We start from the raw sequence: 71,694 nt of genomic DNA on the forward strand, positions 1-71,694 counted from the left end.
CACTGTAAAAAATGACTTACGCCCATCTTTCACACTTATGACCGTTGCAGCATCCCCAAGGTCACGTGATCAAAATTTAGATGCTTGGTAACTGACTCGCATTTACGACTGTTGCAGCATCCCCTGGTGTCACGTGATCCCCTTTTGCAAACTTTGGACAAGCCAAGTCAATGGGAGAAGGCAGATTCGCTTAATAATCAACTGTGTTGCTCACTTAACAACTGCAGGTTTGTTAAGATTCACTTAACAAAAACTCTCTTACCGACTGTCTCATTTAGCCGCAGAAATTTGGGGCTAAAATTGCAGTGATCATTGGAGGGAAGAACGAACAGAAGACCTGGAAAAAAGGATAAATCTGAAACAAGATTTGTAAGGATCAACCATTTTACTTGCTTCTTTTTATAACTTTGCTTTACAAAGGAAAATTCAGGATCAAAACCGAGACAATATTTACAAAAAAATGTATGTTCTAATAAAAGTATACAAAATCAAACCTTATGCAGGTAAGTCCTCGACTTTACAACCATTTGTTGGTGATGGTTGGAAGTTACAATCGCTCTGAAAAAGTGACTTACGACTGGTCCTCGCAGTTGTTACAACCATTGCAGATTCCCCGGGGTAACATGATCAAAATTTGGGTGCTTGGCAACTGACATGTACTTATGCCTGTTGTATTGTCCTGCACTCATGTAATCGTTATTTGTGTCCTTCCCAGCCGGCTTTCGACAAGCACAGTCAATGGGAGGAAGTCAGATTCCCTTAATGACCATGTGGTTCACTTCACAGCTGCAATGATTCATTTAACAACCGTGGCACGTGGTTGTAAAATCGGACGTGACCCACTTAAGAAACACCTTTGCTTAGCAAAAGAAATTTTGGTCTCTGGGATTCTGAAACTGCTGTAAATGGTTATAAGTCAAAGACTCTACCTGTATGTAAACTTATTTTTAAAAAGACACTTCAATTTCCATATTTTTCACATGAATGAAGGCTGGGCATTGCAGGGTGCCATTTGCACGGTGAACCGTGACCAAAATCACAGACAAGAAGGAGTTTTTGGTAAAATAAATAAATCTAAAGAATAGTTTTCTGAGATAAAGGACGCCTGGTCACTGTAGATATAAGCTTCTTGTTATATCTACGGCTCTTTGGGGTCTTCCATTATTTTTTTTAAAATGTTCAGCAGTCCTGGGACCAATTTTTGATGGTATATCTATGTGTAGTTGAACTGTGGTTTATGGAATTAATCTCATTTTTATAGCTGGCACTTCATTTGCCTTCCTTTAACCAGACACAGGAAAATGAATAAATTCTGCTCCTTTTTTACACAGCCTGGAAATTTTTGCAGGTGATTGAGTTTTCCAAAAGAGTCTTGTGTCCTATGATAAATTTACTTTCTACATCCATCCATGCAATTTGTTTTCCCCATTATAGATTTCACCCTGAGCTTCTAATATGTGACCCATTCTTGTCACCAGCTAAATCCTTCCTTCCTTTTCAAGTGGCCTTCCTCAGCTGAATAATTAATGTGTGGCTCCCCATAAAAATAATTAGGGCAACTTTTTTTTTTATGGAGGTCCCTGGGAAGATGCTCTTGAACCAAAGCTAACTTCTCCGAAGAGCAAAAGACCTCTCTTAAAATAACATCTTGGATTGCTAGGGGAGGTGCGTGATTACACCCATCAAGATGAAGTGAAGAGAGATGTTTTCTTCTCAAGTCTGTCCTTTTGGGTGTAGAGAAGAGGACCGATTTACAAGAATGCTTGTCTTGCACCAGAGAGAGGTATACAACGAGTGTCTTCTCCAAAACTCAGTTGAGGACACAAAGAGAACATTTGACATAGTCAAGTGTGAAGAGATGGCAAGGGAATTTCTCGGCTTCTGTGTTTCTCCAGACTCAGGCAAAACCACAGTGAGCTTCGAAGGTGGAAAGGTGAGAGAGGAATGAAGGAGGAACACACCGCTAGTTTTCATCTCTGACCGGCCGAATTTTCATTTCGGTGAACTTGAGAGAATATTGCCAACCTGTCCAGGATGACCACTCGATTCCGTCTGCATAGGAGCTGTGGTGGCCCTTGAGGTACTGACCGTTCAGGTTGGACGTGTGACAGTTGCGATACCACCAAGCACCGTGGTAAAAGGCGGCGCAGTTGTTCTCCGAATGGTCGTTGTCCAGGTCTTTGGTGGTGAATTTCATGCCATTGTGTTTCAAGAGAGAGTCTCCTAAGGAGGAGAAATGTGTTAGGTTGGCGAGATAAGTCAGAATGAAGTTTCACAGAACTATAGAAAAAGCTACTGAGATTAGTCTCCCTCATGAGGATGTCTCCAACTCATCTTGAAGGAACCTCCAGCGTGGAGACCGATCAACCCCTGGCTCCACCATCAAATTGCAGTCAATACCAGAATGTTATGTTCCCCCATTCCACAAGGTTTGTACTGGGTGATGCTGAATCCCTTCACATCCTGTCTTGGGAAAGAACCATAAGTGGAAAGCTGGAAGGGAACATTGGGATCATCTAGTCCACCTTCTGTGGAGGGCCAAAGAGCAAATTAAAACCTTCTTGACAAATGGCAATCTAATCTACTTTTGAGAAAGAACCCACACACATCCAAAGAATAGGATATAGAATACCAGAGTTGGAAGGGACCTTGAAGGTCTTCTAGACCAACCACCTGTTTAAGCAGGAGATCTTATATCCATCCTGGACAAATGGCTGTCCAGTTTCTTCTTGAAAATCTCCAGTGATGGAGGTCCCAAAGGTGCTTTTTCCAAAGGCAACTGGACTTTCTTTGTTCCTACTCTGTTAGTCTGTGTTTGGTAAAAGCAGATTTGGGGAAGACTAGAGGAGTGAACAGAATTGTAAGTCCAGGAATGGTGTGGCTGCTTAAGGCAGTGGAGATAAAACGCTGTTGCGTTTTTCCCTGGCAGAAAGCCAGAAATGCTGATTTCCAGAACAGCCTACTGGTGGATGGCTTCCAAACACATTTGCAAAGTGGATATTCCAACTGAAGCGTCCTTTACCGTGGGGTGAAGTATTGATTTCTGACATGAAATTTAAATTCTGAATAGGTGTTTGAAGTGGAAATTTGCTACTGTGGTAAGCTCAGCTGTTTAATAAGGCTGGAGATTTTCTCTCTCTCTATTCCGAGCAGGGAGTCATTGGTTTTTCCTCCCTTTCTTTCATCAGAATGATAATGTAAAAAATCACACATGAAAGGACCTGTGCAATTATTAAAACATATACAGGTAGTCCTCGACTTATAATTTATAACTTTGTTTAGTGACCGTACTGAAAAAAGTGACTTATGGCCTATCACCAACTAGGCTATATAGTCCTTGGTATTCTCAGAACTTGATGGTTTTGTTGCAGATGTTCCTTCACCCAGCTAGGTAACATCATCAGTTCTAGAAGGGAGATGAGGTGTGTGAGGAGGAGGAGGAGGAGGAGGAGGAGGAGGAGGAGGAGGAGGAGATTGGGGTCCTTGGTGCTCTCTGAGCTTGGTTGTTTTCTTGCAGATGTTTCAATACCCAACTAGGGAACATCATCAGTGCTATGTTTTCTCCATCAAACCGAAAATAGATGATAAGGCCGAGGTTGATGAAATCCATGATTTTGGATACTTCAGTCTTAGTTATTTGATTAGGTTGGGTGTATTGTGTACTAGTGCTGCCATGAATTCTTTATAGCACTGATGACGTTACCTAGTTGGGTGAAGAAATGTCTACAAGGAAACTAAACTACTAAACTCAGAGAGCATCAATGACCCCACAGTTGTTGCCCTCCTCCTCCACCCCACTCCCTTCTAGCACTGATGATGTTACCTAGTTGGGTAATGAAACGTCTGCCAGAAAGCAACCAAGCTCAAAGAGCACCAAGGACCTCACAAAAAGAAACCACATCTTTAGAAAGGAGCCCCACCTGCTGTTCCAGAATAGTCAGCAATGGAGATGGGGTAGCCATCTTCCTCCGGGTCCACAGAAAACAGGCCGACTGCAAAAGTCCCGTAATGGGCATAGGCCGTGCCATTATCGAAATCCTCCAGGTCGATGCGCAATTCATAGTTTCCTTGCGTGCTGAGAGCATGGATTCGCTTCAGACCTAATGCAGAAAAGGAGGAGGAAATAATCAGCGCTGTGTTTCTCCTTCTCTCCTTCCTGGCCAAGGGTAGCAGGGACTCCGGCCTTGAGCAGAGGGTTGGACTCGAAGATCTCCAAGGTCCCTTCCAGCCCAGTTTACATTAATTTGATGATGGGATTCTTGCTGCTCTAAACTGGGGTTGAAACAAACTACACACTTCTGCTCCTACTCAAACATGCGACAGATTCTTTTATACCATTATTTGTTGCTTTCTGGCTTGTCAAGGGTTTTCATTATCTTATTTATTCAAATCCCACTTTTATTATTTTTACAAAAAAACTCAAGGCAGCAAACATATACTTTCTCTTCCTGTTTTCCCCTCAATAACAACTCTGGGAGGTGAGTTGGGCTGAGAGCGAAAGACAGGTGCCAAGTTGAGAGTTTCAATGCTTAAGGAGGGACTGGAACTCCCAGTTGCCTGGTGATTAGTCCAGAGTCACCCAGCCGGCTTTCGTGGCAAAGGCTGGGACTACAACTCACAGTCTCCCGCTTTCTAGCCAGGTGCTTTAACCACTAGATCAAACTAGCTTTTTAATCTGTTAATGCCTCATCATTTCCCTGGGATGGACATACCCAGCCAGTGTTCCTCTGTCAGTTTTCCAAATCCATCTTTATAAGCTTCCCAGCCACGGAAGAAATTCACGGAGCCGTCCTCACGCCTCTGAAAGACCTGGAGAAGCACACACACATTGTGGGTGCGGAATTAATGAGCACACATGAACAGAAAAAAACACAAAAATAACCCACACAAAACTCTTGTTTGCTGATGGCTGAGTCCCCTGTCGTTTTCATCCCCCGGTTCCTGCTTTTTGCTGTCGTCGCCTTGGAGGAGAGCAGCTTATTAGATTTGAGTGCAAAATGCAAATTAATTAGAGGGCTGCAAATTGGCTAATTACACCGGAGTGGTTCAGCATTGGGAAGTCCGCAAACGCTGCCTGTCAAGATGAATAGGCGGTTGAGGTCGTGTGAAAAGGCTTTTCCATCAGTGAAATGGAAGGGAAGGATAGTCCAATTTACCGCTCTCTGCTTTAGGACGGCTCTCCCGACGCGTCGGCTTCGACGGCGATCATTTCTCTAGCGAATTGAAAAGTCGTTGGGGAAGGAACGGCTGCTGATTTGCCTCCCCACTCTCTCTCCCTCAGTTATTGGACCTTATACCGCTATCCCTTGACTTACCACCATTCGTTTAGCGATTGTGCTTGATTTTAAACCTGTGGTAAGGTGGGCGGCCAATAAATGTAATAAGTAAGATAAGATAAAATAAAATGAAGTCACAGCGGCACTGAAAAAAGGGACTGAAGGCCAGTCCTCGCCCTTACAACTGTTCATTTGGGACAAAGTTGCCACAGTGCCGAAAAAAGGGCCAGTCCTCGCACTTACGACCGTTGCATCATCCCTCACAGTCACAAAATTTGGGAGCTTGCCAACTGAAATATGTTTACAGTAGTGGGGTTGCTGAAAGTCAACACTGACTTGATGACACATAATCAGTCCATCCATCCATCCATCCATCCATCCATCCATCATCTAAGTAAGAGCTATGCAATTTCCAGAGATGTCCACAATGATGCAACTAGCAGAAGTAAAGAGAAGAGGATGAACTTGGTTCCGGTGATGATGGGAGAACCATTGGAAGATCTGAAGGACCAGGTGAGAGACAGATCATCATGGAGAATATTTATCTATAGAGTTGCCGACGGTCAACACTGATTTGATGGTACATAATCTGTCAGTCAGTCCACCTCTACCTGTGAATCAAGGTCAGCCTTCTTAACCTGGATGTCACCACAGGTAGCTGTCTACACCCCGGATTCTCAGCACCTGGGAAGTTCTAGTAGCCGAGCTTCTCCCACTGGAGGCTGTCCAAGCCAGTGAAAGCTTTTTTGAACAATTCGTTTTCTGGCGAGGCTCTCCAATTACCCCAGGAAAATGTCTTCCTTTGATGAAAGGTTAATTTATCGACAGGGATAAAGAAAATGCCACTGAGGTTTGACCGCTTGCAATTAATTAAGCCCACATCCCTGGATTTAATCGCTCTGAACTTAGCTTGGGTTCACTTTAATTGGGAAGGAACTCAAGAAGACGCCTTGAGAGGCCTCCAGATGCTCATCTCAGCAACTTTTCAGCTTCCTCCAAAAACATCTGCATCGCAAAGGTGCTTCCCTTTATTCAAACTTTGCAGGTACTCCTCGGTTTACAACCATTCATTTAGCAGCCGTCTGAATTCAAAACAACCGGGAAAAAAATGGATTTATGGCCATTTTTCACACTTAAGATCGTTGAAGCATCGCCTGAATTTTGAGTATGTGATCGTGGGGATGCTGCAATGGTTGTAAATGAAGTCAGGATTGATTTGCTTAAACTTTTTCGATCAGGCACATTTGCCTGGGTGCTGCCCTTTGCTGTGACAAAATATATTTTTATTACTAATTAATTGGGCGATCTGGTACGTTAATATCCTGAAAAATATTAATCTCTTTTTTTCTCTCTCGCTCTCTGAGTTTGCACAAAGCAAATTCTCAGCTTTATTTTTATTTTATTTTTTTGAGGCAGCGGACGGTTCTTCTTGAAAACTTTCTGGTAATTTCATGCTGCATAAATTATTTGTGATTAGATTATTGCACAACTGATCTACTACGATGACTTTATTGGGGGAAGACAAAATGGGACTTCCCCCCTCCCCCCCATTACTTCTCTTTGAGGTTTGGGTCTCTCCCAATTTGCAGCTCAACAGCAACTTTCCTCTTTTGATTTTCCCAGGCCCCCTTTTTTCCCCCTTTTGCATTATTTATCCCTTTTGCAGGATTATTTATTTTTTATTTTTGCATTATCGGGCGCAGTAGAATTCCTTTGGTGAATGCATCAAGGGGACCCAGCTGAGACGCCAAACAATAAAAAATAGAGGACCGCTGAGTAACAATTAAGAAAGGTCTCATTAAAAAAAATAGCTGGGCAAAACCCGAAAGGGCAGAAAAGGAGAGCGCAACCCAGGAACGCAGCAGGTGCCGGATTGCAGACTGAAGAGCAGCATTGTCCATTCTGCAGCAAAAAGGGAGATGAAGAGAGCTTTTTATTTGTCTAAAATTAGACAACACAGAGCCAGGCACAAGAGGGGGAAATTATCTGTCTCGTTTCCTGAAAAATTCCACACGTGAGACTCATCTGAGTTGCTGAGTTTTCTCCCAACTGCAATAGGATTCTCAACCTCTTGGGAAATCGGAGAATTCTGATATTTTAGAACATAGAATAACAGAGTTGCAAGTGATCTTAGAGATCCTCTAGTCCAACCCCCTGCTCAGGTAGGAAACCCTATATCCATTTCAGATAAATGATTGTCCAATCTTTTGGAAAGCCTCCAATGTTGGAGCACCCACAACTTCTGGAGGCAAGGAGTTCCACTGGTTAATTGTCCTCACTGTCAGGAAATTTCTCCTTAGTTCTGAGTTGCTTCTCTCCTTGATTAGTTTCCATCCATTGTTTCTTGTCTTGCCTTTTGGTGCTTTGGAGAATAATTTGACCCCCTCATCTTTGTAGGAGCCCCTCAGATATTGGAAGACTGCTATCATGTCTCCCCTAGTCCTTCTTTTCATTAGACTTGACATACCCAAATTCCAAAATTCTGTCCCATTGATCCAAAATCCTGATCAAACAAAATTCTGCTAAAAAAATTGCCTTGGTCCGAAGCCAGTTTGGAAGACCAGCTCCTGGTTCAAAAAGCTTTGTCTGAAACAGTTTTTCTCAGACTTGGCCACTAAGACAGCAGGCTGGCTGGAGAATTCTGGGAGTCAAAGTCCACCCATCTTAAAGCCTGCAACTCTTTGCTACTCAGGAAATGCCTTTTAACAGCCGGTGGGAATGTGGAAATAAGTGTTATTCTCCACTAGTGCAAGTCAGTAAATCTGCTAAAAGGTAAAATACTGAGATTTCTGTTTGTATCTCTAAGGCAGTGGTTTTATTTATCCACTTATCCAAGAAATGTCGGCTGACAAAATTGAGGGTCAAGAAAACTGTACGGCTGTTTACTTCCAGCTTCAGAAAATGAATCAGTGTCGGTCTGTAGCTTTGTTAAAAGGTTAAAAAAAAAAAAACATTACTTCTAATGCACTAGGAAAACGAATAAGAAGAGAGACAGTTGACTCTAGCCAATTTGAGGAAAAGTAAAGCAGAAAACTCCTGTTCATATCCTAGAGCGAAATACAGATAGTCCCTGACTTAACAACATGTTGCTCAGTGACCGTTCCATATCACCAAAAAAGTGACTTATGGCCATTTTTTCCACACTTACAACCATTGTAGCATCCCCAGGGTCATGTGATTTACATTCGGATGCTGGACAACTGACTCACATTTACGATGGTCGCAGCTTCCTGGAGTCACGCGATCCCCTTTTGCGAACTTCAGACAAGCAAAGTCAGTGGAGAAGCCAGATCCACTTAACAACCCTGTCACTAACTGAACCACTGCAGTGATTCGCTTAATGACAGTGGCAAGAAAGGTCACAAAATGGAGCATAATTCGATTAGCAACTTTCTCACTGAACAACGTAAATTTTGGGCTCGTTTGTGGTTGCACGTTGTCGTTTCCCAGTAATCTTCAGTTGCTCAGTCAAACTTTATTTCAGCCAGCCGTAGATCCGGAGTGTAGAAAGAACCAGCTTTCCATTGCAGAAGAGCTTAAGCGATTGCATTAGATCAAGTCTTCATTATAACCGATCTATTTGTTAAATCCCAAGAGGGCGAAATTTGAGTCCAGGTTTGAGACGCTGACAAGGCAGAAAGTGCCATTCCTGGTAAGATAACCCAATTGTGGGAAGCGAAACGAAAATCAATTTTCTGTGTATCGGATCAGTTAGCCTTTCCCTGAAGATTTCAGTCTAAAAACCCAGATCAAATGTCTGGGGAAAAAAAGAAGAAGACAATATAGAAGATAATGTGGCAAGAGCTTTGACTGCGGGGACCAAGTCATAAGTACTTTTTAAAAGGGTTTCTCGTTCTAGCTTTTTGCGTCCTTTGGTTGAGTTGAAAAAAGTTTGGGATGCCAACTAAATCTTCATTTCAAAACAACCGTTTTGAAATGACCTTACAGGTAGTTCTTTACTTATGACCACTGTTCACACTTAGCAACCGTTGCAACGTCCCCATGATCACATGATCAAAATTCAGATGCTTGACAACTGGTTCGTAGTTATGATGGTCTCAGTGTCCTGGGTCATTTTGGAAACTACGTCAGTGATTGGATTTCATTTATTTACTTACTTACTTACTTACTTGCCATTTATTTATTTATTTATTACATTTTATGCTGCCCATCTCCCTTACAAGGTGACTCACTCACACCAAACTCTTAGCTAGTTATAAATCTAGCAGTTGCCACAGGCTAAGGTTGGGTTAGCTGTGTTTATTGTTTTAAATTAATACTGTTGCAATTTTATTGACTGTGGTTTTTCTTTTTTCTTGGATTGGCTCCCTACGGAAGACTTGAAAACTTGAAAGGTGAGACACAAATGCGGGCCATAAATAATAAGCTGCATTATACTGTATTTGTATAAGAGTGCGGAGAAGAACAACAAAGCAACAAAGCAACACACAAAGAATGGTTGCAGGATTTGGGTATGACTAGTCTAAAGAAAGAAGGACGAGGGGTGACATCTTAGCACTTTTCCAGTATTTGAGGAGCTGCCACAAAGAAGAGGGGGTCACCTTATTCTCCAAAGCGCCTGAAGGCAGGACACGAAGCAATGGATGGAAACTAATCACGGAGAGAAGCAACCTAGAACTAAGGAGAAACTTCCTAACAATTAATCAGTGGAACAGCTTGCCTCCAGAAGTTGTGGGTTCTTCAACACTGGAGGTTTTTAAGAAGAGATGGACAAGCATTTGTCTGAAATGTTATAGGGTTTCCTGCTTGAGCAGAGGGTTGGACTAGAAGACCTCCAGAGGTCCCTTCCAACTCTGTTATTCTGTTAAGATGCATATTGATAGGGGAACTAGGTACCATCAAATCTGGATTGACTCTTAGCAACCAGACAGAGAGACAGTTTCCATCTTGCTAATACAATATTGGCTGCTAATGCTAACTTGTCAGAGCGTTCTAAGGATCAGAAAATAATCATGATTATTTGAAATGCTAATTAGTAGAGTTGTTGTGTTTGTCCTTGTCACTGGGGTGATAAAATGAGTAAAGCATTTGGGCATTTCATGACGAAGATGGGAAATAAGCAAAGGCATTTGAAGGGCGTTCGTGGGACTGAGTGATGAATTATTTGAAGATTCTCATTGTGACATCTTGATAGTGTTCTGCCAGGGGAAGCTCAAGACAGCAGTTGTCAAGGAAAAGGCAAGCAAATCAGTGACTGGCATTTTAGATGTAAGAATGGAAACAAGGAGATGGATTTTTGTCACAAAAAAAAAAGTGCCGAGGTTTATATATGATCTTAAAACAAGATGGTGATGATCCTTGGAGAGCTTCAAGTTGCTGAGATGGGTCCACCATTCTTCTCAAGAAGAACCACTCTTTTATATGATCAGCTAGGAGGGACATGATAGCAGTCTTCCAATATCTAAGAGAATGCCACATAGAAGAGGGGGTCAAGCTATTCTCCAAAGCGCCCAAAGGCAGGACAAGAAGCAACGGATGGAAGCCACTCCAGGAGAGAAGCAACCTAGAACTAAGGAGAAATTTCCTGACAGTAGAACAACTTGCCTCCCAAAGTTGTAAATGCTCCAACACTGGAGGTTTTTAACGAAATCCAAACGGTTCAGAAGGCATCATTTTGTAGAAAAGTTTGAGTGGTTTCCTCCCCCTTTGTTTCTTGGGGGGGGGGAATAAAAATTAAAATTCTGCTTCTTACATTTTCTCTGAAATTTGGTTATAGGTGCTGGGCATTTTCCCATAAAATGCAACAGTAAGAGTCTCACTTCCCTTTAGAAAAAACTAAATAAATTCTCATCACCATTTTGTTTTGCTCACAAATTAAGAGACCAATCCTTTTTTTTTTTTTTTTTTTTTTGAAGTTAAGCCTACATTCACTGAACATGAGGCAGGACTGGTGGAACGGAAGGGGACTGAGCACAAAATGTAACCAAAATGTAATTTATTTAAACTAATTAATGCAGGGAATACAATTGCTCCCTCTTTGGCCTGGTAGAAATTACGCTTCTCTGCTTAGTTTCGGAAAGTGCCTTTGAGGCCGATACCCATGGCTTTCAGTGACCTTGGGCTCTGTGTACTTGCCCTGAATAATTTCAAAGGGGCCTTTTGCATACGGCTTTGATCACAGGCCTAGAATTGATAAATTTTCTCCCTTTGCAGCAGCTGCGCCTGAAAGAATGGGATAACATTATTAAGGTGCTGGGCAAGGAAGGATGGGATGTGAGAACGACCTCGGGGGAGGAAGAGATTGTGGTGACCAGAACTAGTTGCAGTCTTTCAAATGTGGCCTGGCCAGTGCAGGATAGAGCGGCATTGGTTTTACTTATGAATTCAGAAAACAAGCTGGCAGCTTGTCGTGAGCTTGCTGACTGCAGGATCTCTTTGAGTTGGAGAAATTCAGTGACCTCATCCGAGAGGATTTATAGAGCACTAGGAGCCATTTAAGCCAACTCATGATTCCCAAAAGGGTTTCAGAATTTGCTGAAAGGGTTGAGGTAAAGTTGGAAGAGACTCACAGCCTGTTTATATCCACATCTGCCTTGGGCAGCTCACATTGTGGGGAGGGATTTTTTTAGAAGAAGGAGAAGGAGAAGGGGAAGAGGAAGGAGAAAAGAAGAAGAAGAAGAAGAAGAAGAAGAAGAAGAAGAAGAAGAAGAAGAAGAAGAAGAAGAAGAAGAAGAAGAAGAAGAAGAAGAAGAAGACGAAGAAGAAGAAGAAGAAGAAGAAGAAGAAGAAGAAGAAGAAGAAGAAGAAGAAGAAGAGGAGGAGGAGGAGGAGGAGGAGGAGGAGGAGGAGGAGGAGGAGGAGGAGGAGGAGGAGGAGGAAAGAAAACTGGTGTCTGTAAAAGAATTTTGCAAGTTAGACCTAAAAAGTGTGCAGAGAAGAGCAACAAAGATAATAAAGGGACTGGAGGCTAAACCATACCACGAATGGTTGAGGGAACTAGCTATGTCTAATGTAACAAAGAGAAGGACTAGGGTTGACATGGTGAGTGTCTTCCAGTACTTGAGGAGTTGTCACAGACAACTTATTGGCTTATTCTCCAAAGCACCAGAGGGCAAGACAAGAAGTAACAGGTGGAAGATTATCAAAGAGAGGTCCAACCTAAAACTAAGGAGAAATGTCCTGACAACAACAACAATTAACCAGAAGTTAAGTCCCTCCAGAAATTGTGGGTGCTTCATCACTGGAGGTTGTCAAGAAGAGACTGGACAACCATTTAACCAGCATGGTACAAAGTCTCCTGCCTTGCGCAGGGGGTTGGACTAGAAGACCTCCAAGGTCCCTTCCAGGCCTATGATTCTATGTTCTATTCAGGAAGCACGTGTAATGTATGCGAGGAAGACTTTGAGAGACTGGGGAAGGAAATGCTGCTTAGGGAATGGATAAGAGACCGCATAGCCCTCGGCTCCATTATGGGTGGAGAAAGAGATTCAAAAAGACCCCTCCCTAATTCCTCAGGCTGTAAAGGAAAGAGCGGGAGATATGAACTTTCAGACATGTAAAATTCTATTAATGTAGCTTCACAATAAAGTAGAATTAGCATGTCTGTCATGTTTCCTGTCCACCTGTTTCCAGTTCTACCTGGAAAGGCTGACATCAGGAACAAGATTATTCTGCTAGAGTTCCTTATCACGCCTCAATGTTTTGCATATATTAATTGTTTTTTGTTGTAATTCCTTCCTGAGTGTTGTCTGGCCCCATTTAACCTGGCTTGCTCTATCACCCTTTTTCCGTGGCTCTGCATGATACTTGAATCATCCACAAACCGAATGGCCGAATTGATTTTCTGCAACCCTTCTCATTCGCCAATTTGCAGGGAAATGTCAAGCAAAGGGTGTAAACGATTTAATTTGACAATCTGCTGCGAATCTGCACCCAGAGGCTTTGGTGGCTGCACCACGTAGCTAACGTGTTGATTGAAAAAAAATAACCACGGCTGCAGGGGAAATGAAATGAACGAGGTTCCATACTTCCCCGTCTGCTTTTGACTAGCAAGCTAAGATTCGGTCTTCAGACAAATTGTCCTGATGGGGTTTGTGTTCTTGACCAATAGTTGCAATCAAGAGATGAAGAAGGGGCTGGAACAGAGCTGGGGGGAGCTCCTTTTTGTGTATAAGTTCCCCACCAAGAAAGGAAAAAAATAATAAAGTCACAGGGAGTCTCCCTTGGCGATTGATGAGGAGTATGTCTATTCTAATGAAGAGAAGGACTAGGGGTGACATAGTAACAGTCTTCCAATATTTGAAGGACTGCCACAAAGAAGAAGGGGGTCAGCCTATTCTCCAAAGCACCTGAAGGCAGTGTAGGAGATGACCAGGCTGAGCCCGAAGGAGGAATCAAATACGTCATAAGTCACGGGTCCCGGCACACCCGCAAGAGATCTAACTTCAGCCCATTTCGAATGCCTTCTTATCTCCTGCTCATTTCCCTTGACCGCTAGTTGGTCAGATTCTTCTAGAGAGCTTAAGCTTGCAATAAGTCCTTATACTCATTTGAACTCTCCTGATTTCCACGGCGCTTGTCAAGAAGTACAGCTGGAAGATGGATGGATGGAGAGATGGAGGGAGATGATAGAAGGAACAGATGGAAGCTTATCAAAAAGAAATCCCACCTAGAAATAGGGAGAAATTTCCTGGCACAACAATTAAACTTGTCTCCAGAAGTTGTGGATGCTCCATCAATGGAGGTTCTCAAGAAGAGATTGGGCAGACATTTGTCTGGAATCCTCAAACAGAAGGTTGGTCTAGAAGACCTCCAAGGTCCCTTCCAACTCTACTGTTCTATGCTCCGTGTACCAATAAGGGAAAATATTTGTAGCTCAGGGTTGAAATGAGGGCTCCTTGGTGCTTTCTGAGCTTGGTGGTTTTCATGCAGATGTTTCATTACCGAAACTAGATAACATCATCACCAGCATTGATGACGTTACCTAGTTTGGGTAATGAAATGTCTGCAAGAAAACAAGTAAGCTCAGAGATCACCAAGGATCCCCTTCTAAGTTCTGTGTTTCTGATTATTCCCCAGTTCAGACAACACCGATGTCTAAAGAACTTCAAAAACTAGAACAATTTTAAGCGAAGTTCTCTCCCTCCTTGAAAGAAACTTTGCAAGGCAAGTCAAAATGAGAGCCAGTAGAAAAAACGGCAAGATTTGTTCGGTTGCATGCATAAATTATCGATACATCCATCATTTAATTTATTCCAGCTTTCTTTATAATACTGAGCTGCTCCCAAGGGTGGGTGGGTGGGTGGCAGCTCCGAAAACTTTTCCCTTTTCCAAAAGCCGCACAAAGGCCTGTTCGTGCCAACCACAAACTTGTCAGAAAAGATTAATTAACAAATTAGGACGGGGCTGGGATGTTGCCGAGGAAAAAGGTCATGAGTTTTTAAAATCAATTCCTCCCTTCGCACAACCCAATTTTCATTTAACTGTAATTGTTGGGGGGAGGGAGAGAAATGGGGGAATTTTAACGAAGTGACATGGGAAGGTATCTAGAGGCAGGTAGGTGTGTTTTAAACTACCTTCTAATGACACTTTTTTGTTAAAAAAAAATGGAGGTGAAAGAACTGGAAAGCCAGTAATTTACACCTATAAACATCGGTGACTTCTTTCTTTCTTTATGCGGATTTATTTAAAGAAACAGGTGGAAAATTCATGGGGGATCCCAAAGAATAAGTACAGGTAGTCCTCGACTTACAACAGTCCGTTAACTCCCAGATTTAGGCAAGATTAACAAGGAGGAGTTATTTGCCAAAAATAGCCTTAACTGCTCCTAACATTTCAGCTTCCCTTTGAAAAGCACAATGAGGAAGGAAGGAAGGAAGGAAGGAAGGAAGGAAGGAAGGAAGGAAGGAAGGAGGGAGGGAGGGAGGGAGGGAGGGAGGGAGGGAGGGAGGGAGGGAAGGAAGGAAGGAAGGAAGGAAGGAAGGAAGGAAGGAAGGAAGGAAGGAAGGAAGGAAGGAAGGAAGGAAGGAAGGTGGTTTCTATGATCCTCAAATTCCCAACAACAACATTAGGGTGAGATTTCTTTCCAGGAAAAAATAAAATAGGGACATCAGAATCCAGCAAGTCAAAAGGTTGATGGATTGGATGTAACCAAAGAGACATCAATTAACATCCCACCCCTTCATCCAGTCTTAAATCCAGACAGCCCAACAGGGCATAAGAAACTGATTTTGATTTTGTTTTCTTTTTTCCCTCAGCCGCCGTGGCTGCGCTTTAAGCACCGCAAGAGTCTCCGAGGGCAATGGAAGATTTGTCTTCTTCATTGCAATTGTGCTACTCGGTGGGGGCCGCTTTTGCTTTCTGCCAAGACCATTTCAAAGTAAGTCTTCTTCAGCGAAGTCCGGCTTTTAATTTAGGCAGATTATCTTCCGTCCACAGCCTCTGCTTCTGTTTATCTCTGCCCATTATAAATTAAGACAGTTAGACGGCACAGCTACTTCCCTATATCAGCCTGCAGATTTATTTATTTATGTATTACTGAATTAATGCTTTGGAAGGCTCAGTCTTGCCATTTAAAATAAAATAAGATGTTTAAGAAGAGTTGGATGTTCACTGAATAATGATGGTGGTTGGTTAACAACACAGTTGTTAAGTCAATCTGGCTTCCCCATTGACTTTGCTTGTCAGAAGGTTGCCAAAAGGGACACTGCGACCGTCATAAATAGGAGTCAGCCGCTAAGTGTCTGGATTTTGGCCACGTGACCACGAGGAGGTTACAACGGTCATAAGTCTGAAAAACTCCCCTATGTCACTTTTTCAGTGCCGTTGTCACTTCGAAGGTCACTAAATGAACTGTTGTAATTCGGGGACTCCCTGCATACACCCAAACCCTGGAGTTTATTGCTCTATGAAGGGCTTTGAATTGCTGTGTCTGGAGCATCCCCCAAAAGATAATTGTGTTTGGCAGACAGAGGCTATTTCTCTGAATTTCTAATCCTTGCATCCCTAGTTTTAAAATTCAGTAACGTGTATGTAAGTAGGGAGCTGAAGAAAACCACGATTTAATGCACATATTTGTCCCGTTCAAAGTGAGCTCAACAAGGGAGACAAACTGAGGTGAGCAGCAAACTCTGGGGCTGAGATCGCATTTACGCAAGGGTTTATCAAACTTGGTGAGTTTAGAATGTGAGGACCAGCTGCCAGAATTCCTCAGCCAGCATGGGAATTCTGGGAGTTGAAGTCCGCAGATCCTAAAGTCGCCAGGTTTGCAAAACAGAGATTTAAACTGTTCTTTATTAAGCACTTAACATTCTAAGCTAAAACAAACCCAGACTCATTATGTTGATTGTAGTGTATCAATTCAACTGCACCCACAGAGCATCTAACTCTACTGGCATATCAAACAACTACTTTTCTATACTGCAAATGGCCCATGCAGCCACATCTATTAATAATAAAGTTGACATTATTGCAATCTTTCACATTTACACTTGTATAGATTTATTTCCCATCTGCTGTTCTCTGGAAATTAGTTTATTTTACACCCGCATGATGAAGCCAATGGAGTTTCGCTTTATGCTTGCGTTGTTTTTTTTTTTTTTTTTTAGGAACTCCCCCCTCCCCCAATATAATCAAATGTGGTCATGGTAGCAATTACCATTTCTTTTTTAACATTATGATAGACTTTGGGGAGAGGGTAAAAAAGGAGATTTAATTCTCCCAAGTGTGCCAGAAGATTGAATGTCTGCCAGAAGGAAGGGAAGCGAAGGGAAGGAGGGAGGGAGGAAGGAAGGAAGGAAAGAAGGAAGGAAGGAGAGAAAAGAGTGGGAAGGAAGGAAGGAGGAAGGGAGGGAGGGAAGGAAATGAGATGGAAGAAGACAGAAAAAGAAAGAGAAAAAGAGAAAAGGAAGGGAGGAAAGCAGAAGAAAAAAGAAAGAAAGAAAGAAATGAATGGAGGAAAGAAGGGAGAGAGAGAGAGAGAGAGAGAGAGAGAGAGAGAGAGAGAGAGAGAGAGAGCAGGATGGAGGAAGGGAAAAACCCCAAAAAAGAGGAGAAGAAAGAAAGAAAATGGGAAAGGAGGAAGGAAGTTAGAGGAGGGAAAGAAAGAAAGTTCTCATAAACGTGCCATTTACCCATCCTGAAGAACAAGAGATTTGCGAGAATCAAAGAGCAATAGGTTCATAGGAAAAAAAAAAAGCCCATTTTTTACATCCTTTACATCTTCAAATTCTGCCTCCCAGCTCATTGCAACCCACCCCTCCCTTTGCTTGCTGTCCAAGACAACACAAAGACCAAATTTCCTTGCCCCTCCCTCAAAAAAGAACACCCCCCCCCGCCTGCCTGATTCCCTTCTAAGGTCCCACCCAGCCTTCTCCTCCTTTGCTTGTCCCCTGTTTGGTTTCCACCTTGAGGGAAGGTCAAGGGGTTTCGACTCGGGGGGGGGAGAAGAGACCCTCCCAAAGAAACAATGACCCCCCCCCCTTACTGTCCATCCTCCACCATCTGTGGTCATGTCACAATAAACCTGGAACCCCTCCGGGTAGTGAGTGGGGAAGATGGAGAAGACCCCGTCCCCTTGTTGTCCACCGGCATAGACGTCAAAGCAATCCCGAGGCCTCGAGCCTGTAGCAAGATATGGAATAAAAGGATAATTTGGTCAGAAGCATGGAGGAAACGAAGCAAGCAGGAAGGTTAATTAATAGCCTAATTAGAGCTTCACTGAGTTCTAATTGTTTATGGCTAAATTGCCTTTTCTTCCCCTGGTTTCCAGACCCTGGAGGAACTTTGAAGGCTCCGTTGGTGGGTCAAATGGTTGAGAGCTCAGACTTGATGGAGGACAGGGAAAGAGATTTCCCCCTCAGCTTTGCCAAACCACAAAAACATGTATTTCGGTCCTCCTGGCTAACCGTGGACCTATGCCAGGAAGGTGGAAGGTTTTTGATTTTGTTTCTGAGCAACGGTCTGGTTACCGATGGAGATGTTGGGCTCAGTTGTGGCCCATAACTCAAGGACCCCCTGTGCTGCTTGCTCAAGAAGGAGAAGGGGCGAGATGACCCACCGTTCGGACATCCTTTGGGCCGTGGGCCCCGAGACGGGATCCGCTGGAGGTCCGCCTTCATCCGTGGCCGGGCGAGGCTGCGCTCCTTTTGCAGCGTGTCCAGAATGTCGCTGACGGAGTTCACCAGCCGCGCGATGTGGGTCTGGCTTTCGGAAAGCAGCTGCGTAAAAAAGCATAAATCCAAATATAATAAATAATGATTCCCCCCTCCCAGTTTATTTGAAAGCTCAAACGTGACCCCTTCACTCAGAAAATTGCTAGTTTCTTCTACAGGCTGCACCCCACAATTGAAAAACTAGGGGTCATTTCCATCAATGTCTTAATTCGGTCAATGTATTGATCTGACCTTTGCATTAAACTTTTGATTTTGAAGGCGGGTGGTTTTTATAGTTCACCAGCCGGTGTAAGCAATATTTTTGATTCCAGACCCCTGCCGGCTAGGAAGCAAAGATGCTCTCGATTGTCAAATACAGCAGGCAGGTATTTATCACAATTTTGGTGAATCATGCTTGCCAGAAGTATATGAGCCCTGCCAGAGACTATGGTCTCTTTTTTGCAAAAGATAAATTATTTTGATTTCTGCTCAGAAGCATAAACGGCTTTAAAAGAGCAACAGTCAGAAAGTTGCTGGGGAATATTTCAGCCTTCTAAGATTTGATTGAAAATCGACATCAGTGCACAAAGCAAAACTCCAAACAAGCACGAAATGTCCAAATTTGCAAATTAGGGAAAAAAATATATTGTTTTCTTTGTCTTTCAGGGGCCAATGAAAATTTCCCAAAATGTATTTGAGCAACGTACGTGAAATCTATGATTGAATATTCAGGATTGCTGTAACATTTAAGTCCAAGCATCGGCTTATGTTTGTACCAAAAAAAGGAGTCTCAGGTTTAAGTTCTAGATGTCCCAGAAACAGGTAAAATCTGAAGAATGTTGGCTGTTATTAAGTACAGGAAGTCCTCAACTTACAACAGTTCATTTAGTGACCAAGAAAAAGCAAAAAAAGTGCAGTTGCCTCTTGAAAAAGCATCTTTGGGATAACCCTGACCTGGATGACAGGGAATCTCCACAGACATTTAAAAAATGGGGCAAAAATAAGCATACTGCATCTCCCCGGAGAAAGAGTGGAATAGATAAAGCATAGAGGGAGACTGTTAAATAATAATTAATGTGGACTAAAAATACAAGCCAGCATTTAATTTATCCTGTCTCCTGTTCTTTGGGATCAGGGCTTATAACCCCCTTTTCTCCCCCTCAGCTGTCAAAAATAGCTTGGGAAGGAAAGAGGAGGTCCATCTATAAAGGAACACGTGGAACCCTGACAAATCTATATTAATTTTTCTTTTATGGACAGTTATTTTTAATTAAAAACCAATACAGGGCCCACAATGACTTTCCAATCTCGCAGTTAATTATTTCCCCTTCTGTCACACTAGGTCTCAGAGAAAACTTCCCAAATTTTTGCAAATCACAGAATCCTCAAACTTCACGTGGCACAATTTTACTGTGGTTTTCATTTCCTTTTGGGGTTTAGTTTAGTTTAGTTTAGTTTAATTGTTTCCCCATGACTTACAACCACAGCTGAGCCCACAATTTCTGTTGCTAAGCGAGGCAATTGTTAAATGTGTTTTGCCCCATTTTGCCCCATTTTTTTTTGTCATTAAATGCCTGGTCATAAATCAAAGACTACCTGATGTGGGGGGAAAAAAGTTTTATATCCATCTCCTTCCATTTCAATTTTTGGTGGCTTGGTAGAATTCTGTCTGCGGAATTTTCTTAGCCACAAAACAAGCCATTCACTTCCTGTTGTGAGGCTCAGAGCTAAGTAGGATCCAGCCTGCTTATCAATTGGAAAGGAGACCACTGGGAAACCCTCATTCGAAGAAACATCAGAGAAGGTAACAGCAAGTGATTTTCATGTAGCTATAAAATTTCCATGGATGTGAGCATCCTACCCACAACAGCCTAACTCGGTTTTCCATTCTTGAAAAATCAGTTGGAGAACTTATCCCGCTTCTGAGAGAAATTGGAAGACATCCCCCACCCAATTTCCTCAGCCACAATTTTGCATTTTTGAAAAGCTGTTGAGGCTGAGGGCTGGCTGTGCTTCTTTTATCTTTCTCTCCTAGACTTTGCATCCTGCTTCTAAAAAAAATGCTGCAACACAGTTAAGGAGAAAGGAAATTGTTGTGGTAAAGAAAGCTTGGTTATATATCAAAAAAGGAACAATCTCAGCTGCCCTGTTGGGTCCTGCGCCTGCTGTTTTCAAAAATTACCCAATTTCCAGTGAAAAGAAGACCGAGTGAGGTAAGATTCTGGAATTCTGTAATAACCAGTTGATGTAGCTTTGCAGATTTGCATGCAAGGCCACCTGAGAGTCAGCCTTAGCCAGATTTGCAAACGGCTTCACAAAATTAAAAAAAGGAAACATACCCCATTATGTACACACCACAGTTGTGCTCTCGAAAAGGCCAGCTTACAATTGCAAGAAGCTAAAGTAGGCACTTTGCATTTCATTTAAAAAAAAAAATATCTGCAATTCAGAATTGAATATTGCCCTTGAAAATCACACGACTTGGCAAAAGATTAATTAGCACTTTAAATTGCGTCGGGTCTTTAATCTTGTCTGGAAAAATTGCCATAAAATGGGAACCTCTTCCAAATATCCAGGGCTCTGACCAAGACTGTTTAAAGATGGTTTGAAGCTGCTGTTCTTGGTTCGAGCCCTTCAAGCAAGTCTCACCTCTGAGCATGTTGCATCTTGGACTCACCTGTATGAGGCGCCCTTGCTCGTTCTGGAGGGCGCTCAGCTCCTGCCCGAGGGCGCCATGGCCCTTCTTCAAATTCTCACAGTCCGTCCGGAGCTGGGTGGTGTGAGAGAGCAGCTTGGAGACCTCGTCCGAGAGGCCCACCAGCAAGGCCCGATCCTGCCCCGTGGAGGACTTGGTCTCAGCCTCGTGGTCCGTCACGACTCGCAGGAGGGACGTTTGCAGGCTCTCCAAGCGGACGAAGCTGTTGGCTTGGCTCGGACAGTTCGGGTCAATGAAGATGTTGATGCGGGAAGTGTCAGCTTTCTCAATGGTGACCAAAGCGTTGGCGTCGTCTGGATTGGTGGTGATGATGGGCGGGGATTCGGTGACCGGGGTGTGGTAGTGGTTCATGAAGAGGATGGCGGCGGTAACGGTGACAGCTAAGAGGATCACCACGGAGAGGAGGACGGTGCAGAGGATGTAGCTACAGTTCACCCTCTAGGATCAGACAGAAGGTGGAGAGGTGGAGAGGTCATTTCTGAAGCCCACCATGATGTCCCATGGAGAAACCCAATCCAGTCCTTCTAGTCCTGTGGTTCTAGGTTCTAGGTTCAATCTTGCATGACCTCAAAAAGCTCAACAGAACTGGACTGAATCCCTGTGTTTATCCATTAAACAAATGTATATGACTCATTATAAAACTCTAACAGGTGATTCCCAGTGGATTACAAGTAGTACAAATGCACATGAGACCCTCTAAAATTCCATCCCATACCACAGCAGCAGCAACACATGGTTGACTCCAGCTCCATTCGTGGTTCCCAAGACAGGGGGAGGGGTGACTGGCTCAAAGTCACCCAGATGGCCCTAAGGCACGACTAGAACTCACCACCTCCTGGTGATTGGCCAAAGTCACCAAGCCATCTTGTAAGTACTCTAATATAACCCACTGCTCAAGCAGGAGCTCCTATACCATTTGTGTTTGAATGTCCATTTGTCATTCACACTGTGCAAATGGGAAAAAAACTAGGTCTATATTTGGGGTGTGTATTTGGAGCTGTGTCCTCGGTAGATTAAAAGATCTTGATTTTGTTATGTCTGGATTATCTCCAATTAATTATGTTCTAATTCTTATTTTGGTTATTTGTTAGCAATTGTTCTCTCTCTCTCTGTCTCTCTCTCTCATCTCTGTCTCTGTCTCTGTCTCTCTCTTTGTCTCTCTCTCTCTCTCTCTCTCTCTCTCTCTCTGTTTCTCCCTTTCTCTTTCTCTCTGTCCTCTGTCCTCTCTTTTTCTTTCATCTCTCTCTCTCTCTCTCTCTCTCTCTCTCTCTCTCTCTCTCTCTCTCTCTCCATTCTGAATGTTTACGGCATTGTATTCCCTTTTATTCTACATTTAATTCCTTGCTTTTATGTTTCCCCAAATTGAAAAACACCTAGAATTGTTCAGCACATTGGGTGGTGGTATAAATCTAATAAATGAATCAATAAACGGATAAGGAAATGAATAAATTCCTCTAGCTGGCTCCTGTTCTATTATGCACAGCTGCCTTTCCTAACAGAGGTAGTTTCTGGGGTCCTCCATCCTTTTTGAGCTTGCAGACGTTTGATTATCCAACTAGATAACACCATCAGTACTAGAAGGGAGTGGGGTTTGCAAAGAGGAACTGGGGGATGAGGAGGAGGAGGAGGAGGAAGAAGAGGAGGAGGATTGTGGGGTCTTTGATGCTCTCGGAGCTTGGTTGTTTTCTTGCAGACATTTTATTACCCAACCATGTAACACCATCACTACTAGAAGGGTTTATGGAGAGGAGGAGGAGGTGGAGGATTGTGAGGTCCTTGATGTTCTCTGAACTTGGTTATTTTCTTGCAGACATTTTATTACCCAACCAGGTAACACCATCAATGCTGGTGACCCTAGCAACTCTGAAGGAAGATGGAAGAGTGATGGATGGTTCTGCAACCCAGCAGGATAGTAAATGCACTTGATTTACAACTTCTTACGAAGCTGGGAAACTGCTGGTCATAGTTGAAAGCACCACAACCGATGGACTCGTAGTCCGTCTGGAGAAACAATGATCAATCAACCTCCACTCTCCCCACAGATTGAAACTTTGGGCATTGTGCTATCACAACTTCCATAATTTCTTGTGAGGATGAGCAAGGCTGCAAAAGGGGATCACATGGCCCTTGGACTCTGCAACCATCATAACTCTGAGTCAGTTGCCAAGTGTCCGAATTTTGATCACCTGACCACGGGGGAATGCTGCAATGGTCGTAAGTCTGAAAAACGGCTGCAAATCACTTTTTTCAGTGCTGTTGCAAGTGTGATTGGTTACTAAATGAACAAAGTCTATCTTGAATGGTTTCATGTCAAGGTCATCGGTTGGGTCTTTTAAACAGGAGATGTCCTTTTGTATAGTAGTTGTGCACTTATATTGTGGCCTGGTTTTCCAGCTTCTGTACAGCACAACTCAACCAATGAAGCTTTTTCTTTGAGGATGAAGTGTTAATTGCGATGCCTTGGAAGTTTCCTGGCAATCAAAGTGTCTGGTATTTCCGTCAGAACAACGCTAGTGTTATTCGGAGGTGGAGGCAAGCTTGCTCTGCTTTTCCGAAAGGGACAGACCCAATTCTACACCCCTCCCCTCCATTCTCAGTTCAGGATGACTTTAAAGAGACGATAACATTCCTTCTGTTCAGCATTAATGATCAGAGGGAATTGGGGTGGCTGTGCCGAATTCAGCAGAACGAGCTGGCCATTCTTCTTTCCAATAGATAATGGCTTCTTTCTTTATGATGCATACTGCCAAGAAGTCATGAGTGGGCTTTTGGATTTGATGTGAAAGAAGCAATCACAGCCAATGCAAAGGAACAATGGGTTTTTTCCCCCCCTTCTCTCTGAAGACCAAACATCTGAATATAAAATGCTTTGCAGCAGTGTGTGGCAGCAGCCAAAAAAGCCAACGCAAGCCCAGGTCGCATTAACAGAGGGACAGAACCAAGATCATGTGGAGTGTTAGTACCTCTTTATAAAGCTTTGGTGAGACCACACTTAGAATGCTCATCCACTTTTGCTCGCTGCAGTGTAAAAAAGACGTGGAGACTCTAGAAAGAGTGCAGAAAAGAGCAAGGATTATGGGTCTGGAGTCTAAAACATACGAAGAACGGTTGCAGGAATTGGTTAAGGAAAAGAAGGAATGGGGGGGGACATAATAGAAGTCTTCCAATATTTGAGGGGCTGCCACAAAGATGAGGGGGTCAACTTGTTTTCCAAAGCACCAGAAAGCAAGTCAAGAACCAATGGATGGAAACGAATCAAGGAGAGAAGCAACCTGGAACTAAGGAGAAATTTCTCGAGAAATGGTATAGGGTAAACTGTTTGAACGGGGGGTTGGACTAGAAGACCTCCAAGGTCCCTTCCAACTCAGTTATTCTGTTCTGCTCTGTTTTTAACACCTTCGGCTAGCGCTCTGAACGTAGTCGCTTCTCCTTGAGTTCTCTGCAATTTGGGGTGTCTCAAATCAGGACCGCCCTGTCCCTTCCCTCTGTTTTCTATCGTTCAGCTTCTTCCTTCCGTGTGGCTGTTCATTTTTCGTTGTATATGCTCTGGAGAGGCTGGGATGTTTTCTAATTTTCAGTGCAGCTGTCAGAAGGGACCACGGCCTAGAAGAGGAGCTGTGTCTTGCCAAGTTGCAACTAAAGAATGGTTTCTCTCTGGGAAAAACGGGGCAAATCCTTCCCCTCTTGGCTAGTTCTGCAAAAAAAAAAATTAAAATTATGGGCCTTTCCCCCTCCTTCCATCGTGGTGCCTCCATGCAAATCTGCTTCGATTGATGTCTTCCTTCCAGCCTTCCCCTCTTTTCCACCCCCGCAACCATTTGCATTAAGATGACTTCAGCAATAAGCTCCTTAGGAAAGGAAAAGAGGGGAGGGAGGGAGAGAGGGAGGGAGGGGAAGCCAAGGGCTCCCACTGTCCCCGAAGTTATGTCCTTGATAAGGGAAGTCTGCCACAGAAAAGGACAGGTCAGAGCCGCCCAGACCCTTAAACTGAAGGGCCAAAGCTAAATTAAAGGACCCTCATGAAAACCCACCAAGGGGCCGATGCACTGTGTTGTGGGTTTTTTTTGTTTTGTTTTGTTTTTTGCGATTTGTGCACTCCACCCGACCAAAGATGCCAAGACTGATAACTGAGACGTCTCTGAAGTTAAACCAATTATCTTCTGATCGTCTCTTCCAGGAGGTGGAAGAACCAGAAGCGGGAAAAACAAGACGTAGGTTGGGTTGTGTGTCTAAGGCTGACATCAGCAATGCATCTGAAATGAGCTAAGTGAGGGAGGCCTCGTTGCTCTCTGAACTGGGTGGTTCTCTTGCAGGCGTTTCATGACCCAACTAGGGGACACCATCAGTGCTAGGAAGGAGGGTGGCTTATGGAGTGGAGGAAAAGATAGTAATCAAGGAGAGAGGCTACCTAGAACTGAGGAGAAATTTCCTAACAGTGAGAACAATCAACCAGTGGAACTCCTTGCCTCCAGAGGTTGTAGGTACTCCAACACTGGAGGCTTTTAAGAAGAGACTAGACAGCCATTTGTCTGAAATGGTATGGGGTGCCCTGCGTGAGCAGGAGGTTGGACTAGAAGACCTCCAACTCTATTATTCCAACTCTATTATTCTATGTTCTACGATTTGCGATCAATCATGGCTTGTTTCAAACCCGACATGAAGCCTTGGCTTCTGTAATACTAAACCCCAATTAAAGAGAGCTCTTTGCTTTGTGCCAGCTGCAGGCCTGGTCTATAAATGAAGCTATGGAATGCAAAAGGAAAAAAATCCAATTATTTATTCGTGATCAGGAAGCATTGCATCACAGGGAAGATTAAAATTAGCTTGGGTGGGGAGCAGGCCTGGGATCTCGAAAGCCATTTTGCTGTCATTTGGACGTAAACGATCAGCAATTAGGACTGATATGGCAGTCTATTTTCCCCGCCTGCCTGCCAGCTGTCGAGGTGCAAACTGTGTCCAAGTTACTAGCGGCTGATGACTTGCTTATGTTCTTTATCAGAACACAAGCGGGGCTGAGATGTTTATGAGGAGATTATGGGATAGCTTGCCAAGAAGAACGGTTAAGTGCAAATTACATCAAGATTAAGATAGCGATGGTTGAAAGCCATCCTCTCTCTTGCAAATAGGGGCTGGGTGAACAGAAATGGAACAACGCAGAAATGTGGACCATTTGAGGTTTAGTTTTGGAAACGGTGCTGGTTATATTTGTTGCCTAGGTGAGGAAGAACAAAAAATCAGTTGAATTTTGAGGTGGGGGAGAGAGACTTGAGGTACGTGTGTGGACAAAAAAGGAGATTGGGTCAGAATGAGGATCAAGTATAAAAATGAGTCAGAGGTACAAAGCAATAAGAGTTTTGAGTTGGGTTGGGTTGAGTTGGGTTGGGTTGGGTTGAGTTGAGTTGGGTTGAGTTGGGTTGAGTTGGGTTGGGTTGAGTTGGGTTGGGTTGAGTTGAGTTGGGTTGAGTTGAGTTGGGTTGGGTTGGGTTAATGCATGACTGAACGAGGAAGGAATGCAAGGCAAAGCTAGGAAGGAAGAGTGAATGGATCAAGAGGAAGGGGGAGATGCTGTGTAGTACAGATAGTCTTTGCCTTACAACAGTTCATTTAGTGACCCTTCAAAGTTACAACAGCACTGACTTAGGACAATTTTTCACACTTACAACCATTGCAGCATCCCTGTGACCACATGATCAAAATTCAGACTTGGCAACTGACTCCTATTTATGATGGTCACAGTGTCCCAGGGTCACCTGATCAATTTTTGTAATCCTCTGACATTCGAAGTCAATGGGGAAGACAGATTCATTTAACAACCCTGTGACTAATTTAACAATTTCAGGGATTCACTTAACAAGGATGGCAATCATAGCTGCATGTCAAGAACTATCCGTATTGAAGACATCCAGAATAAAAGGTAACAAAAGACATTCATGAAGCAATGTCTGAACAAAGCAGAAATAGTTCCACTACTTAACTGTTCGCACTGTCAGGAAATTTCTCCTTCATTCTAGATTGGTTACCTGAGCCAATTTTGTTTTACTTTTTCAGATCAATCAAGGAGATATTAGTTTCCTTTTTTGATGCAACTATGGTGGCTTTTTTTTTTAAATTTCCCAATTTACATCTGAATATCCCTTCATTTGCATTGCAATACTGATATGCCCGAAACCTCGACTTGTAATTCATTGGTTTACAATTCAGACCAATACAAATGCAATAGCTGTGTGCATTAGGCAAAGGCCACTTTTAAAAAGCACAACGCCCGGGTTAATTGGAGAAGGAAATTAGGTGTATTGTGTGAACGCAGCCCTTTCTTTGCTGGTGACACCTTGTGGTTTACAGTCAGTTCTCCAGTTATGACTGTAATGGAACCTACCTATTGCAGTTAAAACTCATCATGCTTGTAAAATGGGTCAGTTGTGTGACTGACATTTTTTGCAGTAGTTAAGCAAACATGGCAGTTGTAAAATGAGTGCTGTTGTTATTAAGGAAACCAGTGGTTCACTGTGGATGTGGTTTTGTTGAAAAGGGAACAAACTGCCAGTCTGGAGCAAAACTATTGTAAAATGTGATCATGTGAACACAGAATGCTGCAAAGGCTGTAAATGTGGCCGTGTTGCCAAGTCCCCAAAGTGCGGTTATGTGACCACGAGGGGGTATGGCCAACAGTCGGAACTTCAGATTTGGGTCATAAGTCCCCTTGTTCAGGTACTTTACCCAGTGCTAAGCATCTAGTCATAAGTCAAGGACCACCTGTACTAGTAACATCTGATCATGTGGATTTAGGGAGGACGATCACAATCTGAGTTGTGAATTGCCCAGAGTCATTGGTTGAGATGGGCAGCGATAGATAGATAGATAGATGATAGATAGATAGATAGATAGATAGATAGATAGATAGATAGATAGATAGATAGATAGATGAAGGAAGGAAGGAAGGAAGCGAAGGAAGGAAGGAGGGAAGGAGATGGGAATAAAGTAAGGAAGGAAGGAAGGAGGGAGGAAGGAAGTACAAAAGGAAGAAGATGGGAATGAGAGAAGGAAGGAAGAAAGGAAGGAAGGAAGGAGGAAGGAAGGAAGGAAGGAAGGAGGAAGGAAGATTGAGTTGGTTCTTTTCATTTGGTGGTGAACTGGGCTTTCATTCATTGCAAAATATGTCAACTTCAAGGTTGACATTAAGAAAAATTGCAGCGCTAGGCAGAAACTGGAAGTCAGGAACAACACAAGATATTAAAAGCTGAACTGGGAATGAAAAGTCTACAATCAGCTGGGGGTTGGAATCAGAAACCAAGACTCAAGAGTCAAAGGTCAAAAGCCAGAAGTAGCAATGTGAAGTCAACCATGGTGCCAAAGATGGGAGGAGGATGAAATCTGGAATCAGGACATGAGCCCAAACAGTTCAAAGTCAAGAGACAGGAACCAAGAAGCAGGATGAAATTCTAAGCAGACTTAAAGTACCAACTTATGAAATCATGCATCATGCTAAATAGGCAAGTTTAAGGAAACTATATGGCTGGTCCTCAACTTACGAATACAATCAATGATTCTATGTTCCGCAGAGCTGTCCTGCAAACCAGCAACTCACAAAGCAATTGTCCCAAACAGGACTTCTGACTCCTTCTTCAGCAGCCTTTGTTGAGCTGTTTTTGTGAAGAACCTAACTGATTTGCCTAAGGAAACTTAAAAATCACCTCTGGGCACCTGAAGGGGTAGAGTAGAGAACATAGTCTTGGTGTCTAGGGAGTCAAGGAGTGCCTATAGTGGCAGCCACGAACCACAGAATCCCAGACTTCTTAGCCAGCATTTTCAGAAGAGGATCAAACAAACTGAGTTTGTTTTCCCAATGTTTGGGCTGCATCAGTGTTATAAGCTTCTTGGGATGAAGAGAGGTAAATCTTTTAAGCATTTTGACCTTATTAGCAAGTTCTTATCCCATTCAATATTTGAATAGCTTTCTCCCCGTCTCTAATCTTCTTTACTGGATGCTAAACACACGTCGCTCACTTTCAGCGCTGTCTGTCCGGGATTTTGTCTGCTTGTCCTTCTGTTCCTCGGCTTTCAGATTTGAATCTATCCCCGAATTTATCAATATACTCACGGGTCCCCTTCCTCAAAGGCTCAAGAGAGTAGCAGAGCGGCTGCCACCCCCGGCCCCCATGGCTTTCCGTCCATTATTGGACCCAGATGGTTGTTTGAACAAAAAGCAATTTCCCAAACTCGAGAAATTCTGTTTTATGATGATCTTTGATCAGTAGACGCGAAGCAATTCTGAGAAGGTTTGCCCAAAAGTCAACTCCATCAAAATCAATAGCGCTTTAACTCCAGCGGAAATAAATGTGGAATGGGAGCATCCATGTGGAATGTACCAATAACTCTCTCTCTCTTGGGGACGGAGGGCCCTGGCTCACCTTTGTGCAAGTAGAAATAGCCCTTTGAGGAACTTTGGCCTCTCGGAACAGTTGGGTCTTGGACTCTGCTGTTAAGCAGAGTGAGGGGGCAAGAGATTGTGACGGTCTAAATGAGCAGTTAGTGAGATATTTAATTATAGTATTGTAAGTCACTGTTAGGAGTAACACTGATGGATTGTGTAACAGACTGACAACACCATTTTACATTGCCTTAGTGATTTCCAAAACTTGTTCTTCTTTCCTTCCTCCCTCCCTCCCTCCCTCCCTCCCTCCCTCCCTCTCTTCCTTCCTTCCTCTCTTCCTCCTTTCCTCCCTTTCTCCCTCCCTCCTTCCTTTTCTCCCTCCTTCCCTTTCTTCCTTCACATAATGTTTCTCTTTCAATGTCCATATTTCATCTCTCTTAATTCTTCCTTCTTTTCTTTTCATAATGTTTCTCTTTCAGTCTTTCCTATTTTCTCTCTCTTAAACTTCCCTCCCTCCCTTGTGGGTCCCCCCCCCTTTGGTATCCTCGGAGGCTGCAGGATTGTTGCTTTAAAAATCATTCAGTCACCGTGTAAGACACTTATTTTAATTTCCCCGTTATTTATATGCAGTTTTTGGCCTGTGCCCTGTCTCGAAATTTTCATAATTTTGTGTGTCTTGAAGCTGATTTGTTTTTTTGTTCTCTGCTCTTCCCTCTCCTCGTTATCTTCTCTCCCTCTCTCTCATTGGTATTTACATTTTAATTGTTTTCTTCTTTGAATAAACCAGGCTGGGAATATAATCAAAGGGTGCTATGAAAATATTTGTAAATAATATGGAAGAAACAGGTTTTTTTTTTTTTTTTTTTGAGAGGAAATAATTTCCAAGCCTGAGCATCGCATGTTCTACCTCGTCTTCCAAGGTCACTATGTGCCTTGAACCCACAGCTTCTGCCTAATTAAAATTTTACAAAGATGAGGCGGCAGCACCGATGGATGCTTTGTAAAAATACAAATAGTCCTCAGCTTGTAACCATTTGTTTATTGACCATTTGCAATTACAACAGCACCGAAAACGTGACTGATGATGTCTTGCTTAGCAACAATTTTGGACTCAATTGTGGTTGTAAATTGAGGACGACCTATAGAGAATTCTCTTGGGAACGTTCGCTGCTGTCCATGGTGCTGTCCATTGTAGACTTAGCACTAGCTTAAATATTTATTTTAACCCACTGAAACTGTCTGGATATTAGAATAGATATTGAATATAGCATAGCATAGCATAGCATAGAATAGATATTGATCTAGAATAGAATAGATATTGGATTTAGACTAGACTAGACTAACTAGAATAGAATAGAATAGAATAGAATAGAATAGAATAGAATAGAATAGAATAGAATAGAATAGAATAGATATTGGATCTAGAATAGAATAGATATTGGGATATAGAATAGCATAGCGTAGCGTAGCATAGTGTAGCGTAGCGTAGAGTAGAGTAGAGTAGAGTAGAATAGAATAGAACAACAGAGTTGGAAGGGACCTTGGAGGTCTTCTAGTCCAACCCCCTGCTCAGGCAGGAAACCCTATCCCATTTCAGACAAATGGTTACCTTGTCTCATTATGACCACCCAGTCCAAAAGAAGAGGTTACTGGTGGGCTTAGACTTTACACTGCTCCTATCCCACTCACATCTGAAAAAGTCCTATGGGATGGTGACATCCTCGTTTAGAACTGAATACAGGCAGTTCTTGACAAACGACCACAGATTCAGCCTAACATTTCTGTTGGTGTGCAAGATAGTTGCTAAGGGAATTTTGCCCCATTTTATGACCTCCCTTGCCACGGTTGTTACGTGAATCACTGCAGTTGTGAAACTTGTGAAGTGAATCTGTCTTCCTCATTGACTTTGCTTGTCAGAGGGCCCCAAAAGTTGATCAGGTGACCCCGGCACACTGCGACCGTCATAAATAGGAGTCAGTTGCCAAGTGTCCAAATTTTGATCACATGACCCTGGGCATGTTGCAACATCACATGACCCTGGGGATGTCGTAAGTGTGACAAACGGTCATAAGATACTTTCTGGGTGCCCATATAACTTTTAATGGCTGCTAAATGAAAGGTTTTAAGTTGATGTGGAAGGACGAGACGAGCACCTCATAACTAAAATGGCTTCTCCTTTCAGGGGAACCAATAAAAGCTTGTTAAAACAGTAGGGGAAAAAATGGTATTTTTTCCCGCACAGCACTGATTTCAAAAATAAGGTGTTAAATCTCCAGGGAGCTGTCTTGGACAGTGGAGACCACCAGACCCCTCACTTATTTTCCTCCTCCTCCTTCTTTTCTCCTGTGCTTTGCCACAAGAAAAATAGCATCATTTCCACGGCTGCAGAAAAAAAAAATTCCTTCCCCAAGATGATTAAAATTAGCACTTCATTCTAGAAGATTTTTCTCCTTCCCCCAATATTAGCAATAATTAGATGGAATAACTTAATAAATGACGTTTACTAGGTAACCAATTTGCAAGCTCTGTTTGCTTGCTTGGTGCTGCCGTTGAGTAATTTTAGACTCCTGTCTTAATAGTCTTCAAGAAATCCACGTTTTTTTTGTTAAAGAGAGAAGTAGATTAGCTTCAATGTTCACTAAGAGATCTATCATTTCCAGATAGGATACAGAAAAATCTGGCTGGATCTCTGGAGAAGCATAATGTTAACCTAATGTTCATCAGGTTATGAGGCTATAACTGTATGCCTGGAGTATGTGGAATGAGGAAGCACATCTGTTAGCTCAACTCCTTGGAGGAAAACACATTTTAAATAGTAAAATTTCTGATAGTCTGTGTCCAATCTTTCTGTCTGATCAGACTCCCTTATTCTCATTCTGATAGGGTTCAGATCATTTGATACCCCAGGTGAAATAGTCAGTTATCATCTCAATAATTATAAGAACTTGGCACCAAGAAAAACTTGGAAAATCTCCACCCAATTTGTGGGCAGAGAAAGTGGATGAAGATTTTCTTCAAGGGAAGAAGAAGTTCTCCATCCTCTAAAGGACAGCTTCTGCCTCTTGGGATGGACAGAAGCACCAGAATAGACGTTCTCATTGGGAATGGTTCCTTCTTGAGATCTTCTACTCAAGAGAAACTTGAGGGACAATAATGGCATGAAAAATAGGGCCACCATCTCCACCACCTTGTCACACAGGGAACCTCACTTCCCCTCAAAAGGATTTCTCCAAAGTTCTCCTTGGAAAGAAGAGTCAACTTCTCATTCATTGTCTTGCAGGACTGCCAAGCCCTCAGGATGACCTCGCCTCAGCTTCTTCAGGAAGTGCTACACATGTCCTGTGGAAATGAATAAAGCCTTCCCAGTTCTTGGATTCATCTCTGATGACTTGAGAAGGACTTCTGCACTAGACTGGTGTTCTTCTGCAGCTTCAACTGGCTATCTAAGGGAACTTCTGGTGAAGGCCAAGCCCCCCTCATCTGAACTTCTTTTCCCACCTTTCCAGCTCCTTGCCTTGAAGGTAGGCCACCCTCATGCCATCTACTTTCCCTTGGTGCCCAAGCTTTCTAGAGTTATGGGGTGTGTATGTGGAAGTATATCCAAGGACATGGTGCCCATTTGCATTGGGAAGAGGTAGATGAAGTCTGAAATGGCTTTTGCCTTTTGACCTCAAGGCAAGAGGTCACAACTCCTTGCCACTCAAGAAAAGCAGAAGTTTCATACTCAAAATCCTGCACTCTGAAGACTCTCTCCACAGACATTCAAAAAAGCTCTGCAAAATAAGACTTTCCCAATTCAGTGGCCCTATCACATATTTTGCAGACATAGAGTAATCAAGTCATTGCACTTTCCATTTTCCCACCCTCTGTACATAGAGAAGCTCTTACATACAGGCAGCCCTAGGCTTAACGGCCACCATTTCCGTTGCAAAGTGGAAGTGAATTTTGCCCCATTTGATGGCCTGTCTTGCGAATCGCCGCACTTGTTAAGTTAGGAACCCGGTTGTTAAGTGAATCTGACTTCCACATTGATTCTGCTTGTCAGAAGGTCACAACAGAGGATCACGTGACCCAGGGACACTGCAACCGTCATAAATATGAACCAGTTACCAGTTACGAATTTTGATCACGTGACCACAGGGAGGCTGCAACGGTCGGAAGTATAAAAATGGTCATAAGTCACTTTTTTCAGTGCCGTTGTAACTTCGAGCACTAAATTTACCATTGTGAGTAGAGGACTATCTGACCTGGAGTGTATCTATGCCTTCCAGAAATTATCCCATTTTCTGGAATTGATTGCACCCTAAACTCAACCCTGAGTTTGCACAATACACTAAGGCAGCAAAACAAGTTAGCTGGTTTAATTCTAACCATGCAGGTAGAGTCTCTCATTCATATAAATGTCAAAACATGCCCAAAATGTCCACGCTATTTTTTTTTAAAATTGAATTGCACAAAACCTTTTCTACACCTGTGATTACGGTGTGGATTGGCTTCTCACACCCATTAAGACGACGATAGAAATAGCAGTGTGCAAAGGATGTAGACCCATTTTTAAAAGGTTCTTTGCCAACTGAGCCTGGCCTTCTGGATGTCTATATTTTATTTCAGCGCCACCTGTCACCAGTTGGCACATGTTTGCATTTCTAAGGTTGGATTTATTGTCCTGATTTTTACAAGGGAATGCAGGCGAGATCTTAACTAAGAACCTGCTCTTTGCTGGTGGACGGGTGTGCATGTGTGCAGCTTTGACTGTGTGACACAAAATCCGGACATGTATGCGTTAGGCACGCCAGTGCCCGTCCCTCTTCCTCATTTCTGTAGGCTGCCTGACCATTACATTATCTGCTAATTAGCAACTGTGCAGAGACACACACCTCGGTGAGAGGGTTAGGGATGCTTTCTTGCAAAGAAGCAGAGTCAAAAGCAGAAATATCTTGATAGCTGCTGTTTCTGCAAAAGGGCCACTGCGCACCTGTGCCAGGGCATAGACCCAGAGGTGAAGCAAAAGGCAAGGAATGACGCTAGCCCTTTAAGGATTCTCCAAGAGACCTGTCTGACTTAAAAGTAGCAGGCAGTTGGGTTCCATGCAGACAATCTAGAGGGAGACCTTATTCTTCCAAAGGTGCCAGTTTCTAGGCACCAGGCTAGAAAGCGGGAGACGGGGAGTTCTAGTCCCGCCCTAGCCATGAAAGCTGGCTGCATGACTTTGTGCCAATCACTAGGAAACAGTGAGTTCTAGACCTGCTGGAGGGACAAATAAACTGGGCATCACCGATTCCCCATTCAGATTGTGAAGATGCTGCTGGGCTTAGCAGCTTATTTGGATTATAGTCTCCAAGTTCGGTTAGTGAAATGATAGCTAGGAGATGGTGAGTTCTAGTCCTGCCTTAGGCATGAAAGCTGGCTGGGTGATCCTGGGCCAATCACCAGGCAATGAGAAGTTCTAGTCTTGCCTTAGGCACAAAAGCCTGTTGGGTGACTTTGGGCCAATCACCAGGAGACGGTGAGTTCTAGTCCTGCCTAGCCATGAAAGCCAGCTGGTTGGCTTTGGGCCAGTTCCTCCCCCCCTCTCTCTCTCCCAGCCCACCTCACAGGGTTGTTATGGAGAAAGTAGGAGGAAGGACTATTAGATACACTTGCCACGCGTTATTAATAATAAAACAAGGATACAAATTAATAAAAAATAAAAGATAGTTATGCTTTCCAAACAGATGTGGGGGAAGACGGAGCAAACGAGAGGGACTTGAGCTAGCTGCCATTTGGGTTCTGGCTTCCCTTTTTTCCCCTTCTTCTTCCTGAGCCAGAGAGAGGAAAAATCCGAGATGACATTCTGTCTATAAACAAATAAACTAAATAATTCAAGGCACATTTGCCAACCGTCAGCCACACCGGTTCCCAGCTGGTCCCTTGGGGAGTGGGGAGGAAAGGGAGGGCAAAAAAGTCATCCAGAGACTGGGCGCATGCCACCCCAGGCCCCTTCCCAAGGGACGGGAAAGGAATCGGAGAGGGCACGGGATGGCTTCTATTTATTTTGTACCCTGCCTTTTACTATTTTTACAAGTAGCGCAAGGGGACAAACGTATCCCACACACCTTCCTCCTCCTACTTTCCCCACAACCACAGCCCTGTGAGGTGGGTTGAGATGAGAGAGAGGGACTGACTCAAAGCCACTCAGCCAGCTTTCAAGTCTGAGGCAAGACTAGAACTCCCAGCCTCCTGATGATTGGCCCAGAGTTACCCAAGCTGGGTTTGATGCCAAAGGCAGGACTAGAACTCACCGGCACCTAGTGGTTGGCAGAAAGTCACCCAGCTGGCTTTCAGACCTAAGGAGGGACTAGACCTCACCCTCTCCTGGGGATTGACCCAAAGTCACCCAAGCTGCCTTTCACGGCTAAGGCAGTACTAGAACTCACCGTTGCCTGCTTTTTGGCAAACTGGCTCTCTAACGCAATCCCTTCCTCTGCTTTCTGCAGCCTTCCTTTTGCAAACGGACACCTGTTTCCACAATGCTGGTGTGTATGTGTGTGGGGGGGGCTGTGCAACTCTGCCCTCCGCTGCTGCCCTCCCCCCGTCCCCCCGCCGCAAATCCCCAGCTCTTCCTCTGCTCCAATGGACTGCAAAAGGCTGAGCTAACCAAGAACCTCAAGAGCGCCGAACGCCTGGCTAGTTTGGGGGTTTTATTTTTAATCGCCCACCGCCCCCCCCCCATAGCAGGAGGCTGAAAAGTTTTGGGGGTGGGGGTCAGGGGTCGAGGAGGGCTCTCTCCTTCCTCGTTGGAAAGGATCCCCGAGGTCCCAGCCTGTCCTGTCAGGTCGCCTCTTCGGCTTTCCGTCTCCAGACCGAGAAGGCTGGTCGTGGCAAAGCGGACCCCCCCGTTTAACATCTCTCCAGCAGGATGGATTCCCCCCACCCCAAACAGACAGCCCCACACATTCAGATGGCCGGCTGAAGGGCAACTAATCCAGGTGTTGAAAAATGTCTCGGGATCCCCTTTGGAGATGGGGCGCTTCCCTGCACCAACTCCGTCTCTGCGCCCTGGTGGCTTGGCGCCCTTCTTCCTTCCTTCCTTCCTTCCTTCCTTCCTTCCTTCCTTCCTTCCTTCCTTCCTTCCTTCCTTCCTTCCCTCCCTCCCTCCCTCCCTCCCTCCCTCCTTCCTTCCTTCCTTCCTTCCATCCTTAAATCGCTCTGTCCTCCCCCACCTCCGCGAGAAATCCGGACGATGCCTACCTGAGATTTCTCCTGAGGTCCGTCCTCCAGCTGCGCCGATCTCCCCACATTTTTCCAGCGTTCGTTGACCATCTTTGGTTGGAAAAGAAAGGGGGTTTCGGGGTGGCGAGAGAAGGCAACGCTCCAGCAAGGAGATCTCCCTCTGCCCGGCTCCGAGGGGTCCCCCAAAAGCAGGTGGCGAGAGTCAGGGAGGCCAAGAGTTCCTCAATGGGGAGAGAAGGGGGGTATCCTGGGGGGTGCCGTTTGCTCCAACCGGGGGGGAGAGGCTGAATCCGCTGAGCTCTGAAGGCTCCGTCCCCTGGCTTAGCAGCTGTCTTGCAAGCCGGCTGCCACCCTCTTCCTCGCTCGCCTGCAGGTGGGGAGGGGGCCTCGGGGACGGAGAGGGTCGCGCCGCTTTTAAAAAAACACGCAGGCTGGCATTCGCCGCCGCGACGTCCACGCAAGCCTGCACCTGGACGCGGGTTTCCCCCTCCTGTCTCTGGGTTTGCGAGGCGCACGAAACCAGGGACTCGCCAGGCTGCCTCCGCTGGGTTGGGTTGGGCTAGGCTGACCCCACGTGTGAAATGCTCCCCCCCCCCGCCTGCCAGTCGCCGCCGCCTTAGCGCGTGTGAACGCGGACCGAGTGGAATGAGCCAGCGTGGTGTGTGAAGGCGTCTGCCGGGCTTGCTCTGGGTTGGCTGTGCTGGGTGAAGACAGCCAGGCTGAGAGGCATCCTTGGGGAGATCCTTCTCCAAGGCTTGGGGGGGGGGGGAACCGTGGCTGGATTCCCAGCTGGTGGGAAAGTCAGAGATGGATTGTGGCTTGTGGCTGCAAGCAGGGGAGGTGTGTGAAAGAAAAGGTGTGTGTGTGTGTGTATTAAGTGAACACTTCTCAGCCAACTAGATTACAGAGAGGGAGGGAGGGAGGGAGGGAGGGAGAGAGAGAGAGAGAGAGAGAGAGAGAGATGTATTTCTCAAAGCAAATAAAAATATTTTTGTTCTTTGGGCATAGCAGATGTTTCTTCTTCTTCTCCTCCTCCTCCTCCTCCTCCTCCTCCTCCTCCTCCTCCTCCTCCTCCTTTCTCCTCCACCTCCATTTCAACCCCAACTCAATAAAATTCAATTCAATAAAAGTCGGTCCCTTCCTGTACAACCCAGATTTGAAACAAACCCTGGTTCACAAGTGCAGGTTTTGTGGCTTGAGCAGAGCCCTCGAACCAAACATGTCGACCCTGGAAGAGTGGGGTCATCTTGTCCTTTCAGACCTCTAACCTGGGATTTGTCACAACAAGGACTGCTACTTTCAAGTTGCATCCAGACAATGTACGGAAACCAGCTTAACAAAGCCTGATGGCTGGTTCCGTATATTGTCTGGATGCAACTTGAAAGTTTGCTTGCAAAAAGCCTGATGGAAAGATGGATGGAAAGACGGAGGGATTGATGAATGGGTGAATAGATGGACAGACAGACAGATGGATGGATAGATAGCAATAGCACTTATATACCGCTCCACAGTGCTTCACAGCCCTCTCTAAGCGGTTTACAGAGTCAGCCTCTTGCCCCCCAACAATCTGGGTCCTCGTTTTACTGACCTCAGAAGGACAGAAGGCTGAGTCAACCCTGAGCCAGTCAGATGAACTTCCTGGCTGTGGGCAGAGTTAGCCTGCAATACTGCCTTCTAACCACTGTGTCGCCGTGGCTCTGACGATGATAGACAGGCAATATAGATGGATAGACAGATGGATAGACGGATGAGTCATAGATGGACAGACAGGGATATAGACTGATATACATGATGTATAGATGGGCAGGATTTCTGAAACCAGGGGGTGTAAGAAGAGCAAGGAAAATTGAAGCAGGGCCATGCATTTGTCAGATCCTGACCCTTAGCTTTCTTCAAGCCTCAGTAGTCTTCTGTGAAATGGGTGGATAAAATACTTCGCTCTGAGCTGGTCTCTGTTTCTCTCCCCAAAAAGTTTTTCCTGGGTTTCCATCCTGATTGGTGATAACTCATAACTTTCTCTCTTTTTTTTATTTCCTACTTTGATGATGAGGCCTGAGGGCGCCTCTAAAACCGCACAAAGCGGTTGCTGAATCTGTCAGCTTGCATAAATCATGTACATATGCAGATCGGCTCTGATTTTGCATAATTGATTCAGGTAGCTGAGGAGCTCTTTTGCATAATTTCTTTTGCTGATGTGGCCGTGGGGAAGAGGAAGAGGGAACCATCCTCCCCTTTAACTGCCAATATGGATTAATGCTCTGGGAATCCAGCAAATCTCTCCTGCATTTTTTACAGCCATAAGGACTAGAAACTTGATGTACGCCTGAATTGTTAAAGGAGAGATCCAGGGGAAACTGAACGTTGATGCCAGTTTTTTTTGACACACTCCTGGCAGAAATGCAAAAAAAAAAAAAAAGTTTCCTATCTTTGGCTCAGTATGTGTGTGTGTGTGCAGGTATTTTGTGGGTGTGTTTGCGTGAATGATGAAGCGTGCTTGTCAGTTAATGTTCTTTCCCAACAATTCATCCAAGGAAAGTGCTGTTTCATACGAAACTCTGCAGCAAAATGGCAATTGTGGTTGGTTTTTTAATTGATATGCCCCAAAACCAGCTGCCACTCTCTTGAAGCAGCATTCTCAACTTTTTCTCTCTCTGACTTAACCCCTTTTTTCAAAACTGTTCCCCTGTTTTGCTTTCTGCCCAATTTTGTGTTTGTGTGTGTGTGTGTGTACCTGTGTGCTGGCCAGGCAGCATTGACTCCTGGAGACGGGATGAGTTTCCTGCAGTTTTCTTGGCAAGATTTTCAAAAGTCTTTTGTCCTTGTCTTCTCCTTCCTCATATAGAGACGGGGGGGGGGGATAGGCCCAAAATCACCCAGTTGGCTTTGTGCCCAAAGCAGGAATAAAACTCAGCTTGGCGCTTTAATCACTATCCCGATCTTTTCCCTGTACAGGTAGTCCTCAACTTAACGACCGCAACGGAGCCCAGAATTTAGGTTGATAAGAGAGACATTTGTTAGGTGAGTTTTGCCCCATTTTACCACCTTTGCTTGCTGGAATTGTTAAGCGAATCATTGCAGTTGTTAAATTAGTAACAAGGTTGTTAAGTGACTTCCCCATTGACTTTACTGGTCAGGAGGTCGCAAAAGGGGATCGGGTGACCCCGGCACTTTGCAACCGTCCTAAGTACATGCCAGTTGCCAAGCCTCTGAATTTGGATCACGTGACCACAGGGATGCTGCAATGGTCGTAAGTGTGAAAAATGGCCATAAGTCCCTTTTTTCCAGTGCAATTGTAACTTCAAACAGTCACTAGATGAATTGTTGTAAGTTGTATATTCATTACAGAATGCAGAATAACGGAGGGACCTTGGAGGTCTTCTAGTCCAACCCTCATCTGCCACTTTTTGGTGACTTCTCCCTCTTTAAATCAAGTTTCGAATGACCCATGAGCTGCAGGCAAAATGTCATTTAATGGCTGGTGGGGGGGGGAAACCCTTCTGAAACATACCTGCTTTGGCACAATGAGAAAATTCAGCTTGGCGGATCGTGCTGGATGAAACTTTTAACCTTTCAGATTTTTGAGGAATGTTTAATCTTTGGAGTCAAAAAGGCCCTGTGAAAATTGTCCTCCAGCATGTCTTGCTCTCCTTAATTATACAGCTTTGCAGATTTGAGCCCTGGCATCCAACACTTGTGCCGTTTCCCTTTGCTCCCCAGACACCGCCAGCCAATGAACGGCCTGGAGGATGTGCGTCCCCCAGCCGTGTGCAATTTTGCTGCTTGTCTTGAATCTTTGCAATTTCTCCCATTCTCTCTGCCACAAGTTGCCGGCTGGGGAATTCAACCACGTCTCCCGAGACAGAAGAGGGGGCAATTAAAATCTGGGCTCTTGTGAAATTCTCTCCTCCGCCCTCCTCCTTCTTCTCATTTACGAGCAGAGAATGGGGTGGGATTCTTTCTCCAGAGTATCTCCAGAGGAAAGAGTAGATTTCCCTCTCCCCCGCTCTCTCGAGGCAAAGATGCTCATTTTAGAGAGCTGGTGTGATGGCTACTGAAAATCTCTCTGGGGGGGGAAAATGGAATTTTCCTGCTGAGAATGAAAGAAGTGGGTGGAAAGGCAAGAAAATTCTAAGCTTCTGGGGACTGAAAGGAAGGACGGACAGCCAGGGAAGCTGCAGATGGCCAGAGGGAGCAATGTCCCTTTCTGTCCCTCTGCTGCCCACACTCCTCTCTCCGAATAAACCTCTTCCCTTGGGATTAAGGTGCGAATCCAGGGATGCTGCAAAAGGCTGGAGAAAGAGGATGCTCTTCTGCCCTCCCTCTCTCTCTCCCTCCGCAGCCTTCATGGCTGCCACCCTTCCCAATCTCAAAGAGATCCTCCCAGGGGTCTCCCCATAGGTGGGAAGCCAGTGGCAGAAAATGGTTCCCGAGACAACGGAGCATAGTGGTTAAAGCAGGCTGGGGAGACCTGCCAGATGTTGCTAAATGCATTTCCTCCTTTTTTTCTATCCCAAAGGGGGGGGGGGAAAGGAATTTTAGTGGGGGGTTTCAGGTACCCTGGCGTTGAATTACAGCGAGGCCTCTGAACTCCTCTCTTGCAGCTCCCAAATTGCATTGTAGGAATTTAATTTAATTTAAGGGGGGTTTGCGCAGTGCATTATTTTACGGTGGGTTATTTTCCAACCAAAGAACAGATAAAAACCACAGCATTAAGGGCTTGCATTTGGCTTTCGGTTTAACCTTTGCAAATGTTCGGAGAAAATCAAAATTTTATTCCTGTTTCTCTTAGGGACCTTAGAATTAGGGCCAACTCAGCGGTGACTTTTGAGGGAAGGGGCCATAGTTGAAAAAGATTTGTTGACCCTTGAATCGATGTATCCAAGCAACTAGGAGATCTGAGTTCACTTCCCAGTTAGGAAGCAATATTTACAGGTAGACCTGAACTTTAGTGAGGTCTACCTGTATGGTGACCATTCAAAGTTACAACAGCATTAAAAAAAAAAAAAGGTGATTTCACACTTTTATGTGAAAGTGTGACAGTTGTAAGTGTGAGGACCATGATTCTGTCATTTTGGTCACTAAAGTAATGATTTTAAGTCAAGGACTATCTGTACAGCCAGGAATTGCAACTGGCACACTTCATCAAAACGCCAGATTGGAGACGGCTGACGAGCATTAGGTGGATTGAATTAGAGTTTTTTTTTTTAATTTACATTGCTCTGGAATTTCCTCCACGTTCCTTCTTATTAATCGCTTAAAATCATCTGCTTTGCCAGCTGGTTTTACAAGTGTCATTTTTTAAATATATATATATATATATATATATATATATATATATATATATATATATATATATATATATATATACACATATATATACACAGTGTAAATGGGTTTTTGTCATTCTTCCCTTCTGATCCATTTTCCCGAGCTGCAATTAATCAGTCCAGGAGATTCTTGTAGGAAATTGAAAAGATGGCTCTGTAATATATATATTTTTAAACAAAACCGAAAAGGCAAAACTTGAAGTAATTGCAAACTTCTATTATTTGACAGGATCTGATGGGCTGCAACTAAAGCTGTTTTTAGAAGATAAGAACAGCTACAGAACCGAGGCTCCGGTAAGCTCCCTGTTCAGCTAAAAAAGTCATTATGCTTCCTGGTAAGCTACAGCTGGTTTAAATACAGTTCGGTCTATACTCACCCAGCCACCTTTGATGCCTAAGGCACGACTAGAATTCACTGTCTCCTGGCGATTGATCCAAAGTCACCCAACTGGCTTTTGTGCCTCAGGCGAGACTAGAACTTCCCATCACCTGGTGGTTCTCCCAAAGTCACCCAGCCATCTTTCATGCCTAAATTAGGACTAGAACTCACCATCTCCTAGCTATCACTTTACTAACTGAACTTGGAGCCTCTAATCCAGCTAAGCCCAGCAGCATCTTCACAATCTGAATGGTGATGCCCAGTTTATTTGTCCCACCGGCAGGTTTTTCAACTGCAGGGGGTCCCGTGGTGCTATCTCAGAAAGCCGTAATAGGGGTAGATGGGAGATCCCTGTTCTGCCTTAACTCCGACAATAACATTCACCATTAAAAACCCATTTATCTTGGCTTCACACACCGCTCTGGAAATCTACAGAGGGAGAGATTCAGGAGAGTTGTCACACACTCCGCAATGAGTTAAGCAACTGGATCTTTTCCAAGCTCAGCAACTCATTTCCCGCAGCCAACGCGACGAACACGTAGAGCGGCTTGACGATTAACTTAACATCTAACATACCTTGACATAAACCCATAATACAATTGCAAGAGCGTTGGGGGAGAGCTGAGGGAGGCCCACGAGAAGGGTGACTCCGTCGGGCTGGCCGAGGGTTTTCTTTCTTTGATAGATGTGCATTTTATTTGGGTCTTCCCCATTTGCACTCCATGGGTACTCTGAAAGAGATGACACGGGGCCGGAGAGGCAACAGAGGCACACTAGGAAAGGCCTCCCCCCCCCATCTCCCCAGGAGTTTCTTCTCTGCGTTTGCACACTCAGCATTCATGCCACACACTCCTGCAGGCTCAGGAGCGAAATTTTGGATCCTGACCCTGATCATCCTTTAAGCGAGAGCTCGGGTGCCCCCTTCCCATGGCGATGCTAAATTAAGTTCTGGGCTAAATAGAAAAAGAAGGGTCAAAGATCCACAGGGTCTGAAATGTGCCAAGTTAAGGCCAAGCCGTTGCTATTTGGGCTGAGCTGTTTTTAATGGTGGTCTCCATTGTTTAATGCCCGCCCCCTACAGCCAGGCTTGGGAAATGGGCCACTAAATTAATTGGATGGTGGATAGATGATAGGCAGATGGACAGAGAGATAGATAGGTGGGACAGACAGATGGACTGATGGATGGACTAGATGCTAGTTGATAGAGAGAGAGAGAGAAAGATATAGATATAGAAAGATGATAGCGATAGAGGTAGAGGTAGGCAGATAGATAAATGTGACATGGATGAGAGATGATGGAGGGATGAGTGGATAGGTTTCCATCCGTTACTTCTTGTCTTGCCTTCAGTTGCTTTGGAGAACAAGTTGACCCTCCCTCTCCTTTGTGGCATCCCCCCCAAATGTTGGAACGCTGCTCTCATGTCCCCACTAAGCCTTCTCTTCGTTGGACTAGACATACCTTGTTCCCTTAATTATTTATTGTACAGTTTAGCCTCCAAGCCCCTAATCATCTTTGTTGCTCTTCTCTGCACTCTTTTTAAGGTCTCGATATCTTTTTTATATCGTAACGACCAAACCTGGATGCAATATTCCAAAGGTGGTCTTACCAAGGCATTATAAAGCGGTAATAAAACTTCTATTTATTTTTTACACCTTTGGACACAGAATTCTGAATTCTCTCGAATCGTGTCAATCTTCTGAAGCTGCCAGCTGGATGAATCTCAACCCAACGGCCTCCAAATTACACCATCCAGACAGCTTTGCACAGCAAACTAACTAAGGCTGTTTTAACCTAGCTGTGTGAACTCGCTCTCTGTGGCTCATGGATCAGCGTGCATCTGGAAAATTAGGCTAATTGAGTAAACCACGGTTCATTTAACTGTGGATTAATTGCTGTGCAATCCACCAAAGAGAGAGCAACTCTTCGGCACCATGATTCCTGTTTGCAAAGGTTTTTTTTTTTTTAATCTATGAAGATGTAGCTGCCAAAATAAATCTGGACATGTTAAATAACCACTTTCCCAAACAGGCAGAGGGGGGAAAAAGTCCTGAACTGAGAGGCTTGGGATAATAAAACAAGTGAGATTTATACAATGGTGGGATTTTTTTAAAAAAAATCTCTTTAGGGATGCCTATTCTCAGGGGGAATCATCCAGTTATCCCAGGCTGGCTAATCAGTAGGCAGTTTTCTCAGCCCTGCTTGCCAACTGGGAATGGACTGGAAGATTAGCATGTTGTTTGTCCCCCCCCCCCACTCCCCCAGCATAGAAGAGAGGCAGTCTCAAGAGGAGGAAGAAGAAAATTAAAACTCTGCTTTCTTATTTGTTCTTCCTTCCTTAATTTTCTGCATCTTTCAGACCCTTCCTTTCTTCCTTCCCTCCCTGCTTCAGCATCTTTTAATGAATGAATGAACCTTTATTATCAAAGTATAACATGTATACAGTGAGATTGGCTGAGCCTCCCTCCGTGCCCCCCCCCACAACTCACAATGACTACAAACCCCCAACTTATTACACCCTGTAATAATTAATCCTTATTAATTAATTAATAATCCTTATTAATCCTTCCTTCCTTCCCTGCTTCAGCATCTTTTATTCCTTCCTTCCTTCCTTCCTTCCTTCCTTCCTTCCTTCCTTCCTTCCTTCCTTCCTTCCTTCCTTCCTTCCTTCCTTCCTCCCTCCTCTTTTTAATGCCAAAAAGCATCCCAATAAACTCTAAAACATTAGGAATGTATTTCCTTTGCCTTGAATCCTTCCTTATTTCTAGAAAAGCATGCCTCGAAGCTCTGGATTTCTCTGTTTTGCAGTCTGATATTTGATTTTCCTCATCTCAGCGATTTTAAGAGAGTTTCTCTTGGTTTTTAACAACCTTGCCCCCCAATATATGAGTAGGTCCTTTGTATACATTTCTTCTAACAGAGACAAATTTTCACTATTTTGGGATTTTTCTCCTATGTGCGTTAGCCAGCAAAAATTTCCTATGCAGAAGGCATCCCCCTGCTAACCCCAGTCTATTTCTCCAAAATGCACTTTCTGGGAAACATGAAATGCACAGGTTTTTTACAAGCTTTTTCTTGCAACGGGCAGATATTCCGAGGTGTATGAATTATACATAACTGCCCGTCAGGTTGAATGTCAGTCAGAAACGGTGAAATGTGAATAAACTTGTTTCTTCCCATCCCATTTGCCAGAGTAGACCAGCTTAGGGCACTAACCAAGTGTAGAATGCTCTAGAATATCACCTAACAAGATTCAGTTGGAGCAAAACCTCTAGGGACAGGGGCAGTCTATCTTAAATTTGAAACTTTGTGAGAAGGAACTTTAGATTACTGGTGCCTTTCAGTGCAGCTTGTGAGCAGAATCCCCAGTGGGAAATTGAGGTGGTATACCTTGACTTTGGGGTCTTTTTTATGCTCCACAAAACCCATATTTTGCCCAGTTTCAGATGCAATTTCGGCACAGCCAATAACACAGTCCACATATCTACAAACAAAAATAAAAAGCACTGGGTTTTAAAGTCTCCAGGGCTGTCTTCGACAGACCCAGAAAGTGCTGATTGTTAATCCTGAAGGTTAGTTTTTATTTTCCTATGTAGTTTTTGAGCCCCAAAGGACTCCTTGAAACTTTTAAAGGATATTTACCAATAAAGGAGAATATTTGTAGCTCAATTGTTGAATGGAAGGGTCCTCATTTAGCACTGATGGTGTTACCTAGTTGGGTAATGAAACATCTGCAAGAAAACAACCAAGCTCAGAGAGCACCAAGTCTCACAGAATCATCTCCTCCTCCTCCTCCTCCTCCTCCTCCTCCTCCTCCTCCTCCTCCTCCTCCTCCTCCTCCTCCTCCTCCTCCTCCTCGTTTTGTTTCAAAGTCTTTGGCAGCTGCCTGGAATCAATTCTTTTGCGAGCACAATTTCACAGAGTTTTCTTTAACAAGATTTGTTGAGATGAACGGGACGGAACTGCAACCATTCCAGCAACTGATCTAGTTTGAAACCTTTTGAAAACGATACCTCATCCCCTTGGAGTTTTAAAGCAGAGCAAAGCCCTTTAGATGTTCTTCCTATGATCCGGCAAGCGAGCCCGTCTTTTCTGCAAGCCGAGAAGTTCACCTTCAGCTGTTTACTCAGTAATCTCTTAGATCTTCCCTCAGTCTGAGAAGAAACTATTAGGAGAGGAGAGGAGAGGAAAAAAGAGAAGGGGAGGGAAGAGAAAAAGGGAAAAGAGGAAGCAAGGTCAAGTGCAAAGTCAAAAACCAGAGGCCTCTTTCTGATTTGGCTTCAGGTTATCTGATGAAGTCAATTCTCAGCAACCGAGTAGCATTTTTAGAGTCCAAGGGGGATTAAATGGCCCCACTTAGCCATATAACTCATGACATTTTATGAGTTTATGAATACATATATATGTCCCTTAATTCAGGGTAGAGTTTTTATATATATAAAAGTTGAGCCCAAGGGGGATGAGAAACGGTCATCGTAGCCTCAGCTTGAAGGAAGCTGTTTCTACCCTGGCATTACTTGTTCAGCTGGGAGGGAGCAAGGAAGGGGGGGGGGGAGGCAGCAATCTTTATCTCCGCTTTAGTAGTCAGAGGCATAAAAGCTCCTCGTTTATGGCCTGTATTCATTCACTCAGACACGGCGCTTGGGCTCACTGCATACGAATTCTCCCAGGAAAAGCCCGTCTCTCACACTTACCGCTTGGTGAGGGTTCAATCCTCCTTCTCTAGTTATGCTTGCAAGGACCACTTGCCTCTAAAAGCACATTTAGTTGCTCATTGACAGCAACAGGGCAACTTCTTTCTTTCTTTCTTTCTTTCTTTCTTTCTTTCTTTCTTTCTTTCTTTCTTCTTTCCTTCCTTCCTTCCTTCCTTCCTTCTTTCTTTCTTCCTTCCTTCCTTCCTTCCTTCCTTCCTTCCTTCCTTCCTTCCTTCCTTCCTTCCTTCCTTCCTTCCTTCCTTCCTTCTGCATCTTATAGACCCTCTTTCCCTCCCTGGCTTTTATGCCTAAGGTGGGACTAGAACTCACCGTCTCCTGGTGATTGGCGCAAAGTCACCCAGCTGGCTTTCATGGCTATGGCAAAACTAGAACACACCATCTCCCAGCAGTTTCTAGCCTGGTGCCTTGACCCCTAGCTCAAACTGGCTCTCCAATATTATAGAAGTGGCTTCTATTGCGATGGTGTGCATTGCTGTTATTGGAGTACGACTGACAAAAGAAGAGTTTCCTTCCCCTTAAATAATAATAATAAAAAAACCTATGATTTAGCTGCTCCTTGAGCACTGCCATCTGAAACGGTATCTGGGAAAATCTGGAAATTCTTTTTCAAACAGCTGGTCATCCTTCAGGATTCTGTTTTTCCAGACTGGGTGGCAAAATAAACCAGCCCTTGCTAAGTAAAACCAATCCCCGTTTTGAGAAGGCTAGTGTGTCAGGATCACGGCCAAAATAAGCCTCCGTGTTGTCATTTCTGTTCACCGTGCAGGATTTTTTTTCCCCCTCCATCTTTCACTAACACACACAGTCAATTAACACCCCCTCCCACCCCCAGCTATTTCTGACAACTCAATATTGAGGTTTATCTGAAAATTATAGATTTCTCTCTCTCTCTTTTTTTTTTTTTTAAAAAAGATTTTTTTGCTGACAGGAAGGATTAAGTGTAGGGAGGGCAGTGCACAACAGCGCACAAATCTGAACTCATTTAAAGACGTTAATAAGCAGCCTCTTTCTTGCTTGCTTCCGTCTTGCAAACCCACAGATCTAATTTTCATATCCTGGTCTTAAACGCTGACTTCTCAAATCTATGGCCCGCGCCGACGAAGATGTTAATAATCATAAAATGTGTAAAAAGTACTCATTTGCTGTTTTTCTCTGAGAGTAAATTGCCTCCGATGAAGCTAAGCACAGCTGATTTATTAAACGTTGTGTTAATAACTGCCAGGCTCTACAAATGGAGTCTTGCTGCTGGCATCCGGCCGTTTGGGGCAAACGGTCTATTTTGTTTTATTTTGTAATTTAAGAGTAAGGAAAGAGAGGACCATTCATTCTGAAGTGGACCACAGACCTTCGAAAGGGAAGTTTAATTGCTGGCTTGTTCCATAACTTTTTTTTTCCCAAAATGAAAAACTGTAATTGGTTCGTGCTATTGCTTGTTTTAAAATTAGATGCGTTTGCTGTTAAATATTTCTGGGTGTTTTTTTCCCTCCATGTTTCTTGCCTAATGCAGAAGGCACATCACAACAGAGGGTTTACTTTTAAGTGTGAAAACGGGTTTTTAAAGTCATCGGCTGGACCCTGTTATGGGTATTACCAGGGCAGTTTTGCAAAACAAGTTTGTGCAGATTGCTAATTCTGTTTAGCTCTAAACCGGGTTGAGAGACTTTGTTTGTGGTCATTAACTGGCACATTTAACCCAGTTTAGTTCCAAGCCAGCTGGTTTGCTGAGAGTGTACTTAGCTTGTGGTTTAATACTTCACAAATATATTTAATATATCCAGCCTAATATTATGACACCAAAACTCCATTTTCCAAACCCTACCATTAATAATGGAGATTCTTTTGCCTTCTGTAGTGTTCTCCCCAAATAATAGAGTCTCACATGGTTGCTTGTTCAGTAATTATCCCCTTGCTAATTTGTTTGGGTAGGTTTTAATACTGTTTGCTCATTTGCATGTGTGCCTTTGAAGACACACTGCAGGGAAATGTGTTGGGGGGGAAGCCTGCTATATTTTGATCCAATCACTGACTAGAGCCGAGGCAGGTCTTGATGTGTTTAAGAGAAACTGTGGATCAGTTTGATGCAAAGTATGAGGTCCAGGTTGAAGTTCAAGAGAGTATATCAAAAAAATGTTAGAAATGCTGCAAGAATATTGAAAAAAAATGTTAAGACTACAGATATGCTTATTGTGTTGGCCTGGCAGAATCCTGATGGAAACAGCACAAGGGTGACAATGAAGCACCAAACATGGACAATGTGACTTGCCTCAATGCCCTGGAGGTGTGTAAACCAAGCCTCTAAAGTTTTTTTAAAGTTGTGTTGGTTGGAAAGAGCGGACAGACAACTGAGTAGCTTTGAATTATGTAGCTTTGGCACCAATGCAGAGTTGAAGGTTGACTGCTGCATATGATAAGAGCAGAACGTAGCAAAGCCTGCACCACAGAGCAAGGAGCCACATGTAGATGTGTGTTGTTGCCTTGGTTGTTTAATCGGTTTGCAGAGAAGTGTATAAAGGGTGCTTCTGGTGACATTGCCTGTACATCGCCCAAGCTCTTCTCTGTATGCAGACAATGACAACTCGTCGGCGCGTAAGCTTGAATGATTTGCAGCGAATGTTAGATAGATTTTATGATGCAACAAGGAGTCTGGATTTGCAAATTAATGTCTCAACGGCCAAGGTAGCTGGGTTGGATAGGGGAAACGAAATGAACGATTACCAGGTATTTCCAAAGGCAGAAAATCTTAGAGTGAGTAGATGAATTTATGTACCTGGGGATGAGGCCTGCTAAGAGATGGAGATATTTTAAGGTGGGTAAAGGCTAAAGGAAAATGGTAGTTCGTAAGTGGTCTTTGGGGGGGGGGGTCTTTGTTGCAAGAAGCTAAAATAGCTGCAAGCCAGAGGGCACATGATCTTCAATCTATATGGTTGCTAAGAGTTGACTCTATGAAATCAGTCAATTAATCAATGGGAAGATAGAGAAGAAGAGGGTGAGTGAGGTGGGTGGACTTAGTTACAGCAGAGATGGGTGCACCATTGGAAAAATGAAGGACCAAGTTGGGGACACTTCATCCTGGAGAAGTTTTATTTATGCGGTTGCTAAGAGTCAACACTGACTTGAATGCCCATAACGAGACAAATCAATCTTAGGTTTCAGTCTTCGTGAAGGAACGGATTTCCACAGATGAAAATGTCTTTCTGGCTCATTTAGGGAAACTTGCAAACGTAATAAGCTGCATTAGTTGGCATTTGATTTAAATTGAGCATATTAGTGAACCAGATTAATGCTGTTTTTTCCCCTCTTCTGCAATGCGTCTCCAGACTTGAGAGCATCGCAAAACCAAGCACAAATAATAATATTTGGGGGAGGGGGGACATAAAAAACAACTCATTCTTTTTTCTCTCTCTTTTTGTTCTTATTCTCCCAAGACAAAAATTGGCCCAGCATTTTACGGTTATTATTCATCATTTCTATAGCGCTTTTAGTACGCAAGGCACTTCTTATGTCCTGCTGACATTCGTTCTGATAACGGTGGAGGGTGAAGATTTTTTTTCTTTGGGGGCAATTTATATGAACAAAAACTTGGGGGGGGGGTTCATGCCTTAGTTAGCAAGCAGACTCCGAGCAGGCTACCAAAGTCAAAACCACCCTCCATATATGGCTTAGCTGCATGTTGGGTGAACGTTAAACACGTGGTGAGGATTTCTCCTTTAGAGAGCCAAAATGGAAGTTCTCCAACAAATCTTATTTTCTCAGGATTTTTCTCCTTTTCAGCTCCGTAACTTGAGCATCGTGGGAAAAGCAAAGACTTACCACAGTTCATTTAGTGATCTTTCGGAGTTACAACAGCACTGAAAAAAGTGACTTATGACCATTTTTCACACTTACGACCATTGCAGCATCCTCATGGTCACGTGATCAAAATTCAGATACTTGGCAACTGACTCATATTTGTGATGGTTGCAGTATCCCAGGGTTATGTGATCCCCATTGAAGGAAAAAAGAATTTTAGAAATAAACCACTGGCCAACTCTTTGTCCATCCCTCCCCAAAAGACAAACCTGTCCGTTATATATTAATTTTTTATATCCTTTGTATGCATTTGAATCCAGAATTTTCTAGCTTTCTTACACAACCACCAAGTGTGATAAAATGTCCCTTCTTGTTGTTCATATTTCCAACGTGTATTTGAAGTGCCTTTCTACATTCTAGACAGTTTCTCAGGAGACACAGAACCAACGGTGCATCTTTTTATAAAAATTCTCCTTAAGATGATAACACCGCGTGCCTTTCAGTCGCTTCAGTCACGTATTTTCCCATTGTCCCATCTGTATATTATAACCAACGTTTTTAGCCTACTTTATCATGCATTCTTCCCCTTGTTTTCTTCTCTTTCAGATTTCATAGAAAATGGAACCTAGAATCATAAGGCTGGAAAGAATATTGGAGGCCTTCTAGACCACCAAGGCAGGAGACCTTATACCATTCCAGACAATCTCTTCTTAAAAACCTCCAGAGTTGGATCATCCACAACTTCTGGAGGCAAGTTGTTCCACTGGTTTAATTATTCTCACTATCAAGAAATTTCTCCCTAGTTCTAGGTTGATCTCGCTTTGATAAGCATCCATCCATTGCTTCTTGTCCTGCCTTCAGGGGCTTTGGAAAATAGGTTGACCCCTCCCCTCTTCTTTGTGGCAGCCCCTCAAATATTGGGAGACTGCTATCATGTCCCCCATAATCCTTCTCTTTGTTAGACTAGACGTACCCAATTCCTGCAATTGTTCTTCATATGTTTTAGCTTCCTCATCATCTTGATTGCTTTTCTCTAGAATCTCAACATCTTTTTTATATTGTGGTGACCAGAACTGGATGCAGATATCAATCCTTGCATAAACTTTCAATAGAAGTTTATGCATTTGAGCCATTACCTGCCAATCTAGAAATTCCTCACAATAAAGGCCTAAGCCATACCTCCTGCAACTTCCTCTCCCCTCTCCCATTTGGATGCATTTTGGAGCCCCCCCCCAAAGCCCACCCCCACTTCTCTACTGCCATCACCATCATATTAATAATGAAAGGGCAATTCTTCCCAAGATTTCAGCTCCTGCTCTGCATACAAAGTAGAGGCATGATGCTTGTGCCAAGTAAAAGATGGGGGAAAAAAATTATAAAGAGGGGTGATTGAGTTACAACACACGGAGCACAAACACACACATTTCTCTTTTAGCAAACACTAAAAGAGGGGGGGGGAGAATTAGCTAAGGACTGTCATCCTAATCCCCAGTCTCTATTCCTTTAAACATGAAAAAAAAAAATTACTGGGGTGCTCTAGGTCTCTATTTTGCGAATATAGCTAAACAAGCTAAAACAAATAAGATTTAAAAAATGACTATGGTTGGTTCTTTATTAATGCCACATTCTTCTGCTGGTTTAGTTCATCAATTGATCCCCTTTCTTTTTGGGGTGACCAAGACAGAAAGGCTGAGCCTGAGCCCCTTGGACTATTTCTCCCACCTAAGGTTGAGGTGGGTCAACATCATCCCTAAGCACACCCAGCTTTGATCCTGGGGTGTCTGAGTTTCACATTGAGCAGTCGTGCCATCTGCTCTCTCCCTATCTTGGACAAGCTGGTCTGGCAATTATTTATTATTTATCAAGGTCTGCGGTAATTGATGTATTTTTAGGATGGGTTTTGGACGGTAAACAAACCAAGTGAAAACTGAATTTCTCTTGGAAGGAAGAAGCGAGATTCTCTGATGTGTTGGTTTACTCGATTCCTATCCCCGTAAGAGAAATCTCTTGTTGCAGGATCCCTGACAGATCATCAGCCAAGCCGAATCCAGCTTCCTTTTGAAGCAGCTTGGTCCAGAGTTCAAGAACTCAGACCACCAGGCTTCCTTTTATTATTATTATTTTTTTAATGTTCATTTATATTTCTTCCATTCAATCATGTTAAATACTCAGAGACCGCCTGGACTAATCCCTGCTTGGCTTCTTTTTCAGAAGACGTTGGAATAATAAAAATAAAGACAAATAGGCTGAAAAATAGTTTTTATTCCAGAGCTGTAACCATATCAAATATGACTGTGTAGTGCAACATTGAAGTGCAATATTGGGGGTGGAATGTGAAGGATGTGTGTGTAGATAGTGTACGTTTTTATTTGTGGTTTTTACTTGTGTGTGGTGTCTGAGGTAAATTCCCCCCTCCCTCACCATTCAGGATTCCAGCCAACTCTGCCCCCCCCAAACGTTTTCCTACCAAAACCTGACAGAACCCCCTTCTCCTCTTTTTCTGCCCTTCCTCAGCCAAAGCTCCAAGGCCCCCTCCCCACTACAAAGAAAAGATTGGACAGCCATTTGTCTGAAATGGTGTAGGGTTTCCCGCTTGAGTAGGGGGTTGGACTAGAGGACCTCCAAGGTCCCTTCCAGCTCTGTTATTCTGTGGATTGTCTCTAGAGGTTGTGGATGCCCCATCACTGAGTTTTTTTCAGAAGAGATTGGACAGCCACCTGTCTCCTGCCTGAGCAGGGGGGTGGACTAGAAGACCTCCAAGGTCCCTCTGTTATTCTGTTAAAATTTTGCAGCTACATGAATGGGGAAATGGGGCAGACTGCAGTTCGTCATCAGAAAAATGAGAAATTTGGGGGAAACAAAATTGGCAGAACCACCCCTTCCTAATCATCACCTGAAGATGGTATGCATTTTTCATTGTAGTTTTATGACAATGAGGAAAACCCCACCACAACCCATTAGCAACATTATGTTAAAAATATATATTTTTTCTGCTATTTTTTTTCCTGTTAAAAGCTAAATACATCAGGTAGATCTTGCTGTACACATCCAAACGAAATCAAAGAAAATATAACTTATTTCCATTGCTCTTTAAATGTGCTTCTAACAGCTCTGGATGTTTCTCGGAAAGAGATGTAAAATTTAATCCCTGGAGCTGATTTATAAAGAGGGTCAATTTGCTTCAGTCTGCAGCAGAAGATCTTTATTACTTGGAATAAGCAGTTAAAGCATCCTAGTCTTCAGCCCCTGAAAACTCCTCTTAGGTGCTGCTTCAAATTGTAGAGTGTGTTCTTGTTATTTGTGAAGCGAAGCTCTGGCAATTAGGGGGAAACTTGGCTAGGGAAGGCAGCATACTGATTTTAAAATTAAGAAAGGAAGCGCTTACGAGAGAACTAATACCAATTTCTATTTGCTATTTAGTGATTCGTGCCTTAGCACGGCATAGTAAGAAACAATTCCTGGTATGGTTGTGATTTGTGATGGCTCCTCTCTTTCAATGGCCTGAACGTTCAGATGACACACAAGGTAGAACCAGTTTTTATTATTATTATTATCTTGTCTTTTGTGGTTGAAACTCTTAGTATGTCATAGGTGGAGGGTGGGCCTGCCCCACAGACCTGTATGTGATGAAAAGTAAAAAGTCTGAGGCTTTATGTCAAAGGTAAAAAATTCTCCTGTCCAGTTGTATCTGACTGTACGGGGTGGTGCCCATCTCTGTTTCCTAGCCCAGGGTAAATAAGTAATTAACCCCTAAGAATTTGGACAGCTCCACTTGGCTAAGTGAGAACTATTAACCAATGGAATGGCTTGCCTCCAGAGGTTGTGAGTGCTTTTCAAGAAGAGACTGGAAAGACATTTGACTGGGATGGTACTATAGGGTCTCCTGTTCATGCAGGGGGTTGGACTATAGGACCTCCAAGGTCCCTTTCAACCCTGTTTTTCTATCTTCTAAGTCAACATCCTTCTCTTCTACTGTGGAAGACCAAGATAGAGCAGGATGTGTTTGGAGCTGTCTGGGGTCCTGAACTTTGCTGTCTGTTAATCAAGGAGTTGCTATTTTATCTCACAGAAGTTGGCCCAAAATTTCCCCATCCAGATTGACCTCTAAAAGCCTTCTTCTTTCTTTCTTTCTTTCTTTCTTTCTTTCTTTCTTTCTTTCTTTCTTTCTTTCTTTCTTTCTTTCTTTCTTTTTCTTCTTTCTTTCTGCAGTTTCTGCTTTTTTCCCCTCTTTCATCTTTCTTCCTTTCCTAACTACTTTCGCCATTTATTAGTTTGGCTTCAATTATATTCTTTGTAAAATTCGTAATAAAAAATTTACCCTGGGGGGGGGAGAGAGAAGGGGAAGCATAGGCCTAAGGAAGGGAGAGGGGATTGTGTGATTCATTTTAGGTGTGGAGGAGAGGGAGCAGCCCTCTTGAGCCTCTTTCTTTCGCAAAAGGGAGAAAAAAAGAGGGAGGGAAGGAACATCTACTAGCTGAAAGCCAGAAGGGAAAAAAAAAAGATTGTCTACCCAACCTGGGAGCTTTCAGGAAGCTATTTAGAAAGCCCGCAAAAGAGAGCCCTTGATAATGGTTTTTTTTTCAGCCAACGAGAAAGGGCTGGTTGACCATCCACTGAAAAGAACAAATTATCCGGTGATTTAAAAAAAACAACAATTGCGGACAATAGTTAATTATTTTTTTAAAAAAAGGAATTGTGGGGTCTGTGCAGGGAAGACCACCACCCCCATTAGAACCACTTTTATTCTCTTGTTCTCTTTCCAAACACAATTGTTAAGCACAGCTAACAATTTAATTTAACTATGCTTTCTTTTTCTTTTTTAACGAGAGCAAGTGGGCCGCAGTTCAGAAATAATCATGAAAAAAAGGGAGATCGCTGCAGGGACAGATTTAAAAGAGGGAGAAGACCATCCTCCCTCATTTGTACTTGCCGTGAGACTGGATAATGGGAAACTGAGGCAGGCAAGATTTTGGCTTTTTCCATTGCCCGCTTTCCTCACTTCTGGGCTGCCTTCCACTAACCTGCTGCGCCCAAGACCAAAAACTAAGAAAATGGCTACTAACTGAGACTCTGTTCCTTTCTCTTCGGAAAACAAAATATCCTCTTTTGACTGGCTGTCCCCTGTAAAAGATTTTTTCTTAAGAAAAGGAGCAGTCAAGATGAATGAATTGTGACCTAAGCCAGAAGCATTGTGATACCTGTGAAGGGGGTCATCAGAAAGTTGAAGGGGGGAAGGTGAGATAGTTCACAATCTGGAGCCAAATTATTGGAGCACCTCAGCCAGATCCTAAATTCTCCTCTTTCCAGGGGGAAGAACCACGAGCTAGAAGGGCATAATGTTTCAAAAGGTCTTCCCCAAAATGTGGGGATTGGCAGGTCCCATGGATATTGTCCATCCTGAGGTCTCTCCTTAGGTTGTATGGGAAGGTGAGAAGCCAAAGGAGATGCAAATGGATGGAGGGAGCATCCTCCGTGTCCTTCTGTACCCTCTTTGGCTGCTCTTCCCCAACTGAAAAATTCCCCTTGGGGACCATTGTCTTCTGGGTCTGGGAGGAAGGTGGGACGCCAGAGAGAATGAAAGTGGCTGGAGAGAGGATGGTCTCTTCCATCACTCTGTCCTTATTCAGCCTCCCTGGCAGCTTATCCTTTCCAACATGGAAGAGAACGGGTGGGGAGCCAGAGAGGCTGCAGAAGGCTGGAGAAAGGCTGGTAAAATGGGAAAAAAAAAAAAACAGAACATCCACAACAGAACATTCCCACACAATTTCTCTGCCTCAAACTAAGCAAGATCTAAAGAGTAGAGAAAGTAAGTAAGTGAATGAATGTGGAAGGAAGGAAGGAAGGAAGGAAGGAAGGAAGGAAGGAAGGAAGGAAGGAAGGAAGGAAGGAAGGAAGGAAGGAAAAGATTTCTCTCCTTGACACCTCTGCAAAGCTGCTGAGCCCTTCCAGTTTTCCTTCCCACTTTTTTCACAAGCCATTCCCCCTCCTTCCCTCCCTCCCTCCCTTCGTTGAGCGTCTGCAGAAAAAGTAATTAGGAGTTCCATCGCAAATGATTATTTTCCCCAAAAAAAGGCAACAATCATGACACCGAGTCTGTTGTGAGAGATTAATTCCACGGCTTAATTGAAAGTGCAGGAGCAGAACCGAGAGGCTGGGCGAGGATTTTGGAGAGGAAGGAATTTCTGGCGATGAAGCCCATCCATCTTTTTTTTTTTTAATCCGAAATGGCCTTCCATGTTCACAACTATTCACCCCCGGCAATTCCCCATGGCTAAAGTTGAGGGGGGGAGAACCATTTATTGTACACATTACCTGTGATTGTTCTTTTGAGCTTGTCCGCAAAGTCTGTGGTGTTTCATTTCTTATATTACATCCTTCCATCCCTCCATCCATCAATTTCTATTCAGGGAAGCCACACAATCTGCAGAGAACTCCATCATTTGGGAAAAGTGGAAGGGAAGGTGGATGGACTCAGGTGCAACAGCAAGGAGAACATCACTGGAAGACCTGAAGGACCAGGTTGCGGACAGACCCTCCTGGAAAAAAATTATGGGGTTGCTAAGCGTGGACACCAACTTAATGGCACGTAATCAATCAACTGATCAGTGCAAAGACTGGGCTCCTTTTGAGCAATCCATAACGCTGGGAAAGATGGAAGGAAAGAGATGAAGAGGATGGCCATAGCAAGGTAGATGGACTCAGTTACAATGGAGATGGGACACAGGTTAGGGGTAGATTCTCACATCAAAATCTATCTATGAGCTCGCCAAGCATCAAAAATAACTTGATGGCACATAATCAAATCATTAAAGTTGACCATTAAATGTTGGTTAAACCCAAGGTTGATTCTCGGCTATTCCTTCCTCCTGTCTGGGATGCTCAAATGCACCCCACATTGAACAAAGGTTTGGTTAGATGACCTCTACATTCCCTGAGTCTTAAAAAAAAAAAGCCCCAGATTTCTGTGACAACAAAAGATCAGCGTGGCTCAGAATAGATTTTGTGGTAGTATTGACGAAATGACAAGAAATGGAGCTTGACACGGCTATCATTCTTCAGTCCAAAATTTGCTCAGCTTTTTTCCTGTTATATATTTAGCAAAATAAGTCTATGAAGCAGCATTTATCTTGGGCCAGCGGCACAGGACATAAATTAGGAAAATATTTTAGAAAGCACTGCGAACAAAACTGTATGCTATAGTGAATGTTGAAGAATTTTTGTAAGAAATCCAGAATGAAAATAGTTAAGGAAAATAATTAAAATGTACAACTCCTGAGAAATTAAGCGATTAGCTAGCCCATAGTTTATTCAGTTTCTCGACTTTTTTTTTTCTTAGCCTCAAATTGAGAGCGTTAATTTCTGCATTGGTTTTTTTTTAAATTTAAAAAAAAAGCTTTCTTGAACTCTTGGGCAAATATAGTTCCAATCTGTGTAATTTTCCATACTGGTTTTTTTTTTCTGAGCATTTTGGATGTGCTCCTAATATATACATTGTTGACAAGGAAAATTAATACCTGTCATTTTCTTGATGTAGATGTCTGTCTGTGTGTATGTGTGTGTGTGTGTGTGTGTGTAGGTTTGGGCTGTATTTCAGAATTTTGACAAATGCACGCTTGTTTCAGGATATAAATACGTTCTGCCTGAATCCATAGGAAAGAAGAATTGGAAGGGATCTTCGAGGCCATCTAAACCCACCCTCTTGGCCAAGGCAAGAAATTGGGTAAGTTTATATGAATAAACTAAATAAATTATTATTATTATTATTTGTTAAATTGTTGTTAAATTTATAACCATTTGTTTAGTGACTGTTTGAAGTTACAACGTTAGTGAAAAGACTTATGACTATTTTTCATACTTATGACCATTGCAGTATCCCCATGGTTTAGAATCTTGACAACTGACTTGTACTTATGATGGTCACAGTGTCCCGGGGTCATGTGATCCCCTTTTGTGTCAGTGGGGAAGCCGGATTCACTTAACAACCATTAACAACTGTAGTGATTCACTTAGTGGCAAGAAAGGTGGTGAAATGGAGCAAAACTTACTTAACAACTGTGTCACTTAGCAACAGGAATTATCGGCTCAGTTGTGGTTGTAAGTCGAGGACTGCCTGTATTTGCTCCCTATCTCGCCGTTGGGCTGTCCCAAAGGTGCCTTTTTCACCAGGCAACTGGACTTTCTTGTTTTCTTTTGAAGACATTTCGCTTCTCATCCAGGAAGCTTCTTCAGCTTCCTCTCTGTTCCTTACATAAACTCACAATTCTTTTAAACAGTTTCCATCTGAGTGACAGCTAAATGGAACATAGTGGTAAGTTTCATGTTTCCACATAAAAGGTTGCAGATACCAAAGGAAGAAAGCAAATAACCATTAAGACATTTACATAAACGCTAGCCGTTAAAATGTTTACTCTTCCTGATTTTGAATAAGGTTTTTTTTTTTCCTTCTTTTTCTTCTTCTCTTGGTCCTTTTGCAAAATGAGGTTGTTTTCTTCCTGAATCTCCTTGTGTGGGGGCGAGGTTGTCTTTGCGATGCAAGGATTAAACACTCCGAAGAAGGGTATTATTTGTGTACCTTTTTGTGTTAACCTTAAGTGATAAAACGAAGCCAGCCCACACCGTTTTTTTTAAATGGAAGATCTAATCACAGAAAGCTGATTTGAATCAATACATCAAAACATTTAAAAAAAAGAGGGGGGGGGGGCTTGGACAAAAGAGAGGAAAATGCTCAAGTTTGTCCAATGAAGATTGCTTAGAACTGAATTTCCATTGGAGAGAAGGCCCGTCTCATGACTAAAGACAGGGAATTATTTAGGAATAAACAGGACTTGGATTAGACATCCGAAAATTTGAATTTTAGGATGCTGCAACTGAAGGAATGAACATTGAACACTTGAATACTAGGCTGTGTCTAACAAAATGAAATTCAGTGCTGAGAAAAGTAAGATCTTAATTTAGGCAAGAAAAACAGGTACAGAATAGGTGGTATCTGGCTCAATAGCAGTAACTGAGAGAGGGATCTTAAAGTCCTAGTGGGTAACCAATTTAACTATCAGTCAGGAGCGTGCGGCAGCTGCCAAAAAAGCCAACACAGTCCTAGGCTGCATTAACAGAGAGAGAGAATCAAGATCACAGAACGTGTTAACTTTAAAGGCCACACTTGGAATACTGCATCCAGTTCTCGTTGCCACGATATAAAAAATATATTGAGAGAAGAGCAACAAAGAGGATTAGGGGACTGGAAGCTAAAACAGGCTGCAGAAATAGGGCATGTCTAGTCTAAGGAAGAAAAGGACTAGGGGTGATATGATAGCAGTCTTTTAATATTTGAGGGGAGTCACAAAGAAGAGAGGGGGGGGTCAACCTATTATCCAAAGCTAATCAAGGAGAGAACCAACCTAGAACTAAGGAGAAATTTCCTGACAATTAGAACAATTATAATCTGTGGAATGGCTTGCCACAAGAAGTTGTGGGTGCTCCATCACTGGAGGTTTTTAAGAAGAGACTGGACAGCCATTTGTCTGAAAGGCATAGGGTCTCCTGCTTGAGCAGGGGGCTGGACTAGAAGACCTCCAAGGTCCCTTCCAACTCTGTTATTTTGTTATTATTCTGTACTCAGTCTTTGCTTTTCCAGCAATGCTCAATTTAGAGCACTGAAAAGGAGCAAGACCCCCCAAGGAAACAAAATACATTGGTTGTAAATTGAGGAGTATCTGTAATTGTCTGGCTAGATCCCGTCAGCAGACGGTAACTTTGGGGGTTGTGTCTTTCCAATATCTGCAACCCATATTCCATTAGCAGAAAGCTGGGCTCCTAAAAGATCTTTGCAGGTTTCTTTTTAAAGCTCAGTGGTGACTGTTCTCAGAACTGGAGAACAGACCAAATGTTCTTTTTTCTTTGTGGCAGTAAACAATGCTGCTTGTTGATCGGTCCCGCAGGAGCTTCTCAGATCATATAAATCAAAGATGACTGCCGGGAACTTGTAACAGGAATACAATCCGCTGCGTTGTCCCATTTTCTTTTTAGAAAAAGTTGAATATTTCCCCATATCTGCCTCCTGAAAGTCTGTTGTTCTTTGTGTCTCCTTGGATCTTAACAAAATGATGTTAAAATCTCTTCCAGGGTTGATTAAGTGTCCTTCTCTTTTAGCAACTCCATTTCTTTGGTTTTTTGTTTTTTTTTTAAAGCTGTGCATGTAAACAAAAACACCTACAAATTAGGGTCAAACTTTTCAGCAAATTTCCATGCTGTGTTTTAGAAAGCAGGATATCTTGCATGATGCAAAATGTAATATAGTGTGATTCTTCAGGATTTCACTACAGGCCAGATGTGCGCACTTTGCAATTCATAAGCTCATACACGGAGCACTCAAATTTGCTAGCAAATCATCTAAAATCAGTCTTCTTCCCTTCCTTTCCCTTCTCTTTTTTTCTTTCTTTTCTTTCTTTTCTTCCTTCCTTCCTTCCTTCCTTCCCTAAAGTGGGACTAGAACTCACTATCTCTGGGTGATTGGTCTAAAGTCACTCAGCCAGCTTTCATGTTTAAGTTGGAACTAGAATTCACCGTCTCCTGATGATTGGCCCAAGTCACCCAGCTGACTTTCATGCCTTAGGTGGGACTAGAACTCAACGTCTCCTAGTATCTAGCCTGGTGCCCTTACCACTAGACCAAACATACACAATGTTTCCCACTGTGCACCTTATTCCTGTTTTCTAGAGCCTTATTATTCTTTGAGGTGCCCCAATCTTCTTCTTCACTTGTTCCATGTTGCAGAACGTCCTGATTGATGCTCTTCAGGGTTCCTCCCAGTTCTGATGCTTCTGGGCAGCTCAGTGCCTGCTTTTCCCAGCAAACATCCTCTTCCGATGTGGTCTGTAGTATTTGGTCAAGCCTTGCTTGAAATAGCTCAAATTACAGCCTTTTCTCTCGGCTTCCCATGGGAAGCTGTCCCGAGGACTAAACGCTGCCAAGCCTGTCTTTTTATAAACCATTCCTCTCACGCCTAACTGTTCCTTTGCTTAATTTCGTTTCATCGCTTGACCGTTTGGCCTTTCAGTCCCACTCTTGGGAAAGGCATCCCTTTTCTCCACCATCTCTGGACTGGTTTTCTTAATTTCCATTTGGCTGCTTCATCTGAGCTGTTGAACACTGCATCGTTGTAGCTTGCCCTCTCTTGAAAAATAAAACCCTTTTCTCTGTGATGGTTTCATTTTGCTGTTCACTGTAGCCTCATCTCAACCCAAAAATCGAGTAAAAGTATGAGGTGCAAATAACCAGCAACATTTCTTAAGTTCAAAGCACAGAAGAGTTTATTATTGCTACCTCAAATAGAAGAATCTAGTCAACTAACAGTCAAAATTAAATTGGCTCTAGGTAAGGATCAACAGAATTCAAGGGAGGGGGCTGGATTTGAGTCTCCTGTCGCTGTGCAACGACTCCAAACTGGGGACGCATTTAACTCCAACTTCCAGCTCAGTCTCTTCTCCTGCTACATCAAGACTGGTAATTTGTGTATTATAAGATTATTCTCATGTGTGTCATGCATCACAGAATTAGTTAAAAGATGCAACCAGGACTCTAACGCTTGCTTCAGGAGGCAATCCAAATTGAATTGATGTGGGCAGGCAGCTTCAAATCTTTGTGAAAAACACATTCAGTGTTGGTTAGAATGTCTGGATCCTCTTTCTGAAGCTTTGATTTCACCAATAAAGGAGGATATTTGTAGCTCAGGGTCAAAATGAGGGGTCCTTGGTGCTCTCTGAACTTGGTTGTTTTCTTGCAGACGTTTCATTACCAAACTAGATAACATCATCAGTGCACTGTTGAAATCACCTAATTGAGTAATGAAATGTCTTCAAGAAAACAACCCAGCTCACCCATTAGGTCTTTTTATTCTAGAGTCCCATTGCTATCTTGTTTTTAACCATTTCCATCTTGACAAATACTCAGAAATACAGACTTTTAAGAATTGGTTCCAAAATCTTTGAGCTTGTGAGATGCTTTGATCAGTTGGTTCTCTTTGGAGAAGAATCAGTTGCCTCCCTCTTCCAAATTAAATCTTTAAACAGCTCTGAGGATTTTTTTTTGCATCAAATTGAGTGCCAATCACAACCCACTTTGCTGGTTGTTTTTTAACCGAGGCAAGAAGACATTTTATCAGTCTGAATCACCTTATCTAGCTCAATGCAATTCATCCAATCAAATGAATCAGAAGTTGCGTGTTGAGCGTGGATGGAAAGCGCTGTCCAGGGTCCTGATCAGGTTTTCTAATTTCCGTCAAATCCAATTGACCAAGTTTTTTTATCTAATGAGGGGTCCTTGGTGCTCTCTGAGCTTGGTTCTTGCAGACGTTTCATTATCCAAACCAGGTAACATCATCATATAAATTTAATAAATAAATATTAAAGGAAAGAAGTTATATGAAAGAAAATAAAATAGAAGCACAGCGAGGTGCAATGCATTGAGGTTTATCTGTCGGTCTGTCTACCTCATCTCACAGCAAGCCTTCAGAAAGGCGTTGGCTATTTTCTGCACCCATTCTTGCAAATTGCTGATGGTTAGATGTCAAACTATATTAGCATGAAAATCTTAGAGTAAACAGCTGCTTGGATTGGTGTAAAATGATTGAAAATAACAGAATAATGGAATTGGAAAGCACCTTGGAGGTCTTCTAGTCCAGATTAGCATTAGACTAGCATTCTGGATGTGCCTGCCAGACTCCTTCTTTCAATGCTAGTCTGAAGGCAGTTAAACCACCTTCCCCTTCTGTTGAGATGGTTCTGCTTTTTTTTATGCTTCCACCGAGCAAGATTTATATTTCTACCAAATGTTTATCACAACTGCTTCAGGGTGATGTACAGCACAGCTGCAATGTGTTTTTTTGTGTGGAAGGAAAACAGACAACCTCTCTCAATCAAAACTGGAAGGTGTATGCCCAGCTACTATGTGTTTTTTGTATTTATTTATGTTTTATATTGTGTATTTTTATGGTTTAGGGGTGTTTTTTTTGCAAGATTGAGATGGGTGGCTATATAAATAAAATAATTGATAAAAGTATCTTTGCTTGCATTGTACGGTAAGCCCTGTAAGGTAGGCCAGTGTTAGCCATAGGAATGGCTGTGGAAAATATTGTTTAGTTCTTTTGGTTTGGTTGTGTTGATATTCAATATCATAGATTCAGCGCTTACATTTGTACATTTTCTCACAGGGTACCTGATCATAAATTAACTAAATGAGCTGCATTCACACAATCCACAATGCTACCAATGTAGACACAGATTTTGAGCACCCTGAATGGTGAAAAGGAACCTGGTTTATTGTCAACCAGTCACCCATTCACTCTCCTGATTAAATGTATTGTGTAGGTAAATGAATGTATTGTTGTAACCACAAGTCACGACATAGGAATGGTATAAAAAGTAGGCTGTGTGAACACGCCACTTAGCAAGACTATTGTTTTGTCAATGCCCAAATGCTTTATTGGCCTTGCGCTTTCCCCACAATCAATATTCTTTGTAGCCTGGATGCTTCCGATGAGTCATATTATCACCCATTATCATTGCTGTGATTACTTACAGCCCTTAATCTTTCACAGAGCTTTGGGGTCTGAGAATCAACATAACTGGCAAGGATCCAAGCAATGCTTTGGTGGATAAGGGTAACCTCTCCTTTAAATTTCCCACAGGCCCTCGTCTCTTTGATTGCAGATTGGTCCTTTCCCCCACCCAACCCATCGAAGGATTCGTCTGGAAGAGAGAGGGAGAGAGAGGGAGAGAAAGAGAGATAATACATAGGAGACAACGGAGAGAGACAGGCAGATAATAGATAGATAGATAGATAGAGAGAGAGAGAGAGAGAGAGAGAGAGAGTATAGAGATATAGAAAATAGAGATATTAATTTTCCACATTTCTAATTCCTTGTCCCCAAATCCTAGTAAGGAATCACTGTGGTTTCATCATAATGTTAGTCTACAATATTTCTGCATCATTGTATGGATATGCACCCTTTTAAAAAAAAATTCTGCTTTTTTCCGAGTGTACCACATGGAGAGCAGCTGGAATTCTGAACAACAATGGCTAAATTCTGTCCCTTTTTGTATTAAATTGTGCATACTGGTGGGAGGGGGAGAGAGAGAGTTTTTAGCCAGGCCATTCATTTCTTCTGAATTCCTTTGGTTTTCCTGGTGCTTGCACAGCCAAAGCAAAGGAGTTAGATAATTATTCTCATTACAGTCACAAATTTGGCATGCCAGTTGTGCTGGCTTCCAAATGAATTTCTTTTGAAAATCAAGGGATAGAAAATGTGCAGGAAAAGCAGCCAATTCTGATGGCAAATCAGAGCAATAAGGAACTATTTCTCCCTCTGTTTTCTTTTTCCGTCGACGCTCGACTGTTTGAAAAGATATCGTTACAATCCATAGCGGCTTTCTATTTTTATTTGGGCCTGAATTAATTCCCACAAAGACCCATTGGTGTCCTAAGAACAATCCCAAAAAAACATTATTTTAATGGTTTTTTTTAAAGTGGATTAGCCCACCTATCTCTTTGGGCGTGGGTGAAATGGGCAACATTTATCCAAAGGACAAAATAATAGAAGGGGGAATTGCATTTCTGTGTTCCATTGAGGGTTGCCTGAACTGTATCATAAAAACCTCAGATGAAATTTTAAATGACCCTGTGCTTTTGGGGGAGGGGATTTGTCTTTATGCCTCAATTTTCTTTGTTTTTTTTCTTTTTTTTACTGCTGGTGCATAAATACCCACAAAGTTAAGTATTAAATAAATGGAAAAACCTGGACAGTATTTTGCGTTTGGTTCCCAAAAGGTGTTTTGAAGGCCTAAACAGTGGCATTCTTTCCTGGCTCTTGAAAATAGCTGCCTCTTTTTCCTGGGTTTGCACTTCAGGGAAATGAGGTGGCTGCTTTCAAGAGTCTTCCATTTAAGCATGTTGTGAATACTTTAAAAAAAAGTTGAATAAACACTGTTCTTCACACAGTGCTGGAAAACAAGGCATGCATAAAAAAAATCCAACAATTGCAGACAACTGCTTCCTCACGCCTTGTTCATCCAGCTAGTGTACCCATCTCCAAATAAATGCCGATTAAAACAGAGATCAAAAGAATACAACAAAGAAATCGGTACCCGTGCAGCCATTTAGCAATGAATCTTGCACCCCTTGAGGTGTGTTGGATATGTCCACCACCTTGAGTTGTTTGTAAAAAGAATAAAGGCGAGATACATATAAAATAAAATAATTAAAAAAAGAAATACAAATAAATAAATACAAGCAAATAAAAATATAAAAAAATAATACAAATAAGAAAAAGTAAAAATTGAAGGCTATCAAGCAGTTGTGTGCCTTGGACAGCTCCCGGATTTACTGTCTGCCACATTCCTAGCAACCGTCATAAGTACATGCCAGTTGCCAAGCATCTTAATTTTGATCACGTGACCACGGGAATGTTCCTACATTCGTTATGTGTGAAAATTGATCCCTAAGTCACTTTTTCAGGGATGTCGAAACCTCAGAAAGTCACTAAATGAACGTTTGTAAGTCGAGAACTAACGGTATGTCAGTGGGAGGAAGAAGAAAGGACAATGAACCCCTTCTATTCCCAGATGATCAGTTTCCAGTGGGCTTGTTTTTTTTTTTCCCTCCTTCTTTTTCTCCTTCTTCAAATGTTGCTTCCTTGAAAGTAAATTCTGCCAGTTGGAGAAGCAGAGGGGGTGGAAACATTAAAGGGACACTTCAGAGAAGCGCCTACAGAGACAAGCGGGAGGATGCGGATGTAAAACACTTTGCACATTAAAAGCTTGGGGATGAACCGTGAATCGAAATTGCATGAAAAAAAAAAAACAACCACTGTGATCTCCAGGCAGAGGGATGCTCGCGAAACCAAGATATAAGATCTTATGTTTGCAGCATGAGCTTTCTCGCCTTCTTCTCTCTTCTTCCTAAATTAGTTTTATAACCGAATGATAATTAAAACCAATACCCCCAGAATCGACTAGGTCATACTTGAAAAGACCTTTGAAAAACTCTTCCGGCCAGAGAAATCTTAGGTTAGGGATACACATCCAAGGTTCAAACTTTGCTTGCATCCGGAGCCCAGAAACGAAAAATATTTTTACAATAATATGACACACACACAAAAAAATCAAAATCTTAATTAAAGGCGCCAGGTCATGCGAGATTCAGTTCTACATGGCTGGATTGGTACTGATTTCTTCATGTTTTTCCTTTGATCTCCATTTTAATCAGCATTTATTTCTGAGATTGGAACTCTAGCTGGATGAACAAGGCTTGAGGAAGCAATTTTCTGCAATCGGTGGATTATTTTATGCATGCCTTGTTTGCCAGCATTGTGGCAAAGCTGAATTTGGCTTAAAAAAAAAAAAGCCCACTTCAGAATGTGCTTAAATACTCTTGGAAGCAACTGCCTTATTTCCCTATAATTTCAAGAGCTGGCAGCAGATGCCATGTTTAGGCCCTACAAAACTTCAACATACCTCTTGGGACACAAAAAGCAAAAGGATTGTTGGTTGCACAAGTTTTTATGCACCAGCAGTAAAAAAAGAAAAATGCACCTCAGAAGATGCTTAAATACTTTTGAAAGCAGCTGCCTGTTTGCAATTCCAAGAAAAGCAGCAACTATTTAAAAAACTTTGCCACACAATATGTGATGGAACCACCTAATAAACAGAGGCATGCATATGATTTAGATTAATCTATTCAGCCCCCCTTGACAGCCTCTGGAGCTTCACCACAGCCGCACAGGGTATTCCCTGAATGTATAAAGAGAGCGGCGTAGTCAGGAGAACGTAGAAACGTCAAAGTCATCAACGTAACAGGTTGTTGAAATGTGTCCCGTTAATCTCCATCACAAGACTTTTATCAGATATCCCTCGCTTACAGTAAAGGCTGCTGTAATATTAGCTACTGTCATCAGATCAGGGTCCCGAGGACAGAAAATCTGCTGTCTTCAAAAGGGCTTGAGGAAAAACAGGATCAATATATCCATCTGTTGTCAAACAGCCGCCATCCAACAAAGTTAAAAATAGAGTCCATGAGCTCATCCTTTGGACCAAAGCAATGAATTAAGTTCATCAGAATTTATTTCCCTGTCATGGGAGATGCGGCTTGCTTGTCTAATCACTGCTTCTAGAGTGGGTGCATTGCATTGGAAATTAAGCAAATCTGGGGGTGAGCCAATGGATTACCGTTATCCAGTTTGGGGAGGAGGGAACCTGGCCTTTCTTACCAATGGAGATTCTGCCCCCCCCCTGCCTAGTCATAAGTCTGGGACTATCTCTATAGCTTTGCAAAAAAGAGAGAGAGAGAGAGAGAGAGAGAGGCATAGACCTACCAGCTTTTGCAACATGCACCTCCAATCCTATTAAAACTATCTGCAGAATTTCCCTCCCTAAGGAAGGCAATTGTGAAGTAAATCACACCTGATTTTAATATTATTATTATTTTGCCATGATGGTTAAGCCGATCACTGCAGTCGCTAAGCGAATCGTGTGTCCATTAAGTGAATATAGCTTTTCCTATTAACTTTGCTTGTCGGATGCTGGTGGCAAAGTTGCAAATGGCAATCACATGACCCTGGGATCCTGCAACCAGGCGCCTGAATTGTGATCATGTGTCCATGGGGGAAGGCGGGACGCTGCAATGGTCATAAGCGTGAGGATCGGATGTAAGTAATTTCTGTCAGTGCCTTTGAATTAAGTGAACGGTTGCAAGCCGAGGATTACCTCTGGGTTTTGGAAGGCAGGTCCTGCAAACGCAGACTTTTCTTTCTCTGTGTTTATTTTCATATGCATTTTTTTTTTAAGCAGAGGCACAAGGAAAAAAGCTTTAATTCTACTCTCATCAAAGCCCAACCAGGCTTCCTTTAATATTTATGACAATGCTTGTTTTTTTTGCTTGAAACGTAGCCCCGTTAACCTGTTTTCCCTCTGAGCAGCCTTCCGTCCCCGTCAAAAATCTTTCTGCCCCCACCCCTTTGTAATTTATACACTCTTTCCACATAGCCCTTGCCCTGGTTGAAGCTGGATCAGGTTGAAGGGCATGAAGGCCATCTGTTAGAGAGCATGCTGCAGCAAACCTTTCCACCTCTCTTCTTCATGTTAGCTAAATTGAATTCTTGGCGTGCAGGTTTGCTTAACCAAAGCTGAAAGAGACTCACACAAGGGGCAATGAATGCAACCTTGTCTTCTCAAGGGTGAAAACATCTGCCCAGTATCCTGGGAGAATGTCCTTCACGCTACAGATAGTCCTCAACCTACGACCACACTGTTGCTAAGAGAGACAGATGTTAAGTGAATTTTGCCCTATGTTAATTCCTCTTCATTTGAAGAGTTGGCAATGTTGCCTTCCCCCCCACCCGTCCCTTCTCTCACGGATGGTCATCTCCATGGAGCATGGAAGCAAACCTTCACAGATGTTCTCCAGCTTCTATGGAACAGTGTTTCCTCAGATACCCAACTCCCGCCCTCTTGCTTTGAAGAAAGACCATTAAAACTTGGCTCTTCCAACGCATCCTGGTTGCAAAGTGTTATCGTATTGTTCCCCCGACACTGGAAAGCTTTGACTTGTGCAATTGATATCCCCAGTGTTTAGCTCTATTGATTTGCTGTCCTTCGGCTTCTTTCCAACTTGATTGATGGATTGTCATTTTGGTTTTAGCTTGATTTATGAAAAGCAGTATGTCTGATGCTCAGAGCTGGCAATGGGAGAATGGCATAGAAGCCCAGGAGATGAGTAATAACAAGAAAGGAATTGGGTGGGGGGGCTCTTTTGCGTGTCCTTCTTAACCACCTTCCCATGATCCAGTGATGTGTCTTTTCAATGATAATGGAGACATTTGCGGCTGGCTGTCTACATAATATGTAATAATTCTGAGGAACTGTCTCACTCCAATGGGATTGGCCCACCGACTCATCTTGGCAGAAGGGTCATGTTGTGGACCCCGCCTGCCAAGGAATTCTGGCTGGTGGGATCCAAGGGGAGACCCTTTCCTGCCATAGGTCCTGTCCTCTGTAATATCACCCCCCCCGACACTGGTCATTTCACCATGGGGATATTCCAATGATTGCAAAACAGTCATACGAACCATCTTTCTGTCTGGCTCTGCTCTTCAATAAACTACCACCTTCTTTCTAAAGCAGTCTCAATTTTGTTTATTCCCGGCTTGCACTGGACCCCGATGAAGATTTTTCTTTTAACAGAGATATTGCAATGATTGCAAAACGGTCATATGTCACCTTTTTCACGCCGTTGTAACATAAACAGTCACTAATTGAATAGTTGTAAGTCAAGCACTACCTGTACAGGGGAGGAGAGGACTGTCTATACGTCCCTCATCCCTGGAAACTCTGACTTTGTATTGTAGACTTGCTCACTTGGACAGGTCCAAAGTATTCTTTTATTTAATCGTATCCAACGACCGTCCGTTTTTTCTTCTTAAAGACTCTTGGTCTTGATTAGTAACTGCTAGCAATGAAATCAAAACAGTCGTGGGTCCAAACTGGCCAGATCTAGCTTGGCTACTAAAAATGCCCGTATGAAAGAAGCCCATTCAAATTCAATACGTCTTGCAGATTTAATCCCTTGTGAATCGGATCTCTCAATTCCATTCCTGTACCAACCGAGGCTTTAACTTCTCTGGACTCTGGGCTGTGTTGCCTTCCCTTCGCTCTTGTTTCCTCTGCACCCACAACAACATTTTTCCCTTGCCTCACTTTATCCACCGCTGTGTTTAAGAAGAATAAACCTAGAAAAGCTCAGAGCTTCTCACTTGCTCGGAAGACAGGCCACAGGGAATGAAGATTGAGCACTTGGCTGATGCTACTTCATTGTCGATTCTGCCCGGATCCCATCAGGATTAGCTTCTCTTTGGAGACCAAACGTAATTCAGAAGCTGCCTTAGTGCATTCTTGTTCTCATGTCAAGTCTTTCTCCGATTCCCTCAATCTTGTCTTGCTGATGGTGGCGAAACCTCTCTAGTAAATGCATCTGAGTAATTCTTTTTTTTTTTTTTACACACACAGTGTTAGCCTGGAGCAAAGTGGTTCATTTGCACTATGAAACTCCAGCAATCTGCTCATCACCAAGGTGTATTTATTCATGCACATTAGCTCGTTATTAAGTGTGTGTGTGTGTGAGTTATGGGCAAGGGAATTGAGAAAAAAAACCTCCAAAAAAAACCCCTGCAAGAAATATACTACAGAGAACCAACCTAGAACTAAGGAGAAATTTCTTGACAGTTAGAACAATTATAATCAGTGCAATGGCTTGCCACAAGAAGTTGTGGGTACTCCATCACTGGAGGTTTTTAAGAAGAGATTGGACAGCCATTTGTCTGAAATGGTATAGGGTCTCCTGCTAGAGAAAGGGGATGGACTAGAAGACCTCCAGGGTCCCTTCCAACTTGTTATTCTGTTAATGCCATCGACTCCATGGTTAGTAGGATCAAGGACCAGAGATTCTGGACTGAGGCTGGGTGTGTGTGTGAGAGAAAGGATGCTCTTGGACTGTACCACTTGAAGTACAGAGGGGAAGACAACTTTGGCCAAGTCTCACTTTGGGAATTTCACAGAGGTCCATTTTCAACCCTGCTAAGAATTAATGTGTATTTGACAAAAGAATAGAGAAACTCAGCAAAATTTGCCAATTTCTTTATCAACAAAATACATTTTAAAAAAAAGTCAAGGGAGAACATTGAACTAACACTGCTGGCCATGGAGAGACACTCTTATCTATAAGCTCCTTAGTGATTAAAATCAAGATTCGGATACC

At 43.1% G+C, this 71,694-nt stretch overlaps 1 protein-coding gene across 1 annotated transcript; it reads right to left on the bottom strand.

Moving 5' to 3' along the window:
• Nucleotides 1-298: 298 nt before the first annotated feature.
• Nucleotides 299-37,193, bottom strand: FIBCD1 (fibrinogen C domain containing 1). The gene is made up of 7 exons (XM_039345167.1): nt 36,706-37,193; nt 21,066-21,542; nt 18,295-18,454; nt 17,722-17,858; nt 4,713-4,809; nt 3,921-4,100; nt 299-2,223 (listed from the first exon to the last, which is right to left on the bottom strand). The coding sequence occupies exons 1-7, from the start codon at nt 36,775-36,777 to the stop codon at nt 1,964-1,966; spliced, it is 1,383 nt and encodes a 460-aa protein (XP_039201101.1). The 5' UTR covers nt 36,778-37,193; the 3' UTR covers nt 299-1,963.
• Between the last annotated feature and the right edge of the window lie 34,501 nt (nt 37,194-71,694).

The sequence above is a fragment of the Crotalus tigris genome, unplaced genomic scaffold (genome assembly GCF_016545835.1).
Source record: "Crotalus tigris isolate CLP2741 ecotype Arizona unplaced genomic scaffold, ASM1654583v1 scf7180000017940.1788314, whole genome shotgun sequence".
Classification (NCBI taxonomy): Eukaryota; Metazoa; Chordata; class Lepidosauria; order Squamata; family Viperidae; genus Crotalus; species Crotalus tigris.

Coding starts and splice junctions, on each gene's coding strand:
- FIBCD1 (XM_039345167.1), bottom strand. CDS start 36,777: ATGGTCAACGAACGCTGGAAAAATGTGGGGAGATCGGCGCAGCTGGAG. Junction 18,455..21,065: donor AGCAAGGGCGCCTCATACAG/GTGAGTCCAAGA, acceptor TTTTTTACGCAG/CTGCTTTCCGAAAGCCAGAC. Junction 17,859..18,294: donor GCCCAAAGGATGTCCGAACG/GTGGGTCATCTC, acceptor ATCTTGCTACAG/GCTCGAGGCCTCGGGATTGC.